Source organism: Lathamus discolor, chromosome 18 (assembly GCF_037157495.1).
Source record: "Lathamus discolor isolate bLatDis1 chromosome 18, bLatDis1.hap1, whole genome shotgun sequence".
Lineage (NCBI taxonomy): Eukaryota > Metazoa > Chordata > Aves > Psittaciformes > Psittacidae > Lathamus > Lathamus discolor.
Window position 1 is genome coordinate 6,443,978 of NC_088901.1, and position 69,956 is coordinate 6,513,933.

At 52.3% G+C, this 69,956-nt stretch overlaps 2 protein-coding genes, 1 long non-coding RNA gene and 2 other non-coding genes across 9 annotated transcripts in view; all 5 read right to left on the reverse strand.

Moving 5' to 3' along the window:
* Positions 1-3,820: 3,820 nt before the first annotated feature.
* On the reverse strand, positions 3,821-4,025 carry LOC136023513 (small nucleolar RNA SNORA73 family). Its single transcript, XR_010616616.1, has one exon. It is a non-coding gene; the product is annotated as a small nucleolar RNA SNORA73 family (small nucleolar RNA).
* Positions 4,026-5,433: 1,408 nt separating this feature from the next.
* Positions 5,434-5,638, reverse strand: LOC136023524 (small nucleolar RNA SNORA73 family). Its single transcript, XR_010616626.1, has one exon. It is a non-coding gene; the product is annotated as a small nucleolar RNA SNORA73 family (small nucleolar RNA).
* Positions 5,639-6,534: 896 nt separating this feature from the next.
* On the reverse strand, positions 6,535-58,451 carry PHACTR4 (phosphatase and actin regulator 4). Of its 5 annotated transcripts, XM_065697467.1 has the most exons (15): positions 58,391-58,424; positions 49,763-49,900; positions 43,792-43,838; positions 20,364-20,540; positions 19,852-19,932; positions 18,118-18,273; positions 17,651-17,989; positions 12,702-13,293; positions 11,903-12,126; positions 11,343-11,493; positions 10,742-10,797; positions 9,830-9,891; positions 8,935-9,072; positions 8,194-8,270; positions 6,535-7,686 (listed from the first exon to the last, which is right to left on the reverse strand). In XM_065697467.1, the coding sequence occupies exons 3-15, from the start codon at positions 43,805-43,807 to the stop codon at positions 7,671-7,673; spliced, it is 2,085 nt and encodes a 694-aa protein (XP_065553539.1). In that variant the 5' UTR covers positions 43,808-43,838; positions 49,763-49,900; positions 58,391-58,424; the 3' UTR covers positions 6,535-7,670. The 5 variants fall into 5 exon arrangements, with proteins under 5 accessions (XP_065553539.1, XP_065553538.1, XP_065553540.1 ...); XM_065697466.1 differs by lacking the exon at positions 49,763-49,900 and having other exon boundaries at positions 58,391-58,451; XM_065697468.1 differs by lacking the exons at positions 49,763-49,900; positions 58,391-58,424 and adding an exon at positions 58,149-58,226.
* Positions 58,452-61,441: 2,990 nt separating this feature from the next.
* Positions 61,442-67,929, reverse strand: SESN2 (sestrin 2). Its single transcript, XM_065697820.1, is given in 12 exon segments — positions 61,442-62,356; positions 62,436-62,580; positions 62,745-62,935; positions 63,433-63,548; positions 63,697-63,847; positions 64,103-64,312; positions 64,546-64,728; positions 65,078-65,275; positions 65,867-65,932; positions 67,750-67,856; positions 67,859-67,907; positions 67,909-67,929. Coding segments are annotated over 12 exon segments (1,524 nt in total). The 3' UTR covers positions 61,442-62,269.
* Positions 67,930-68,640: 711 nt separating this feature from the next.
* Positions 68,641-69,956, reverse strand: part of LOC136023385 (uncharacterized) — a 2,324-nt gene continuing 1,008 nt past the window's right edge. The window contains exons 3-4 of the long non-coding RNA XR_010616568.1: positions 69,367-69,461; positions 68,641-68,861 (exon numbers count right to left, since the gene is read on the reverse strand). This is a non-coding gene — a long non-coding RNA (uncharacterized LOC136023385). The remainder of the gene's footprint in view (positions 68,862-69,366; positions 69,462-69,956) is intronic.

Below are 69,956 nucleotides of genomic sequence, written 5' to 3' on the forward strand. Positions count from 1 at the left end.
AATGGGTTCACACAGGGGGTATGGTGAGTGAGGGGTAATGTGAGGCTCCCTGATCACAAAGGGGTTGATTTGGGGTTGTGTGGACTTGGCAGATCAGGCAGTGCCACCACTCTTTGAACACAGTGTAATTTCCACATCCAGCCTTTGGTGCTGCAATTAATTCCATGTAATTGGTCCATCTTTGCCTGTTTTACTGTCTGGATGCTACGTTTCCCCCCCCCCATCCCAATTCTGACATACACAAATGAAGCCAACGCCAAAAACCAGCTGCCCAGCCAGAAAATCATTTCACTTCATTCCCCTTTTTATTCGTGCTCACCCCATACGCTCACAATTCCAGAGATTCCCATTTTGATGGGTAGTGAACGGGCAGAGGGAAACGGGTTGGGGGAGCAATTCTGGAGGCTTTGCTTCATACGCTTTTCCCCCTTTTAGCACTGCAAGGATGGGCAACGCACACGAGGACCCCGCTGAAGGCACAGAACCTCAAGCATTCTCATTGCAGAACCTCATTGCAGACCATTAGGGCCTGGACACAGGGCAAGGAGAAAGGAGGTGCCCTCAGCCATCACCTCAAAGAGGCACCCAGTGAAACCAGCAGAAGCCCAGGGCTCAGCACTCGGATACGCGGCTGTTCTCTGGCTCTTTGCGCTTGTTTTCTCCCTGGGCCTCCACTGATTCACATGAAAACCGGGCATGACAACAGCGAGGCAGCAGCGGCAGCAGCACTGTTGGCAACAGCAGCGGCGCTGTTGGCAATCGCAGCCCTGGCCAGGCTGGCCCTGCTCTCAGGAGTGACCCTGTGAGCACTTCCCTGTCACCTCAGGCCCGTTCAATGGAGCTAACCCAGCTCCCCACACGCCTCCTGCAAGCCCAACCCTCTCAGAACAACCAACAGCTTCCGACACCCTCCTGGTGCCCGGTGAGGGTGGCAGAGCCCAGCTGGGCCCACGCTGCTCCCGCTCATCGCCCTGCGCCTTCGGCAGCTGAAGCGCACCCAAAACAACCCGGGGGGTCATGAGGACTGATGGAAATAACCCCTTAACTCCTACCCGTCGAGGAGACCTCTGGAATGGTGCCACCGACGCGGCGATCCACCCTCGTCTGCACCTGAAACGCCACTTGACCTGCCAGGACAAGAGACCGGTAGAAGCACACCCGTGGTGCTGTATCTTGGACCATACATAGCAGAGTCTTCACCTTCCTCTTACAGTCCTGAGGCAGCCGGTGTAGCCCTGGAGAAAGTGCTCCTGTTTGAGCTTTATAACATGATCATTTTCTCTTTGACCCTCCATGAGCTACAGACATGAAACGGTAAAGAAGCTACTGCTCATCCTGCCCCTTTTACCCCTTTTCCCACTTCACCCAACCCCTGCCCAACCTCACTGTGGGTCTCACCTGGGGTGTATGAGGCACCAGGTTTCATCAGGTGCCTCATTTAGTTCCTGGCCTTCACCAGGGTGAGTGCTCTGGGGTTTATTTGGTCTTTTGGAGCTCTTAAGCCCTGCAATCCTCCGTGCTGCTGCTGTTCCATGTTTACTGAACCATTGCCATGCTGGTGGCACTGCTGCAGAGCTCACCAGGCACTGATGCCAACACCAGCTTCCTGTGTCCTGGCCCCCTGGGTGCTGAAGCACGGGCTGGACACTGGCACTCAAGAGTATGCACAGGGACACGAGTACAGTCAATGGAAGGGCAGTATAAAGACGGAGCTTTAGGTGCCACATCAAGGATAGATTGCAGTGTCGGTGGTACCACTGCGGAGCACAGAAAGCTGGTGCTGGGCTCTGGAATGATGCCACTGGCATTGCTCTTGCTCCTTGCTCACTTACAGTACTAAAGAGCTTTGTTAGGAGTTGGAAGACCCATAGACCAGTGTCATGACAGCAATCACTGATGAGCCCCTTGGCCTTCAGTTGGCAGGGTCTTAAGAGCAACCAAGTTAATCCTTCACCACATTTGACCCAAATGGACTCTTTGGAAGAGTCAAACCAGGCCCCAGGTTTCCTGGTACTGAACCAACCATTACCATGGCAATTGTAATTGGGACATTCCTAGTGCATTTTGTAGTCTGTGCCATGAACATCCAAACGAAGGTTCAAAGATTCCACTTGTTCCAAAATCAGCATCACTTGTGCATCAGCATCACATCCACCCTCACAACTTGAGCTCAGGGTGCTGAGGACTCTATAGAGTCCAGCTGTTGTAATTAATATACAATTACCTTAACGGTAAAGCAAGAAGCTTTTAACCATTTGGGTGTGTGTTGCACTTAGGGCAGCGCTGACCAGAGGGGTTGTCACAGCTGTGGCCTTCAAGTCTTCATTTGCCCTTCATGGCTGATAGAAAGCTCAGATGACCCAAAACTGAAGGTGTCCCCTGCTGCTAACCCAGCCCAACCACCCCGTAAGGGGGTCTGCACCACTGCTGTGGACAGTATGTAGCACACAGGAATCCCAACCAACTCCAACTGGGAAGCACCAACAGGCACATCTGGAATTTCTTCCATATGCTGGGACTTGCCAAGGGAATCCCCCTCACAGAAACGCACAAACACTAATGTTTATTTAGCTCTTTACTGCAGCCAGACACAGGTTTACAAGTCACCATTTTGAGGCCTTTATTACCAGTTATGTGCATGCACAACTTGCTGCCCAGCACACGTCACAGAATCCACCCCTCCAGCATCAGCTTCCCCAGACGCCCTCTCCACACATGGGAGTTCAATGCAGTCTCTCCCAAGCCCTCAGCGGATGGGGGTCTGCAGGTCCTAGCCCACAGAGAGGAGCCCTCCCACTTACAGGTACCCAACCTGCCTGCACCCTCTCTTCCAACAGAGCAGGAGCCATTTAATCGGCAGTCCCCAGCACAAAGCATGTGCTATGGGAAGCCACTAGAGGCAGACACCCTTTCGCTGCTGCCATCCCACTCCCTGTGGCTACCACGTGAACTCAGCCTCAGCCATCATCTAGTATCTGGCTGGTTCTCAATGTACCCACCTTCTCCCATAAGACACATGGATTCTTTTTTTTAGCAGCTCATTGCAATCCATCACCAGTATCTGCAAGTGAGAAGAGAGTTTCCATTCCTTCCCCAATTTCCATGTAGCACAAAAGCAAAGCCCCAAGATCATAGAAACAAACACAACTCACCTCCTCTGCACTGCGGCAGAGAATGGACTAAAAGAAAACCCCTAAGGGAAGGACTTAAGGGGTGTTGGTCGAGAAGAGTTTAACATAACCCATCAGTGTGTGCTGACAGCTCAGAAACACGCTCCCTCCATGTGCTGGGCTCTGGGGAGATCCCTCCTGCAGTCCTGATCCAGCTTGGGGGTAACACAAGAGGCCAACAAGGAAGCTGGACAAGGGCCTGTAGGGACAGGCCAAGGGGAATGGCTTTAACCTGCCGGAGGGGAGACTGAGATGAGCTCTTGGGCAGAAGCTCTTCCCTGTGAGGGTGCTGAGGTGCTGGCACAGGGTGCCCAGAGAAGCTGTGGCTGCCCCATCCCCAACAGTGTTCAAAGCCAGGCTGGACAGGGTTCAAGATCACCTTCCAACCCACCCTACAAAGTCAGCATTAGAAATCACCTACTTTAAGCCAATCCCATTGTTTCCATAAGCCACTCATGAGCTCAAGCTCATTTCAAATCTCTACTATTAATGAGAACCACAGAACACAACCAACAACATCACAATTACCTTCTAAAGCGGTGCTTCGCTCTCGAACTGGAAACAAAGACAGAAAATGCATTTTAAGTGTTTGTTCACGTGTTCCCCCTTCTTCCCCTGCCATGCACCCCCCAGGCCATGCAGAGCATGGGGCTTGTTTCCTGCATGGTTTATCTCCTCTGTCAATGCCCAAGGGCTCAGAGAAGCAGTAGGAATATGCAGGCTGCAGGCTCGAGGCCCAGCTTGTTCTCCAACGGCGTGGAACGGGACCATACGTCACAGGCCCGGGGGCCTACGCTCCCATGCGCCACACGGACAGAGCCTGGAGAGAGCGACTTCTCCGGATGCCCACGTTGGGTTGAAGCTCACCCACACCTTCCAGCCCCGGCCACCCGCCCTGCTCTGCTCCTCAGGCACACACCACAGCAGGTACTCACGTCAGGAGCCATCTAGAGCAGGATGGGGCAGCATCGGCAGCACCTTAGGGAAGAGGGTAAGATGGTGAGGAGCAGCTGAGGAAGTGCAGCCCAGGTGGTCCCCCAGTCAATTACATCATAGGATAGCCTAGATAGGGTTGGAAAGGACCTTAAGATCTAGCTCCAACCCATTGGTTGAAACCCACTGAATCTGGAGACTTAGGGCTTCTTAAACTGGTATTTCATTGCCTATAGAGACTACAAGATTAAGAAAGGCTGCAGCAACAGAAATAGATGTCATCTCTCCAATACGGCTTCAAAACCGGACCCTTCATCAGGGACTGGAAGGACAGGACAAGGGGGAATGGGTTCAAACTTAAGCAAGTGTCGTGGTTTAAACCCACACAGCTCGTTCACTCACTCCCCCCCCCCGCTTTTCTTTCTCTCCCTCTTTCTTTCCTTTCCCCCGCCCCGACCCTCCCCGCTCCTGGAGGGATGGGGAGGAGAATCGAGAGAATGTAACTCCCACGGGTTGAGGTAAGAACAGCCCAGTAACTAAGGTATAACACAAACCACTGCTGCTACCACCAATGATAATAATGATAAGAGAAAATAACAAGGTAAGAATACGACACCACCACCGAATGAGTTCGACCCCCCCGAAGAGAGGCCGTGCCCTTCCGGGTAACTCCCGGTTACATCCTGGGCATGACGTGCTGTGGTACGGAATACCTCCTTGGCTAGCTTAGGTCAGGTGTCCTGTCTCTGCTTCCTCCCGGCCTCCCCTTGTCCCCAGCAGAGCATGAGGCTCACAAAGTCCTTGGCCAGAATAAACATTACTGAGCAACAATTAAAACCAATCGGTGTTATCAGCTCTCTGCCCAGGCTGGAAGGCAAAACCCAGAGCTTGCACCAGCTACTAACAGGGAGAAAAACTGCTCCTGGTAAACCCAGGACAGCAAGGGAAGTTCTTCCCTGTGAGGGTGCTGAGGCGCTGGCACAGGGTGCCCACAGAAGCTGTGGCTGCCCCATCCCCAACAGTGTTCAAGGCCTGGTTGGACAGGGTTTAAGGTCACCTTCCAATCCAGTTTACAGTCGGCATCAGAAGTCACCTACTTTAAGTCAATCCAATTGTTTCCATAAGCCACTTGGGTAGCTCCAGCACATTTAAAATACCAACTATCAAAGAGAACCATGTAACGATACAACATCACAATCACCTTCTAAGGCAGTGCTCCACTCTCAAACTTCTTCAGTTTAGAACTGGAAACAAAAAGAAAAGGCATTTTAAGTGTTCACTCTTATGTGTTCCCCCTGCCATGCACCCCCCAGGCCATGCAGAGCATGGGGCTTGTTTCCTGCATGGTTTATCTCCTCTGTCAATGCCCAAGGGCTCAGAGAAGCAGTAGGAATATGCAGGCTGCAGGCTCGAGGCCCAGCTTGTTCTCCAACGGCGTGGAACGGGACCATACGTCACAGGCCCGGGGACCTACGCTCCCATGCGCCACACGGACAGAGCCTGGAGAGAGCGACTTCTCCGGATGCCCACGTTGGGTTGAAGCTCACCCACACCTTCCAGCCCCAGCCACCCGCCCTGCTCTGGAAAGCACTGGAATGGGTTGCCCAGGGAGGTTGTGAGTGCTCCATCCCTGGCAGTGTTCAAGGCCAGGTTGGACAGAGCCCTGGGTGCCCTGGTTTAGTGTGAGGTGTCCCTGCCCATGGCAGGGGGTTGGAACTGGATGATCTTAAGGTCTTTTCCAACCCAAACTCTATGATTCTATGAAACTAATTATTAATTCCTAATGATCAAGCCTAAGAAACAGGCAAAGAAAAACGTCTCAGGGTCGTAAATTCAACCAAACAAGAACACGGAGTTAATGGCAAACACTGAACGCGTATCCCAGTGTCCTTAACGCATCTCTAGAAAGGCATTACGGAATGTTTTGCTTTCTCCCCCACACGAGCCCCACAGACCGCTCAGAGCTCACAACGCCTGCGCCGCGGCTTCCCCCCTCCGGATGACCCAACGCAACGACAGCCGCGCCGGCCCCGCGCGGGCACAGCGAGGGGGTCAGCAGGGCCTGGCTCGCACTGAAGGCCTCTCGCTAGCAGGCACGGAGCGCCGCTGCCCTCCTAGAGCCAGCCGCAGGCAGCCATAGGAGCCCCACAGCACACGGGAAGGAGAAGAACAAAGAGCTCAGAGCAAAAGGATTGAGAGAACGCCCCGAACCGCACTCACCGCCGCTGCGCTCCGCCGAAAGAGGCCGAGCGCCGCCGCGCAGCGCTATTTATAGGGTGCTAGGGGCGGGGCCAAACCGCTCATGCGCGCAGGGGAAGGGGGGGGAGGGGGAACATAGGTGTTGGCGCATGCGCGGTGAGGAGGCGCCGCGGGGGCGGGGCTCACGCTCGCCCCGCTCCTCTTTCCCTATGGAACACAGAGGGGAAAGTGGTTTATAAAAGACTCCTAAAATACTTTTATTCCGTAATTAAAATCTGTGGAGGAGGAGGAGGCCGATGACAATGCCGTGACTTCGATCGACAGGCGTGCGGGACAGGAGCAGCTGTGAGGGGAAGAGAGCATCTCCTGTGGTGTAACGGCAGCCTGAGGGGCAAAGGGGAGTCCTTCCTCCATCCTCCCTCACAGGGGGGTTAGGTTTTGTACATGATGCTTGTTAAGCCTCTTCTCTCTTCCATTCATACGGTGAAATGATGACGTTTCCGAAGGGATGAAAAGGAGCAAAGGCAAATTTCACCCTCATTTGGGTGAAAACACACTAAAACCACATTAAAAAGCACCGATTCACAGCCTCCCCACAATAAAACGTTTTTAGAAGGCAACAATCAGTTCCTGGTTCTGGACTCTGTTAACCAAGCTTAGACAGCTCAAGACAATGTGTTAACATCACGGCAGGGGAGGGAATGGTTTATACATTTAAACTGGGGGGGGGTTGTCTTGTTTTTTGTACAAAAAGATGCAGCATATGTTAATCTCTATACAATTCCCTTCCAGGACAATGAACCGTTGGTCAGTAGTGATTGAGGACATGAAGGACACGACGGAGACGCAAGGAAAACCATTAACATTCCCAATCCCATGCCAGGTCAGCATCTGCACAGGAATCTCTGTACACAGCTAATATACACATGTGCTTCCTATAGCACATCCACTCTCCATTCCTCAGCTTTCTAACACTAGAGCTGCCTTTTCCCCATTCCTCTTGGTCAGGAGGGGGAAGTGAAGGGACTGCATTCCCAAAAGGAGGACGTCTGGCTGAGAAGTGGGGCTGGGGAATGAACCCCTTGGTTCACCCTGGCAGGGATGCTGGCCCCAGAGCAGAGGGGTATTGCTGAGCCACACGAGGTATAGTGTTCAATTCCAGCCTGATGGCACGTGAGACAGGTTTGTTCCAGTGAAATGCTACGTTCAGGCAGGACTCCCCTTGTCCTGGCCAAAAGCCCTTTTCTGGATGAGGATTTCAAGGCAAATCGTGGAAGAGCCGAGGTTCCACCCTTGCTGTATTGCCTCAGAGAGGGATGCAGAGAACTTCCAGGTCCTCTTCGGGTCTCTTGCTCCCTTCTTGGAAGGTTATGGTCGATGGTACCTGAAAGCCAAGTGAAAAATCATCACATCCCAGCCTGGTTTGGAAGGGACCTTAAAGCTCATCCAGCTCCAACCCCTGCCATGGGCAGGGACACCTTCCACTAGAGCAGCTTGCTCCAACCCCGGCTTTGAACACTGTAAGGGATGGGGCAGCCACAGCTTCTCTGTTCAGCCCATTCCAGTGTCCCAAGCACCCTCTTCTGCCTAAGAGCTCATCATCTCCCCTTTGGCAGGTTCAAGCCATTCCCCTTGGTCTGTCCCTACAGGCCCTTGTCCAAAGCCCCTCTCCAGGTTTCCTGTAGTCCCTTTAGCTATTGCAAGGCTGCTACAAGGTCTCACTTAAGAATCCAAGTGTCATCCTTGGAACTGAGGTTAAATGGTTACCAAGGCACTGCAAATGGCCAAAGAGAGTCAACTCAGTTATGTCTAAACTCCCAGCCCTCACTGAAGCCATTACCATCACAGCTCACCGAAGGAGACAGAAGATAAGTGAGGAAGGTGCTCTCACCTCGTGAACTGCTTGCTGTCCTCATGGACTTCCATTTCACAGCTCTTAAACTCATTCAGCTCCTTCCGGATGGCAGCCTACAAAAGAGGGAGAGATCCTTTTTATCTTCTGCTAACCCATACATCTATTACCCTCTCTCCACCTCAGATGAGCTCACACATGGCAGGAAGGTGCTGTACCTCCAGCACCCCTGCTTGGGGCTGATCACCTTCCAGTGGTGTGGACTTAGGAGCAGTTTTGATAACACAGGGCTGAGCCCCACACCTCCTTTGGTAAAAGAAGGAGCTCAGCCTGCAGCAGCCACCCCAGCATTTGCAGTCCATTCACACCAGGCTGAACTTCATCTGGCCAGCCTCCTCCACACCCATGGCTGCGCAGTCCCCACAAGTGGCCAGGGAAGACAAGAACAGATGATTTCCCTGCCAGCTTTATGCCTAGGCCTGCAAGGAAGAGCACTCCTCTGACCAAGATCTGCACCTTGCATCCTCTTGTATCCCTGAGAAGCCGAAGCAGAGGCCATGCTGCACGTGGACCATGCCCATGTGGGCTCCACAGCACGATGGATGGGGCATGAAGCAGGGCTGGGTACTGCACGCATGGGTGAAGGGACACTGGTGATGCTTGGTGTGGATGAAGAGAGGAAGCAAAAGGAAGAGAGCAAATCTTGGCTGCTATTCTTTTGCATGGAACACCCAGATCTAACTCCCCTCCTCACACCTAGGGACATCAGACTCCTGTTACCTTGTCGGCTGGTGTTAGCTTTGTCCATGGCTTGTCTGCTCGCCGGTCATAGTCTTGAGCATCTGTTACTTCCACATATTCATTAAACCTCAGGATCTTCCTGGCCTGCAGCTCTGCCACTGTAGGCCTTTGGCTAAGCTGAACACCAGCAAGAGCAAAGAACAAAGAAAGTGAGTTTGTGCCTTGTCCACAAAGCAGTTCAGGACTCAGCATTCCCAGCAAAACTAAACCCAGTTCCCTCCCTGGGCCCAAAGCACAGCACTGCTAGCTCCTGCTCGCAGCCTGCAAGGGAACAAACAAACCCTCCTGCAAGTGTCGTCTCACTTGGATCATAAGGGCAGAACCAAGGCCACATTGCTAAGGAGAAAGATGACACCAGGGGCTTTGGGAACAGGGTGAGAGCCCTGTATGCCACCCATTCCCCACTTCAGCAATAGCAACACTCACATTTCACACCCACAAGCCCTTGGAAAGTTCTCAGCCACAAAGAACAGCCCCAAGTAACTTGGATGCTAAAAGCAGCTCTTGCTCTGCTCAGCTTCTCCCACTCTGCTGTTACTTTATAGAAATGGACTTTGAGGAAGCTGGTGTGAGTCTTGGCCACTGAAGTCCTGTGTTAGAACAGCCAGGACCCCAGCAAATGCTTCCAGTGCCAGGTACCCAGTTTAGTTCTCACCTCATCAGATCAACCCCTCACAACCGGGGCTGCAGTGCCAATGGCTCACCATTGGTGACAGCTCCACATTGCAAAGCCGCTGCAGCCTGAGGGCACTGGGGACACTTACACAAGAGCCCCGTGACTTCCCCCCCAGCAAGGAACCTATGCCATGCTCATGGCCACCACCAGCCCCGCCAGCTCTGCCAGATGGTGCTCACAGCATGGGGCCAGCAGTACCTTTCTGGTGAGCCTGCGCTTGATCTCCCGCTTCTCAGCCTGACGGTCAGCTTCATTCTTCGCTGCCAAGGATAAAAACATAAACGATACATCCTCCCTGTAAGCATCAGAGGCTTTGAAAAGCACTTTCTGGACTTGAAACAAGGAGAGCGTTGAGCTACATCGGATTAGCTCCGTGCCCAAAAGCTTGCTGTAGTGTATCTGTGCTCAGTACAGGTAGAGAGCAGAGTCCAGCTCAACACCCCCTGACTGACAGTGGCAATATGGGTCCATCCACATCAGAACTGAGTCATTCTCTCCAGCCCTATGTTAATGGCTGTACTGTCAAAATGCAGCCAACCTACACTGCAGACTGCTCCCCACAAAGCTACTCTACTAATAGTTGAAAGAGAGTAACAGCACAGATAAATATTGTAAATGGAAACTTCCTGAACTGACATTTCCCTTTCCTCCAGATGTTTATTTAAAGCTTTTGCACAGCAAGGTATGGCCAAGAGAAACACCACAGCCTGAGCAATGAACTGCTGCTTTTTGGACCCTGCAATACAATGCTGTAATGTCTGGCCACAAATTCAAGCACAGCCCAAACAAAAACACCTTTCACAGTTCTGCTGGGTAACATCAGTCTTAACCAGTTCACAGGCTTTCCCCTGAGGTGTCAGGAACGGGACATGGAGACTTTCTAGAATGTGATGCTTTGAACTGTATTGCTCAATACCACTGCTAAGGTCTGAATTTAAGCTAGAACTGGTTTCTGATGGTATCAAAGCACTGGGGAACTGCTTTACTACAGCAACATAAAAGCACAATCCTCTATCACTGCCTTTCAAGCAGATTCCAGGTACACCTGGACTAAGATGTTAAAGGCAAACCTCTTTTATCCCTCAGGACCACTGGAGAAGCATTACTCACGCTGAAGTATGTTCCTCTGCTCCAGTTCCTCTGCTGTCGGTCTCTGACTTAGTCGCCTAAAGAGAAGCATGACAAGTGCATCATCAGTAGGGGATGAAGACCACAACTGCTTGGTTTTGGTGCACTGGAAAGCCTCTTCAGCCCCCTCATTCACCAGTGGAGATCACTGTTTCCCACTCAAACCCACAGGCACAGGTTTGGGAAGTGCCTCTGGAAAGCTCAGAGGAGAAGGCAGCGCAGCCTGGACCATCAGCAGCCCCAGCTTAATCTACCACCTAACATCAGCACTCAGCTTGCACCTACCCACATCTTTCTACACCATCTTATTTTATGACAGCGATGCTTCTGTAGTCCTCAAGATTCTCCTCTCCCAGTCCATCTAACCTCTGGAAAGTCAGGGGATATTGCTCAGCTCCAGAAGGAACTTCCAACTTCCCTAACTGAGGAGGAAGAGCCTCCCAGCCCTGATCCAGCAGCAGTGCCCAACCACCTGTCACATTCCAGCACAGGCTGCTTGGATAAAGCAACAGCTTTGTCCAATCCCACCCCCCACACAGCATGCCAACAGCTCAAACCAAACACCCTCCTCCATCCTTCATACCTGATCAGCGTCGTCCCAATCTGATGCCGAATTTCATTCCACTCTTCCTTGCTCTTCCGAGGGAAGACAATCTTCTCCTCCTGTGCTGTGGTTGTGTTCCCCAGCTTTATAGCCAGAGTGTCTTTCCTCTTCACTTTGTTAGCCAGCGTGCCTGTGGGGAGGAAGAGCAATGGGATGGGACTGAAGCCTGCAGTGCCTGAGCACAGCAATAGCAGCCATGTGCCCTCTCCCCTGAAGCTGGACTTTGCACACTCTGCACTCCAGAGCTCCAGAGCTGGTCACTGCCAGCATTCCTGCCTGATGCCCACATGCTCACCTGAAGGGGTGGGACAGTGCAAGCCATCTGCAACTGGAGGGGGTGCATCACAGCACATGAGCTGGTGACACAGGTTTGGCTCTAAAGCCTTTGAAAAAGTGAGGAAGGGGACATGTGGTGCATCATGAAACCCAGAGCATCTGCTTTGAAGCACTGTGAGAACGAGCTCTTTGATACCACATCTCAGTCCAGCAGATATGAGCTCAGCAGAGATAAAAAGGCAGCTGCAATGTCAAAGCCTTACTGTTATGGCTTTCATCTTCTTCCTCATCCTCATCATCTTTATACAGGATGGGCCCCTCCGAGTCAGAGTCGCTCATCCCTTCATCTCCTTCCTGCTCCTCTGGCAGAACCTGGGGTACCAGTTTGGGGATGACTGTGACAGATGGCACCTCTCCAATATATACACGAGAACCCAAATTCTGTTCCTCTTCCTGGTCATCTTCTTCCTCTTCCTCATCGTCTGGACTAACGAGAAGCACACTATTACATCTCGACATGCACCCAGAGATGCCACCCCAGGATCCTGCACCATTCCCTCTCTCCAAAGTGCAGGGAGAGGAAATGCAGAGGCAGGTCCTTTGGAGAACCAGACAGCCCCCTCACCCCCCAATCTTTGGGACTTGCAGGTTCAGCTCTGTTGTAACACAAGGCAGTTCTTCTTGTTTTGCAAAATAAAAGGCTAAGCAAGGCCACAAATGCTTGGAATCCAGGCCCTTGTTTTGTCTCGGTGCAATTAAAGAGAGGCCAGGCCCGGATTCCTGGCATCAGCCTGCGTTTGTGCTCTGGAACCCATTTCCCTTTGGGAGCAAAAAACTCCCAGGACAAAGGTTAATTCCATGGGGAAGATGCACTGGCCCCCAAGAGCCCGAAACACAGACTCCAACAGCCAAAATGGTTTCTACGCTGTTGCAAGAAACCAGAGAAGAAACCAGCCGTGCCCACAAGCCTCCTCACCATCACAGCCCCACAGAGCAGGGATGTGACGTGGGTCACCACCAGCGTGACCCCCATGCAGGATGATGCTTCCTGCCAGTACTCACACTTTCAGCATCTCGATGGTGACAGGCAGAGACCTCGTCCTGCCCAGGGTGCCATTGTCTTCTCCAAAGCCATCACTCTCAAAGAGCAGCGAGTGAGCCCTGTGTGAGCCCTCTGCGGGCGGGGTGACAGGCAGAGGGCTGGCCAGAGCCTGCTGGATCCGGATGTGCAGTGGGATTGGGGGCAGGCGAGGCAGCACGTGAGGGTCACCAAACCCTTGCTCTGCCGTCCTCTTCATTGCTTCCAAGGACCTGAACTCTTCAGGAGGAGGAGGAGGAGGAGGAGTCTCTTTGGGCAGGTCCAGGGAGCGTGGAGGGTCCAGCACAGGGGTGGAGGCAGGCAAGGGCATACGTGGAGGTTCAGGGGGGATGTGTGTGGGCAGTGGTGGTGAAGGGGATGGTGGTGGGTAGGCAGGGGTGACGTGCATCGGTGTCAGTGCAGGGCGGTTTGTTGTCACTGTCCTATCGCTCAGGGGCTTGGAGGTGACAGCTGCCTCTAGCATGGTGGTGGCAGGCAGGAGGCCTCTCTTCGGTGGGAGAGGAGGGGAAGGCTTGGACAAGCTTGTACCACTGTTCATTGCTTGAGAAAGCTCAGCTGCAAAGAAAAACCATAAAAGCCACTATATTTAACAGGGCATTTCCCAGACATCCTTCACCAGTGTGGAATAAGCACAGCAAAGCACTCAGAGCCTTGGTCCATACTGCAAAGGTCACACCAATCTGTAAGAAGGGCAAGAAGGAGGACCCGGGTAATTACAGACCGGTCAGCCTTACCTCCATCCCTGGAAAGATGATGGAACAACTTATTCTTGACTCCATCACTAGGCATATCAAGGATGAGGGGGTCATTAAGAACAGCCAACATGGTTTTATGAGGGGGAAGTCATGTATGACCAACCTTATAGCCTTCTATGAGGAAGTGACTAGGTGGAGGGATGATGGTAGAGCGGTAGATGTAGTTTTTCTTGATTTCAGTAAGGCATTTGATACTGTCTCCCACAGCATCCTCATAGATAAGCTAAAGAAGTGTGGGCTTGACGATCAAGTAGTGAGGTGGATCGAGAACCGGTTGAAAGGAAGAAGGCAGAGAGTTGCGGTCAATGGCGCAGAATCTAGCTGGAGGTCTGTGACTAGTGGAGTTCCTCAGGGGTCGGTGCTGGGACCGGTGCTGTTTAATATTTTCATCAATGACCTGGATGAGGGAACTGAGTGCACCCTCAGCAAGTTTGCTGATGACACAAAACTGGGAGGAGTGGCTGACACAGCAGAGGACTGTGCTGCCATTCAGCGAGACCTGGACAGGCTGGAGAGTTGGGCGGGGAGAAACTTGATGAAATTTAACAAGGGCAAGTGTAGAGTCTTGCATCTGGGGAAGAACAACCCCATGTACCAGTACAGGTTGGGGGTTGACCTGCTGGAAAGTAGCAAAGGGGAAAGGGACCAGGGGGTCCTGGTGGATAGGAGGATGACCATGAGCCAGCAATGTGCTCTTGTGGCCAAGAAGGCAAATGGCATCTTAGGGTGCATTAGAAAGGGAGTGGTTATTAGGTCAAGAGAGGTTCTCCTTCCCCTCTACTCAGCCTTGGTGAGGCCGCATCTGGAATATTGCGTCCAGTTCTGGGCCCCTCTGTTCAAGAAGGACAGGGAATTGCTTGAAGGAGTCCAGCGCAGAGCCACAAAGATGATTAAGGGAGTGGAACATCTCTCTTATGAGGAGAGGCTGAGGGAGCTGGGTCTCTTTAGCTTGGAGAAGAGGAGACTGAGGGGTGACCTCATCAATGTTTACAAATATGTAAAGGGTAGGTGTCAGGATGATGGAGCTAGGCTTTTTTCAGTGATATCCAGTGATAGGACAAGGGGCAATGGGTGTAAACTGGAGCATAGGAAGTTCCACGTTAACATCAGGAAGAACTTCTTTACTGTAAGAGTGACAGAGCACTGGAACAGGTTGCCCAGGGGGGTTGTGGAGTCTCCTACACTGGAGATATTCAAGGCCCGCCTGGACAAGTTCCTGTGTGATGTACTGTAGGTTACCCTGCTCTTGCAGGGGGGTTGGACTAGATGATCTTTTGAGGTCCCTTCCAACCCTTGGGATTCTGTGATTCTGCTTCTCTGCTAGAACACAGTGCCAGAAACAACCAGGTTGCAAGCCTCTAGTTTGTCCTTCCTGCAGCAAAGGTAAGACTTGGGAGAGGAGCCAGAAACAAGCCAGCTGGGAGGGGTCTGTGCATCCTGGTGCTTTTGAGAAGGAGAAAAAGCACCAGCCCTCAAGTGACAGCAGATGGAGCTCACCCAGACCAGCAAAGCTCCTCAGCCAAGGAATGCAGGTATGTAGGGCACTTTATGGCTATATTTACAGCATCAGTTTGCAAAGGAATGCGAGACAACCAGGACACCCCAGCCTCCAGTCATGTTAACAGCTCCCTTGCACATGAAACACTTTTTACTCAAAGGCCAAAGTCAGCAGGACTGCCGGCAGCAACGTGCTCTTCCCATTCCCATTCATCTGCCAGCCCCAGCCCAAGGACACCTTGCTGCCTGTTTCAGCGTGAGGTTTCTGCTCTACTCCCTCTGTACTCTGCTCCTTAAGCCCCAAGGAAATCTCTCTGCAACCGCAAACTTCCACACATACCCAAGAGAGTTTATCTAGTGTGTGATGGAGGACAGAGGGAGAAATGGAGACTGAGGGGTATCATGGAAGCTGCCTGCAGCAGGCAATCTCAAACACCCCTTGGCTCCTAGGGAAGTGACTCCAGTGAAGACTACTCTTGCTTTAGGAGTTTATAGCCTTCAACATTCCCCTGTCAGCAGCCTCTTGGGCTTGGAAAGGTTTTGCCCACCTGCTTGAAGAGGATTTCCTGCACATTTCACCTGTGATGGGCACACAGTGGTGAGGCCCCAGCACAGCGCTGGGAGGAGTCCGCAGTCTCAGACACCACAAGAGGGTGCTGCGAGCAGGGAGTGTGACCGAGATAAGGCTGCAGAGCTGCAGAGAGGTGGGTGCATTTTTGGGATGTTTGGCATTTTCAGACCTCCCCCTTGAAGATTAAGGGCAAGATTGTGCAAAACACCGAGTGCCCTCAGCTCTCATCCACTGCAGCCCAGAGGGACTCCAGTATCTCCTCAGCAGCACTTGAAGCCTGGCAGCACCAGGCTCGAGCCACCTTTGGGTAATCACAGGGACCAAGTAGCTGGTGGAAGGAAGAGACAGAAAAGGGCTCAGAGCATCCTCCCAGCCAGCCTGTCTCCCTTTGGTGTGATAAACCCAGTGCACCAGCTGGTACCACGTCTGGTGACGTGCCACCATGGCCAGATCCAGCACCTGGCACTAACAGTGGCTCCTGAAACCCTTCCATGGCACCAAGCACCAGGCTGCCACCAAGTCCCCAGCCAGCACCACTCGCTCTGCTTGCTTTTCCAAGCTGATGCTGATTAAATTCCCACTTCCCCAAAGTGTTTCCTGAGCCTTATTTTCAGCTACTGCATCAGGCACCAGAACTGCTCAGAGAATGAACATAAGGGAGCATCTTACCACTAGGGAACAAAGGGGCGATCTGCACATTGACAGTCCTCCCCTGCCTTAGGTTTTAATAGCAGCACTAAAATACACACATGTCCAAGTGAGAGCACACATCAAAGACCTGCAGAGAACTCACAAAGCCGATTCCACTGCTGCTGGTTATCCACAGCAGCAAAACAAAGCTTGCACAGCAACGACTGCACATGTGCTGTAGTTACAGCTCCATCCTGCCCCTCTCTGCAGCTGCATTCTCCTGCAGGAGACAAAAGAGGGGCTGGCTGCTCTCCTCTCCTCCCCTGCAGCCAAAGGTGCACTGAGCCCAGCCCTGTACTGCTGGGGAGAGGCAGAGGCTGGCTCCGAGTCTGATAGACTGCTGTCTCCAGCCTCAGTCTCTGTTCCACAAGTACCTCTGCAATGAGCAGCGGGGCATTTCAAATGCCATCTGTGCTGTGTGCAGGCAGCTTAAAGAAAACAAGCAGGTATTTCATGGAGGACTCAGGCATGGTCAGACTGATCGAGCTGGTCTGGCATACAGGAGTGTTCAACTCGGGATCAAGGTCACTTGCAAAACCGGCTAGAGCAAGAAGCTCCAAACACAACAGACACGCAGCTCATACTGAAAGGCTACTTCAGATAGGAACTTGCACACAACCTACTACTGCAACCCAAACCACACCTGGGAACGCCTCCAGTTTCTGTGATAACAGTGCAGACCTGACTGACCTCTGTCCCAGTCCATACATTGACAATCCAATCCAAAGATGAGGAGCTGGTCTGGGAAACATGAACTGGATGCAAGTTGTCTCATTTGCTTTCCATCTTTATGAAAAGATAAAGGCATTTCATTCTTTAAGGGGTAAGATTCAGCTCAAATCACAGTTGAGCTGATATACCCATAGGCCAGGATTTAAGGACAAGACTAACATGGCAATACCCTAACCACAGACCTTGACAAAGGAGTCTGAGTATAAGCAGGGAAGTTGGAATTACCCCTGCCAGCTCCTGGCCTCCAAGTGGAAACCACATGGCCCAGCAGTGATAGCCATAACAGCCATGGTTTGGCATGAAGTGGAGTTTTTGGTGGCTTTCTTGGGTGTATTTTGCAAAGAGCAGCTGAAAGCATCAATTCTCACTGACCACAGGCTCACAAAGCAGAAACCCCATCCACCGATCCACATCATCCTAAAAATCTTCCTTTACAAAGGGAAGAGACCCTCAGAGCAAGCACTGCAGAGGAGCTGTGGCTGCCCCATCCCTGGCAGTGCTCAAGGCCAGGCTGGACACAGGGGCCTGGAGCAAGCTGCTTCAGTGGAAGATGTCCCTGCCCGTGGCAGGGGTTGGAGCTGGAGGACCTTTAAGGACCCTTCCCACCCAAACCAGGCTGGGATTCAATGATCCCAGGGCACAAACACCAGGTTATGGATGCACTCACCTATTACTGAGTTGCTGTTTCTGTTGACAGGTTTGGGAGGGGGGACAGGCGGCTGTTTGGCAGGAGCTGTGCTGGTTGTGCTCATGGGAGCAGTAGTGTTGGCACTGGCAAGAGCAGGGGGCAGAGTCCTGGGGGCTGGGGATGGGGCAGCACTGGAATTGACTGTCTTTGCTGCAGCAGGGGCTGTGGTGGAGGAGGCAGGCACTGGATCCTTTGCCTGTGCTTCATTTGCCTCTTGGGATGTGGAGGGAGGTCTTTTGGGAGGAAGCAGAGGCTGCCTGGGAACATAGGGCTCCTGAGGTGGTTCCAGTTCGGGTCCAGAGTGGCTGCTGGAGGAGCCTGCAGAGTGAGACAGATTGGTTTAAGAGACTGGAGAGCCCAGAGACGGTGGGAAGAATCAAATGAGAGTTAAAACGGGTGTTGGGAGAATGTGAAGCAACTGATTTCACACACATCTGGTTTCTTACCCTGCCTGTTCTTTGGCTCCTCAGCTGGCACAGGCTTCCTAAGGTTGGATGGCTTTGTGGCCTCCTCCTCCTGGTTACAAAGCCCGGGACCACCGATTGGGACTGTGTGGCCATTCTTCAGTGCGGGTGCGTTCAGCTTGTCTGATTCTTCCCCATCTGCAAGGGGATGGGAGGGAAGAGAAGCAAACAGAAAGCACTCAGAAAGCAGGAGATGGAGGAGAGAACAGCTGAGCTGACTGAACCACCATCAGTCCAGGCCTTCAGTCTCTCTTCTGCAACAGCAACATGAGCCAGCTGAAGCTGAGAGCCCTTGATTGCATTCCACAAACCAAACAGTACAATATCGCATCCCATCAAGTGTTCTTCTTCTTCAGCAGCCTCTTAATCTACCACCTTGCTACTGCATTTAAGACCAGGATGCCTTTTCCATCTCCCCACCATTACAGAGCAGTCACAAATCCCCTGCTGCAATACAAATCCCAGCACTAGGCAAGTAATCTACTGGACGTGCAGGAACAGATTTTGAGGAAGCCTTAAAATTAGTTGAAGCATCTCTATTTCCCTTCCTCTCAGTTTTCCTTCTGGTGGTTTGCACTGAAAACCACTTTTTCCACCTCCGCTTTCCCACTTTGCATCATTCTTAGAAGAATGCTGAAGTTTGTATTAGGTCAAAACTGCCTCTGCGGTGTGCCTTTTGAGGGGCAATTCCACACTGCTCCAAGCCAAAGGCCATGCTGCCACCCAGAGAAATGGGCTGCCATTCCCCCACAGCTTCCTGCCTTCTGCCTTGTACCCACATCGCCCAACATGCAGCCAGGCCTGGCCAAGATGTTATTTTGGCAGAGTGGCCCCAACTCAGAGACATCAGAGATGACAGAAAAGGGGATGAGACTTCTTTGAGCAGGGCAAACTTAGCTGTGACTGACAACAGACCATAGAATAGCTTGGTGTTGGCTGGGTTGGAAGGGACCTTAAAGCTCCTCCAGCTCCAACCCCTGCCACGGGCAGGGACCCCTTCCACTGGAGCAGCTTGCTCCAAGCCCCTGTGTCCAACCTGGCCTTGAGCACTGCCAGGGATGGGGCAGCCACAGCTTCTGTGGGCACCCTGTGCCAGCGCCTCAGCACCCTCATGGGGAAGAGCTTCTGCCTAAGAGCCCATCTCAGTCTCCCCTCTGGCAGGTTAAAGCCATTCCCCTTGGCCTGTCCCTGCATGTCCTTGTATACCACAGAGAATCTTGTCTATAACTCCTTGAGGAAAGGCCCCTACCCAGGCAGCTCCGAAGTCATCAACTGGTTTCTTCTTCTAAGCCTGAGGCCTCTAGACCTGAGCTGTGAGGTCAGCACCTCTCCCATAGCAGTTAAAGAGTGTGAGCAGAACAAGCTGGAGATGCTGAGTGTGAGTGTGACAGAGGAGCTTAGCAGGACAAGACAAGGCAGCTGGAGCAGGACATGTAAAAGAGGAACAGGAGGGGAAGTGACACACGGAACACCCTCCCTGCTGGCAGCAGACAGGATGTTATCCAGCACAGGCATCACATTTTCTTCCCCTAACTGACTAGGGGCTGCCTTCCTTGCCAGTTACAGAAGTCAGACAAGGACAAGACAGACAGGAACCACATTAGCGAAGAGCCCTGAAATACGTCTCCCCAAAAGAGCGATTGCAATGGTGAGGCTTTGCCAAAGGAAGATCAGTGACACAGAACATAGACAGGAGAAGTTCATTTGCAGACTCACCCTGCTCAGGGTCTTCCAACAGAACCCCTCTTTTTACCAGCTCCTCTCTTGGCTTTCGCATAGAGATCTTTCGTTCTAAAACTGACAGTAAATTGAAAACAGGGTAAGCTGGAAGGTCGGGGAGAGCCTTTTCTAAAGGGATCCTCTGGAGGAAAGAAAAGGGCTTCAAATTGCCCTTTCCTTTCTCCATGGATTAAGAGGAGGGAGGAGGGACTGCACGTCCAGGCCTGCACTTCACACTCGATTGTGATGCTGGAGCAAAGCCTCCCTCCCCACAGCTGCCTGGGGAGGTTCCTTGCAAGGAAGGCATTTATTTGTCTGAAACTACCGCTCCATGGCAAGGTGTTTCTGCAGCGACTGCAGGTGCCAGCCCAGCACTCAAGCCACACTGCGGCTCCTCCATGTGTCAGGCACTCAGGCTTGTGACAGCAAGCCCTTCTCACCTGCTAGACGGCTGATGGCGGCTTTCCCAAGCAGAGAGAGGGGCTCCCACCCAGCCCCAATGACTCTACCTTCCGAGGTCTCCTTAAATTTGTCACTGCTTTTCTTTTTCCTCCACTTCCAGGGCTTAAAGATCTTGCCAAAGCTTGAGAACTTGCTTTTCCTCTTCGTAGGAGGTGTGGTGTCACCCGATTCCAAAACATCTACCCCCATGCTGGCATCGGTTGGGGTGTGATCCACCTCTTCAGCTGCACGGGAAAAAGGAAAGAGGTTACCTTTGTGCTGCAGACAGGAGCTGCTATCTCCCACCAGCACGCTGGGAAACGGGGGCACACGCTCATGCAAAGAAGGGAGCAGGACTCCATGCCTTCACGTAACCCATCAGCATTACACATTAGCACGGGGTGACGGGAGTGGGGTTTCCAATGTTAATGGTGCAAAGGGGAACTGCTAAGAGGCTTTCTAATGAAGCCAGGATTAGTTGAAGTTGGCAGTGTCGCAGCTTCGCCCCAGGAACACAAAGCACTTTGCTGCAGTTTCTCATCTTCAGCTGGAAGCAACTGGTGCTAGACACAAGTAATTACACAAACACAAATCCCTTCCAGGCTGCAGAGCCGACTCGCAGCACTGTCTCCACACACTGCAACTGCCAGCCCCATTCCAACTTCACCTCTGAGTTTTCCCCTCTATAAATAAGGCCAGCAAAGCTGGCCAAGAGCAACAACTACACAGGAAAGCAACACAATACAGGCCTGCGCTCCACCCACTGCACTCCAGGTCTCCGGAGATCAACACAAGGAGGACATGGAGGTGGAAGGGACACGCACCAAACCCAAGCAGCTTGATGCAACGACGAGAGCTCAGAAAGAACGAGCTTGTGAAGCAGAAGCAGAGCCCAAAGCACTGGGGGCTGTCAGTTCTGCCCTGATGGGACAGGATCAAACACAATCAGCAGAATCTAGCAATGCCTGCAAAGACATGTATCATGTATTAACCTAAGCGAAGCCCTTCTTCATGGGCTTAAGTTTACAGAGCAAGAATCCTTTGGGATCAGCACCACCGAAGCCAGGAGCAACCAAGCTGTGCAGCAGAACTCCATGGAAACAGGGTCTATAGGGAACAGAGCCTGGAGGCTTCCTCCAGCCCCATGCTGCAGTGCTGCCAAACACCCCGACACAAACTGCACTTGTGCAGCTTCGGGTTTCGAGCCTCCAAGTCAAGGGTTGTGGAGTTTTCAGGCCTCCTGGGATCACAGGAGACCTCTCAGTCAACTTCAGACAAGCCTGTATGACACGCCTTGCAGAACAGACAATACCCCACAGGCACTGTGGGAAGTTGAGCCAAGAATCCCATCTCCTGAGGCTAAAAGATTGGGAAGGGAATTTTAGGGGAAAGCCATTCTGCACATAGGACAAAGAGGTAATGAGGTATCTGTTACATAGCTTACAAATAGCCACCAAGGATACAAACCCAGATGGGGAAAAGACCCACAGATTCCTGTCAAGAGGAGGAGGAGCAGGGAAAGCCAGGAAAGGATGAGTTGTTTGATGGAGGTCTACCTGCAGACCCCAGTTTCTCAGTCTGAACTCGAATGAAATGGAACATCACTGAATAAGAGAGAAGACCATGGCAGCAGCACAATGGAAACAAGGAGGATCTAGATCACATGTGAGAAGCACAGCCTTTAACCAAATGATGGAGGAAGAGGAAAGGCAGTGCAGAATTCCTTTACCAAGAGGCAAGGATGTACCACTGTGCCCATCAGCAGGAAAAGAGGCTAATTGTTCAGCCTATACCTTAATAGGTCATTAATACTATACTTACTAGGGATATTAGCCTATACGCAGTTTCAGCCTATGCCTTAACTGCACAACCCCTCCTTCCAGCTCAGGATGGGTTTCTCATCTCTCACTTGCAGGACTCCAGGTTTGGTGGAGGTTGATGGGGGTTTTCTGTTCTGGATGCTTACAGGTACTTTCTACAGAGCCTAGAACATGAGCCCTGGAGCTGTACACATCATTTCCAAAGCAGTGTTCACTCTGCTCAATAAAGCATTCCCAAAGCAACAGGGCAGGCAGGACCACTCGCCAAGCACTGAATGAGTCCCAAAGCACTTCCCTCACCTTTCCATGGAGCCGTGACAGTGCTGGAAGCACTCAGAGCAAGCTCCCTTCCCCGACTTGCTCTCAGGAATGTGCTTTCTGCCACCCAAGGTGTCAAAGGGCTGCACACTAAGCAAAGTTAGTTATTAAAAGAAAACTCAAGCATTGGGTCCTCGGTTAATGAACGGAGCCATCAGCTCATAGGCTCGTGCTGTGCATCAGGGCTTGTCCAACATGAGAACACTTGGTTTTGCTGGTATAGTCATTTCTACGTCTAAAACCAGCCACACAAGAGACAAGCACACCACATATCGCTCTGCAGCACAAACCCACAATCCGGATCATCTTCACCATCCCTTCTGTTAGTAAAGGGTGTGAACAGCCACTGAGCAACAGTGGGAGAAGCTGTGGCTGCCCCATCCCTGGCAGTGCTCAAGGCCAGGTTGGACACAGGGGCCTGGAGCAAGCTGCTTCAGTGGAAGATGTCCCTGCCCGTGGCAGGGGCTGGAGCTGGAGGAGGTTTAAGGTCCCTTCAACCCAAACCACTCTGGGACTCGATCATTCCACGAAAGCCATTTCCCTCCTCGCAACAAAATGGGATTCATTCTGTCCAGCTCTGCAGCATGGGAGAGCCTGTAATGCCCTTCCACAGCACTCTTTCTTTTACCATCTGGAATACCACATGGACATAGACATTTAAAACAGTCTGTTCTGATGCAATGATGAATTACATTTAGTGCTCATCGGTGGGTGAAGCAGCAGCTGAAGGTGCTTCACTGATCTGGATTTTAAACCACCTCATTGTTCCACGATTGTTCACATTGGAGAGTGCTCCTACTCCCTGGAAAAGGGCCTCCCCTTCCATTCCCAGTACATTTCCAGCTCCAATTTCTATGCCACGGTGCAGAGAGGACATTTCTTGTCCAAGCTGCAAAGGGACCCTCGCCGAGGTGGATCTCCGTGCCTCCTTGTTCTGCTCTACAAGGTACAGGATGGGCTTTAGGCTGCTTTGCATTGCAAGCAGAGACTCTTCCTTTTCCAAGGCATGCACTGGGAAATGAGGAAGGAACCACAGCACAGTGCTCGGGGAAAGAAATGGGACAAGAAAAGAAGAACTGGGCTTCAAGGGAAGGGTGAGAGGCATCAGGAAGCTGATGCCCTCACCCGGTCCCTGCGCAGCACCAGGGCTGTCTACCTGCATGGCAAGTCTATACCCACCTTCACTGAGGTGCCAGGCAGGAAAACCCATTTCAAACTTATGATAAAGGTTAAATGAGGTCTTCTCAGAGAAGAGAAACCGTTTAAGTGGAAGAAGGTCACTTCATCCATGGTCACACCATGGTCCAAAGGGGGAAAAGCCATCACATGAGCAATAGTTAAGCCCCCTTCTGTACAGCAGCATATTACCAGCCTAGAAAAAGGCAGAGCAGAGACTTTGGATACCAATATAAGAGACAAAAACTACTTCTTTCATTAAGGATCCTCTCTCATAGGGAAGATACCTGCAACAGTCCATGAAACCAGCTGCATCTAGCATAGGTCACTGCAGAATTAGTCCTGGTATATTTCTTAAGTCTGGGCCACACACCATCAAAAGCCAACACGGCTTTGGAGCTTTATTGTAAGTGGCACACCATTTCATAAGCTGAACAATGACTTCAAGAGCCAAGTGAGAGACCCTAACAAAGCATCAAAGAGTTGCATCCCAGATGCTGACAATTCATATTATATTGCTATATGCCTGGGAGGGAAACTACTGATTCCCAGTGTTCCTGGAGGAAATGCACAATCCTTTCAGGATGAAGGGTCAGTGTGCCCCAGGCCAGGGCTGCAGACTGAAGCTGTTGGAAGACTTGGGAACATGCTGCTTTTCTCCCTGAAATCTCTCTGCAGACATCCAAGAGTTGCTGGAGCAGACTTGGCCTCCAGAAGAGGCATCTCCCCACAAATGGTGCTACAGCTTGCTCCAGCCCTTTTCAGAGATGTGAGACCTCTTAATTTCTATCTTCAGCAAGAGACATCCTCACAAAGGAAATGAGAAATGAGCAGGATTTGGCTTTGTAACCAGACTTGCACAGAGCTTAGGCCAGATTCTTTCTAGCTGCAAATCATAGTTCACCCAGAACTTGAGCTATCCCTTATCGTAGTAGCTACTCCAGGATTCCCACAAATCCCAGGAGTTTCTGTCCATGAGGAGCTCACTGGGCAGCTGTCTTACACTCATCACCTCAAGGCTCATATCCAGACACAACTGCAGCAATGCTATGGGGTAAAAGGCAACGTAAATGCTTAGCTGAGGGCTAAAGAGCACTCAAATTGGGCACACCAGTGCCAAAACAGTAACACTTCTGCTTAATCCTTTATTAGATATCCTCATATATCCTAAGTTACACACGCTCCAAAGTTCTGCTATCACACAAGCCCAGAAGGTGCAGTAGGAAGTTGAGAACGCGGCTGCTCATCACCCACAGAGCATCACCCCACCTTCAGAAGCACCTTCTGCAGTACAGCCTGGACCTAAGGCTACAGCAGGACCAACTGAGCCTGTGCTGGCTGACATGGGACTGCAACAACCCTCCATTGCCAAAACAGTGGTGATGCACAGGCTGATTCCATTCCCCCCTCCGGCTTTGTTGTGCTGGGCAGAGCAATTAAGAATCAAAAAACTCCAACTCACAAAGACTCTTTTTAAGGGCTGTTAAGGTTAAAGCATCCAAAATAAAGCACTTGAGGTAAATGTTTCTAAGCTTCTTGTAACAGCTTTAACATGTGCACTTCCTGAGCGGTCCAGGAGAGATGTGAATCCTGACCTTAAAGCAGTGAAAGGTTGCGCTCACCAAACAGCCTCCGATAGCCCCAGCCCTCACCTTCCCTGTTTTGCAGGTTTCCAATCACCACAGAGCATCCTGCCAAAGTCAAGTCAAGAATCATCTCCTCAAGTTCACAATTTACTCGGTAGAAACTCTACAAGCTGTGCCTTGAGGAAAGACTTCAGCCAGCAAAGGAGCAGTTGAGAAAGAGCAGCTCTGATGGTCTCCAGCAAATGACAATGTCCCCCCTCTGAAAGTCACCACCATCGCCAGTGCTCTCCATGTGCTAACAGCCAGTGTTCCTCTCCAAATCAGACAATTCCACTTTACAGATGAGGGTCAGCACCTCAGCCCAGACAGCACAATGCTATGAGATAAAAGGGAAAAAGTGAAGTCCCCTCTTCTAGTCAGTGCATCCCAGTCCCAGTGTTGGGAAGAGCATCTGAGACAGAGACCTGGAAATAACAGCCCTCCGCAGTGTTCTGGTGGTAGCGCTGCTCCAAGGATGTAAAGCAAGGCTGTGTTTGCTACAGCCTGGCAGTTACTCAGGCACCTTGCAGAGCAAAGAGAGAAAACAAGCAGGAAGATGACTACAAGCCCCTTCTCTCCCCAGAGCTACTGTTGCTGCCCAAAAAGCTGGGTGGTAGTACACACAAGGAGGCAATTCCACGCAGCTTTGGTCTGGGAACGCTACCAGGGCTGGTTCCTGCCCCACTCAGGGGACTTTTACCACCATCCAAGCACTTTGCAAAGCTGATGTCCTCTGCAAGACAGAGCCTATCCCTAAACCCAGCAGCTCAGAGCCTGCCTGAAGATCAGAACATGTTGCACAGTGACTGCATGTGACATGAGTAAGAGAAAGGAAGGAAATGGGAGTTATTGCTCTCTTCCCAGCTCCCAAGCCGGGCGCAGGTTACACAAGCCCCACATTCCACTCCTCCCAACTCCTCCGTTTCACCTGCAATCCCGCCGCAGCCCCGCAGCTCCCTCCATGTCTCCCTTGCCCTCCATTACTCACCAAAGGCAGCTGGATTGACCGGTCTCGAGAAGTGCGGCTGCCCCATGAGCTCCTTTCCTAAGCGGCTCCCCAGGAGGAGGCGGGAGGAAGAGAGGAGGAAAAAGTCTACCCTGAGAGAGCACTCGAGTCCTTTAAAGTGATAAATCCACACTTTGGGCTAGGAAAGAGCGAGGCTGCTGCCAACTCTCAGGCAACGGTGGCCAGTGGTTGAGCGCTGGTCCTGTTCTCCCCATAGCCCATGGCCGGGCACTTGATTCTCATAAATAGGCGCCCGTGCCAGCTCCCTTCTCGCAGGAATGCCTGTCATTCCAGAGCCGAGCTGGCTAGGGCTGAAGCTCAGGAAGGGGAGGAGACAACCAGCCACGCTCCAGCCACTTAGCTGCATAATCCAAATCATCAACACCCCTCGCTCCTGCCTCGCAGCAACTTCAGCAAGAAGAGAGAAAAGCTGAGAGTGGGGAGAGGGAGACCGCTGGGATTTGCTCAAGGAAGGGCTTGGAGAAGCCAGGCACGCCAATACATGGAGGGCTTTCACCTCCCAACCGGGGTAAGGAGGGGAATTGTGTACCTGAGCCTGCAAAATACACTAAGCCAGGAGGTCATGAATGAGAACGCGTGGTGCTCTAACCGTTGTAGAGCCTGAGTAAAGGGCATTATAAAGAGTGCCTGAGCTGATATGCATCTAGCCAGAGGTATAATGAAAATACAATTTCAAAGCAATTCCTCTCTTCCCTGGAGTTACCAGGAAGAAGGTAGGAGCAGGGATGTAAATGTAAATCTCATCTGATTTACATTCAAACAGCAGAAGAGTTTATCTTATATGTGTGTGTGTGTGTGTGTGTGTGTGTGTGTCAGCTCCCGCTGGTTAAGGTAACAAATACCCCCTCACCATCTGCATCACAATAACAAAGACCTCCAGAGCTTCAATACATCCACTTAGATTCTTTTCTATCAAGTTCTGTGTTAGGAATTCTGACCCTACAGGTCATTCCCAACGCCTCTAACACCACACACAGAGAAATGGGAAAACTTTTTAACATCCAGAAGCTCTATCTTAACTGGGGGAGGGAAGGAAAACCAATTTTCAGCTGCAGCATCCCACCAGTGACTACTCAGGAACCTGAGCCCACCCAGCACATCCAGGTTTGCTCTCTCCCACTTAGGACAAAGCAGTTTTAAACACATCCAGGGATGGGGCAGCCACAGCTTCTCTGTTCAACCCATTCCAGTGTCCCAGCACCCTCACAGGGAAGAATTTTATCCTAAACCCCTCATCTAAACCCATTCCAAACCACAGTCATAAAACCACAGGAGGAAGCAGTAAAGATCCAAGAGGAAGCGGGACATCTCCGCGCCTTCTCCGCCTCCACCAGCACCCGCTTTCCTCATCCCCATGGAAAGCAAGAGCCCAGTGGCAGGAGCAGGTGGAGGAACAAGAGATGAGCAGACACGAGGAGGTGGAGGGGCAAATAGCACTGCCCTCCCTCGCACAACACGTATGGACATTCTTGAGAGCGTTGCTCTTCTTGGCCACCCACCACCAGCCATGGCTCTGCTCGGAAGAGGAGCCTGTTTCTGCCTGTGGTCAGCCACAGCAGTGAGTCTTCTAAGTACTCCTGACTTTCATTGTGGGCAATTAACACCCTGACACAGGCGTGCTCCACCTCATTGAAGACTCTTTTGCTTTGGAACAAAGGAAAAGCCATTTTAAAGCCACTGAAGTGTGCTGCCATCTGGCAAAGGCACACAAAGTTGGGAGATAGAGGCTGGGCAACTTCTCCAAGTCTGTAAATCAGCTGTCCAGCTTGGAAAGAGGTCTGGAAAAGTATCCCTGCATCTGGGAATGCTGCAGAATGCTAAACACTGCATCTAGGCTTCCCTTACTGCCAAGGAGATTAAAGCCATTGCATTTGATACTGCATTGGCTGTGAATGAAGAGTGTGCAAGCTCAAGGAAGAGATGCCACACGGCAGGTTGTTAAAACCCAACAGCACAGTCACATGCCTTGATTCCTTATTTCTACCCAAGTAAAACATGAAACATCAGCTTAAGTTTACAATCATCACAACGAGGACTCCTTCCAAGGTGGACTCCTGGGCCAGAAAAAAACACAGAACCCCAGCCTGGTTTGGGTGGGAAGGGACCTTAAAGCTCCTCCAGCTCCAACCCCTGCCACAGGCAGGGACCCCTTCCACTGGAGCAGCTTGCTCCAAGCCCCTGTGTCCAACCTGGCCTTGAGCACTGCCAGGGATGGGGCAGCCACAGCTTCTCTGGGCACCCTGTGCCAGCGCCTCAGCACCCTCACAGGGAAGAGCTTCTGCCTAAGAGCTCATCTCAGTCTCCCCTCTGGCAGGTTAAAGCCATTCCCCTTGGCCTGTCCATATGGGTATCTAGGATAAGGGAAAAATCCACATTTCAGCCAGGACAAGTAACAAGTGTCCAAAATTCCCATAAGGCCATCTAACTTAGCTGCACAGCAACCAGAGCAGTGCCTTTACTTCTTAGGGACATGTGAAGCTCTTTATGAGGAGGAGCTTGGAATAGCACAGAGCTTTCTAAAGGAAGGCAATATTCCCTTTAACATTTGCTTCTAAAAAGAAAATAATCCCAGTTATCCATGAAAATCTTACAGGATTTCAGGAGTCAGATGGCTGAAAGGAAACAAGATGACTGGTTATGGGCAGTAAACGCCCAAGAGTGGGGTACATCGCTTTCAAGTTTCACTTCCTCTCCATCCAGCCCAGCATCCCATTAAAAGCTTGTCATTCCCATGTTAATAGTCTGTTTACACGCATTGTAAAAGGAACTCTTCTAGATTGTTTCACTTTAAAATCTAATGAAGCCCATAATAAGCACAGATATTAGCTCCTCTAATGAAGACACTGTTGTTCACATTTCAGTGCACACCGACGTGAAACACCACATTCATCCACCGTGACTCAGACATTTACGTCCCATGATTCAGCCACAGGAACATGAAAAAGGACTCCTCCATTTCCCCATCCGTGCACTTGGAGCTGTCTGTTTGAAACCAGCATTCAGGGCGTTTTCCTGCAGAGCCCATCAGCAGGAGTCAACAGGAGCAGCAGGATGTTCCAGGCACTTTCCTCGCTGGAGATGTGCCCACCTGAAGCACCAGCATGTGTCCATCTCACCAGGAAGGTGTTTCACCACAATGCTGGCTAGCAATCCTCAGCAGCTTTGGCAGAGCATGTAGAATATGAAATAGAGAGATATTATAGACACATAACAGCTCTGGCTACCTACACAAATGATCATTCCTGGGCTCTGCTCCCAGCCAGAGCATGTGGAAGACTTATTTTATTAAGTACAAGAGCAGACCAAGGGGAAGCAAGCAGGTCGGAAGGCGGGCAGTCAAAATGAAAGGTCACAAGCCAACCCAGCATGACGCTCTTCCTTTCTCTTCTCCTCACATGGTGTTCCAAGCCAACAGTTAGGGTGGAAATGGAAGACGGTTTATTTAGAAGGCAGCTGGCATCGCATTGTTTAGGTTCTGGACACTGATGGAATAGCGCTGGGTGGGATGAGACAGAGGAGTGAGGTAACCACTCCTAAGCCACATGATTTCCTCCGTGCTTCCTGTGACATTTCCAACAGGGAAACTCCTATTTCCCAGAGCATTCCAGTCCCCTTGTTCCCACCAATGAGCACAGCAATAGCAGCTGCTCAGCCTCAGAAAGCAAAGGGGAGTGGATCTAGCACATCAGGGACTGTCTTGGTGCCACCATGTACATGCTGGGAGTGGAGAAGGTGAGCAGCCCATGTCCTGTAGCAGCCCAGATGTTGACTGGGATGGAGCACAGCTGGAGGAAGAGCATTGCTCTGGATTGCTCAGCAGCCTCTGCCACTGAGCTGAGAGCATGTTCAGCCTCACATTTAAGAAGGAATTGCTCCATTGTCACAAGGAACAGGCTAAAGAGACTTGTGTAGGTCTTGGGGACAAGAGAAGTTTAAGGCCAAACTATCCAGCAGAGGAAGTGCAACTTTCAGTGAGAGCATGGTTTAGCCAGTACGGAAACCGTATCATCTTCAATGCCTCTGTAATGACAACATGTGCCAAGTATTTGCTTGCTTACTGCTGAGGGAATGCTAAGGAATGGAATCCTGACAAAATTAAAGATTTCAGTCCCAACTTGGCTCCCTTGATCACGGTGGTGATTCATGGCTATGCCATCTTGAGGCCAGGGAATCTCCAAAGCTGACAAACTACTTGTTGAAGCACCTTGAAGCAGCATGAAAAGCAGCACAGCACTGGTCAGAAGCCAAAGGAAGCTCAGATACAGGACACGTTCCAGCAAAGCATCAGCATATTCCCAACAGCGAAGCACTCGGAGGCAGGATCCCCATCTGCCACTTCCAGCTATATTATTTGGGAGCACATTAAGCAAAAGCACAGAGAAGAAAATTACATTCATGATTCCATTGTTTAGGGAAGAAACAGGCCTGGCATTGAGTTTAACTCTTGTTTAACCCTCTCCCACAGCAAAAGCTAAGATACTCAGAGAAGAACCCATAAAACTGACATCTCCTCAGCTTCCCATTGCAAAACAGTGGAGATAAAGGACAAAACAGAGCTTCAGCACAAATCAAAGGTATATCCCTCTCCTATATCACTACCTAGCGCATGCTTTTAGGACTGGCATAGCACAAGGATATGGTGCTGCTCCTGAGTGAATGGCTGCAGTACAGACTAGACAGACATATGCTCCATGTAAACTACCTTCCTGGACAAGCCTAACCCACACAAGACTTCACAGCTTTGTACAGACATTATACGGGCACAACTGCATCCTTTGGCAGAGGTAAGTCCATCTATGTCACCTATCAAACTGATGGGACAGACTTCGTTAAGCACCACACTGGAGACTGTAAATTAACAGCAAGACTAAGTAAATATTAAACCTCTAAAATAAAATTAACTGGAAATTAACCCTCAGAGGTACTACCTTATTTAAGTCTAGGAGCTAGTGTGAAATTTGTAGGCCAAGGCCTACAGGCTAACAGCCCTGCTCTGATTCATTCAGAGATTCAGCATCCCCTATTTCTCTTCCTACCGCTAATCCTCCAAGATGCTGAAGCTGGAAGCCTCTCTGCCCACATGCAGGCTGAAAAGAAAGGCAAAGATTTCACTGTCAAAGTCTTGTTTCCTCTTTTTAACACGTCAAAAACATCCCAGCGAGTGCACTTGGCTCTTCCTATCTGAAGATGGAACCACAGCAAAGCAGTTTGGTGTTCCCTCTGCCACTCGTTGCAGGCAAAGAATCCCCATTATCCTTCACCACCTCGAGCTCTTCAGGCTGAAGTTGCATTTCTTCCCCAACTTGGTGCACAAAGGCAGGCAGTGCCAGGGCATCCCACCAGCCTGCCCTCGCTTGGCTCTGCCCCGGGAGCCATACAAAAGCGCCTTGGTTTAGCATCTGGGGAACACCCAACTGCCCAGCGCACCTGCTCCACTTCCATTCTTGACCAGGCTAGAAGCTCCTTGTTCACATGCGAGGCACAACCTCAGCTTCTGCTCATCCTGAGCTGATAGATTTGGAAGAGAAGCCCAAATTCCCTGCCACAGATCAGAAATGGAACGCAACAGCAGATAGGTTTGGCTGAAGGCACTGAAACGCAGCCAGAAAACCCCTTTTTGCACCCGTGCAACTGTAAAACTCACCTAAAATTTGGCATTTGAAAGAACAACTTTAGATTCACACATACAAGCAGCAGGTTTCAAAGCTTCCTTTCAACCACGCTATGTTTTTACAAGGCATTTCTACCCGAGTGAATCTAACAAACAGGTAATTACAGGTTTGACCTCCTTCTCTTGCACAAATATGCCTTTTGAAACAATGTGGATAAGTATTTGCCCAATACCCGAAGACAACTCCAAGAGGAAACATTCCAGTTTATCAACTTTGTGATTCATGTTGATACAAGCCTTATTCTCTATTTAAGGAACAAGATAACACTTAGGAACTTCATCAAGCCAAATATGTTTCATAGATCTATCATGGACCATCCTAAAGTGGCCGATCCAGACCACAGTCACACCCAGACCAGAGCCATCAGCAAGACAGTGAGAGAACCTCAACTCTCCAAACATTTACGATTGCTCAACCATTGAGGTGTCTCCAAGCAGCAGCAAGGCTTAAGATTGAAACACAACGAGTAAAAGATTGTTACCAGCATGATTAAAGTGATGGCTTTGGGTTGTGAATCATCCCCTTCCTTACCACTTGTTGTGAAGGGAATTACGGAGGCCCAAAGGAGCTGCCCTAAGCCCCTCAAGTTCCTCCTGAAATCCCAACCCCTGCCCTGCTGCTCCTCCCATTTTCTACCAGCACTAAAAGCTCTTGTGAGAACCACGAGCACCAGGAGTCATCCCACAGAACAAGGCACAGAAAGCAGACGTGACAATCACAAACAGATACAAGACATCCCAAGACAGGGACAGATCCACACACTGGGTCCCCAAAGCCAAATGCTGTTTACACGTCAAGTTGACTCACCCAAGCTGCAGAGACAATGCCATGGCAATTGTTTACAGTGTCAAGGCCATGTCATATAATGAAAGGAAACATGAAGAGATGAGATAACACCAACAGTTCAGGAGGCACAACTTATTGGAACCTTGCAAGAAGCTGTTTCTCCCCGAGCTGCTCTTCTTGCAGATGTGACCCTCCACACATTCCCAGAATCCTCATTGTCGTGGTTTAAGCCAGGAAGAGGTCTGACTGCAGCCCAGCATGGACTCTGCAGTCCATCAGGACCAGCTTTGAAGCCTCCAGCTCAGATGCCAACAGCCGTATGCTTGTAATGGCCATGGACTCTGCAAGGGCAGCTACTCAAATAGTTACTCACCTTCTTGGACACATTTGACAGTGGAAGAGCTATAGCACACTACTATTGCAAGTATGCGAGCTAACAAGCTTACAGCCAAGCCAGGAAGGGTTATGTGAGCTGCAGTTCTACCTCCACTTGCAATGCAGATAACCCACAGTGGGCTAGACACAACTCCTGCCCAGAGCAGCCTTTGTAAGTCTCACACCTACATTAAACACCTGGAGATAGCAGCTTAGATCAAAGAATCATGTAGATTAGGGGGCTCCATGCGATATCCCATGGCTCCATGAGGTTACAACGTACACTTCCCAATGCTCAATGCTGTTGATGAAGGAGAAAGATCTTAGAGGCAAGTATCAGTACAAACTCCCCACCTTGGCATCCACCAAAGAGTTCCTGCCTCAAGATCAGGATGCAAGAGTAAGTGGCACCAAAACTAGGGTTAAGAGGTTTACAGCTTGCAGGAAGAACAAGCAAGAGGGGTCCGCTTCTATGAAATCATAGCATCATGGAATGGTTTGGGCTGGAAGGGACCTTAAAGCTCATCCAGCCCCAACCCCTGCCACGGGCAGGGACCCCCTCCACTGAAGCAGCTTGCTCCAAGACCCTGTGTCCAACCTGGCCTTGAGCACTGCCAGGGATGGGGCAGCCACAGCTTGTTTGGAATGAAGTGATCTGAATTAGCATCACAGGGGTCTGTCATCAGATGTTCAGAGGTGCACAAATAAAGAGCCATGGTTCCTGTAAGCATATTCTTCAAGCAGTAGTTACAGTAAGGATACGTTAGAGCAACCACGGGTGCACCAAATGTAAGGGGTGTAAACATGAACATCAGACTGTTTCCCCATGCACTTGAGGTCTGAGCTGGGGAGTTCACTCTTGTGCTGGATTCCCATCTGAAAAAGGTTCCACAGGCAATCCCAGGGCTTCCCCCAAGGTCCCTGCAATGACAAGCTACACCCCCACCATCTAAACTCATTACCTTATCACCAGCAGGGCTAGCTGAACACTGCTTTCTGGCCGTAACTGCACAACTGAAGTCACTGTGTTCTGCTGCTGCAGCCATGGACATGACCTGGCTTGGCAGCGATGATGCTGCTGTTCCAGCTCATGGCAATCCCGGTGTAGAAGTCAGGCCACTAAAACTTGGAGGTCTGGGGGCTCAACGGGAAAGCAACCCCATCTGTAATGAACGCTGGGGTGACTGAACACACCTTACAGCTTTTTGTAACGTGTAGCACACGTTACACATGACTGAACACACGTTACAGCTTTTCTCCCTCCTCCCTCCATGAGCGGTTTGGTTCTTGTGTTTTCCTGCCATGGGCTACCTTGTAAATTATCAGACTGCTTAAAAACCAACTCAAGATAATCCTTTTGTAAACCCCACCACCTACTTTGGTTTAGAACAATTGCTACAGGCTGCAAAATGAGCCTTTCAAACCAGAACGGACTCCGCTCTGCAAAGATGACGGCCTGGGAACAGCGTCCAGCACAGGAACTCACTCAACTGCAGACTCATGATGCCAGGAAGGCATGACGAAGGGAAGTCTCCTTTTATACTTGTCCTTGTTCTCCAGTTCTTTTCCTAAATGTTTATTTAGGGATAGGCTCAAGGGATCTCTGCTGTGGAGGAGTGAATGGCTTCGTAAGGCAACAGGGTGTTCGGTATCAAGCTCATTGAACACAAACCCAGCACCGCTGGAAAAGTGGTGCTCCCAAAATTAACTCCTGCAAGACTGATCAATGCTTGATCCCGAGCAGGAAAGGAAGGAAAAAGCCTTGAACAGATAGATAGGGAGTGTCAAGGGTGCCAGACTGACTACTATAATCCCATTATAGAGTTATCCTGAGCAAGCAGTTTGCTCAATACGGGAGAGATAACAGGATTAACTTCATGTTCAACATCATTTCAGCCTCCTAATTGCAGAATCACTCCTAAGGCCCTCATGTCATTGCTTCAATAGGGGATTCCCAGCACCCCCCACCAGCCCCAGCTTTGAAAGCCCCTTCATTAGTGTCAGCATCTTCAGTTAATTACTCGGATTTTCCTTTCCTCCCCAAAGCAAAGTGTAACTTAACCCTTGCATGGAATGCTTGAGCCAAATAAACCTTCCCTCCAGGAAGGGACCATGCTTACTTCCCGAATCACTGCTAATGTCTCCAAGATTTCATGTGAAGATCAAAGAGCTGAGGGGGAAATTCAACATTATGGTTGAATCTCAGCACAAATCATCCCAGAGGCTGCTTCTGGTTCTCTCAATGACCAAGGGTCAGCCTCAGACATCCGCTTTCCAGGGATGGGGAGAGGATGTTGATGGTAGTACCCCAGCCTGCTTTGTGTTGAAGGGTAGTACCTGGAGGTACTGGTCTGCAGCAGCAACATATGGAGGGTGGCCATCCTGATGGCACTGGCTCAGCTCTTTACCTAAGAAACTCTTTGAACCCAGTGTATCTGGGTTGATAGTCACAAATTCAGGCTGCCTGATAGCTGAGATGGACTGACACTGCCGGATGCCCAAGGGTGTCGAGCTCATTTATGCTCAACCAGTGGCCTCACCTCTTCTCACCTGTACCAGAAATACAGTGGTGCCTAGCCCTTCCTAAGCTGTCCAAGCCCAGCAATCACAGAACCCCAGCCTGGTCTGGGTTGGAAGGGACCTTAAAGCTCCTCCAGCTCCAACCCCTGCCACGGGCAGGGACCCCTTCCACTGGAGCAGCTTGCTCCAAGCCTCTGTGTCCAACCTGGCCTTGAGCACTGCCAGGGATGGGGCAGCCACAGCTTCTCTGGGCACCCTGTGCCAGCGCCTCAGCACCCTCACAGGGAAGAGCTTCTGCCTAAGAGCTCATCTCAGTGTCCCCTTGGGCAGGTTCAAGCCATTCCCCTTGGCCTGTCCCTACAGGCCCTTGTCCCAAGCCCCTCTCCAGGTTTCCTGCAGCCCCTTTAGGCACTGGAGCTGCTCTCAGGTCTCCCCGTAAGGAGCCTTCTCTTGTCCAGGCTGAACCAGCCCAGCTCTCTCTGTGTCTCTATAGGAGGACAGAGAACAGAGCTACCAGCAGACCCATGCAGCAAGGATCACCACCGAGGTATTTCCCTTGCCAAGCCTTGACTCACCATACACTCACCCTGGAAATGAGTCCCTGACTGCAGCCGTGCTGGGGGAGTAAAGGGAAAATAGGCAAAGCAAACAGCACACAGCCTGTGGGAGAACCACAGGAACCGCGCTGTGTTTGTCTACGGGATTCTTGTACGGAAAGTTATTAAATCCCAGCTTTTCGGGCACAGGCGGAGACACTACCCCCTTAAGACCACCCTTATTATTAGCCCCTAACCTGATGCAACTGCAGCACAACACCAAGTCTCCCTCACTGCCAGCACCCTGCAGTGACCCGACAGCCACAGCCACTGCCTGCCCCCCCCCCCCGGAATGAGGGGGGGACCCCAGTGCCCTGCTCTTGCAGGGGGGAGCCCTACCGAACCGCAGCCATGGCAGCGGCACTGGGTTAAGGGAGACGGGTCCCCCCCGATCCCCACATCCCGGCGCTCCCCGGTCCACACCGCCCTCTGGCGGCCATAGCGCGGCCCCGCAGCCCCGGGGAGGGGTTCAGGGATGGTGCCAGCCCCATTCCCAGCCTCCTTCCATGACTTCAGACCAATCCGCTTCTACTTCCATCGTTTGATTCCTCCAGCGACACCCTGTGCACCCCAGATGAAAGCAGGTTTCCAGGCTGCAATGGAAGATACTGAGGAAAGGGCCGAGATGCTGCAGGTAAGTCATACAGTTGAAGTACAGCAGTGTACACAGCCTGGTCGTACACAGCCTTAAGACAAGCTCTAACAGCCACAGGGTATTGGAGGTTGACTTCATCCCGGCTGGATCAGCCCAACCTGTCACGAAGCCACACCAGATCTCTGTGTCTTGTTGCACTTCAGTGTTTTAGGAGACAAAAGACACTTTCAGGAGTCAGAGCAAGGCTCCTTTTCCAGGAGAAATGAGAAAGGAGATGAAGTGGTGACGTTAGTGGTGACAAGAGGCGAGTGTTCACAACCAGCCCAGCTTGACTCAGCCAGCAGCTCAACTAACACTATTTACAACCCACAAAGGCCCCCACCTTAATGAGAACATGCATTTGGCCTGAGCACATCGCTGCTGTGTGAACAAAGGACAACAGGAATAGCAAACCCCCCTCATTTCTACTAAAGCCACTTACCCCTGGTTCCAGGCAGGCCCCTTGTCTCCCCACTGAAATCAGCTATTCCTCTGCCAGCACTTCCAGGCTGCAGTGCTCCAAAGAGCAAGGGGAATGCAAGGTCCAACAAGTTGAAAATGAGAACTAGAAGCTGTGGAGTTCTGACCCTTCTGCTCCATGCCCTACTTACTGAACCACAATAGCTCCATGCTCCCTGTGTGACAGTGAGCCGGCCTAAATCAGCCACGGCATTGATTACATGTCCTACAAGGCCTTGTCTCTTCACACGAGGAATAAGATCACTCAGTTCAATCACAAAGCACTTCAGCACACATTTCTCACTCGGCATCAGCCTTTGCTCCAGTCTGCTCCAGCCAGCCCCAGCACATCCACAGCTTTGCCATGAAACCACCAACTTGGCAACATCAACCTCCTCGGCCCTCCCTGCAGAGCTACCTGGCAGGAACTGCAGAGCCATCTCCTACAACGGCACCAAAAGTCACTTGAAATGGGGGTGCCGCAGAATTACAAAGTCTCTGGTAGGTGGAGAAATAATATGTGTGCAACACTTGGCTCGTAGATCAAGAGGGAAGTGCAGCAAGAGTCCAGGCACATCCCCAAATCATAAGGGGCTTGTTCAGGGCTAGCGGGCAGAAGGCTGATGTGAATCACTTGAAAATACAGCAGGCAGAAGAACAGCACTAGCATCCTGTTTTGGATAGGGGCTTTGGACAAGGGTCTGTAGGGACAGTACAGGGGGAATGGCTTTAACCTGCCAGAGGGGAGACTGAGATGGGATTTTTGGAAGGAATTCTTCCCTGTGAGGGTGCTGGGACACTGGAATGGGTTGAATGGAGAAGCTGTGGCTGCCCCATCCCTGACAGTGCTCAAGGCCAGGCTGGACACAGGGGCTTGGAGCAAGCTGCTCCAGTGGAAGGGGTCCCTGCTCATGGCAGAGGGTTGGAGCTGGATGAGCTTTAAGGTCTCTTCCAACCCAAACCAGTCTGTGGTTCTGTGATGAACTGCCCCAAGCACCCTGCCAGCACTCAGCACATTAATTCCATAACAAGAACATCCATCACACCTGTGAGAACAAAAGGCTCTCAGGATAACGTCCAACTTGTCAAGCACACCTGACTCATGCACAACAATGCCTTCATGTGGATAAGCAAATGTTCTGTGCTGCTCTTTGTTTCATAGTCAAACAGTCTCCACTGAGATCAGTCCAACCCTCTGCTAAACCTGACTGAGGAACAGGAGGAGTTTGCCTTTCTTCCTGCTTGCAAATCAGCATCCATCACCTATAATTAAATATCTCAGCACTTCAGCCACCCTGGCTCTCTCTATTGCATGGCATGAGGCAGTTCTGCTGCTGTACACAAACCAGAGAGGAGCTCAGAAGGGAATCACGGTTTCTGTGTCTTCCTGGAAGAAAAACCTGTTCTTTTGTTCTGGAACAGGCATAGAATCATAGAATCATAGAATAGTTTGGGTTGGAAAGGACCTCAAGATCATCCAGTTCCAACCCCCTGCCATGGACAGGGACACCTCTCACTAAACCATCCCACACAAGGCTTCATCCAACCTGGCCTTGAACACCGCCAGGGATGGAGCACTCACAACCTCCCTGGGCAACCCATTCCAGTGTCTCACCACCCTAACTGGAAAGAATTTCCTCCTTATATCCAATTTAAACTTCCCCTGTTTAAGTTTTAACCCATTACCCCTTGTGCTGTCACTACAGTCCCTGACAAAGAGTCCCTCCCCAGCATCCCTACAGGGGTTTCCACTGGCTAGTTACTGGTAACTGTTCTTCTCCAGCTGCCCTCAGAGCTGCAGGACAGTGACGCACTCTTTAACACTGCAGCGCTCTGTGTTTGACTCCACAGATCAAACCCAGGAAACAACAACGAGCATCATCTCCACCAGCCTCATTTAAAGTAAGAGCCACACCATCCTAACCCTTTATTCACCATAAAAGTGCACACTTGAATGCTGCTGAATGGGGAGCTCAGTGTCCCAGAAGCAGCCTCGAAGGAGCTCATTTAGTTAAAACTTAGTCATCAGGAGGGGATTCCCACCCAGCCAGCCCCAGGCACCAGCAGCAAGCTGAAGAACCTCTGAACCAGAGGCTGACACCTATTTCCTCCTCAACCCTGACACCCTGTGGCTGTCACCAGACCAGAGGGAGGTGAAGCTGGAAACCTCCATCCCATACAAACAGCTCTCGTCCTTGCAGAGCCACCAGTGTCTGATCTCCTCCAGAGGCACAAGATGGGAACGTGGGATCTCTCTCCTTAGGTTCAACCTAACAACCTACAAGGAAAGCATTTCACATCCCAACAGCCACTTCCAAGTGTTGTTTTCAGATCCCAAGGCATCAGGCTGATGGAAGGCAGTGATTAAAGTGTCTTTGGGACAGGTCATGGTCACTTCACCTTTACCATTGCGATCCCAAAATCCCATCCCCTATGCACATGACACGATCGTGCCCTCATTTCCATAAGGGTTTTGAACCTGTGAAGGTATGGCTCTTATTTTTAAGGATAACAATGGGAATAGGGTAGTCGGCCATGCATCCTGCTAGGACCAAGGAGCTGGTGGTATAGAAGCAACTACTCACATTTCTAAGCCCTTCTACTCAGACTATATTTGGAGACTGAAGTCCCCAAAAGCCACAGATTCATCTCACGTTGGTTTCCTTATGAGGCACAGAAGTCAGCCTAGATGCTAAAACAAATGACTTCTTTGTTTGCACAAAGGTTAAGGACTTGAAGAGTTACTTCCTATTTTTAGGAGGAAAAGAACTGGGTAAAAATGTAGCACAGCAGGAGAGAAAAGGGATGAAAGTCACCCTTGAATAAAGAAGTAAGTGTGAAAGATGCTTAAAGCATCCATAAACTTAGTACTTCAAGTGCTATTCAAAAAAAACCCAAATCTGGGGTGTGCAAAGGCTTCTTCAGTGAATTCCCAAAATACTTCATGGTTGTCACATGGAGACTGAGACAGAAGCTACTGAAAGGTTCATATCCCAATAGCTACAGAGAAAGCAAAGCACAGCAGGTCAAACAACCCCAAAATCAAACACTTCCCATGGAGAAGTTCTTCCCTGTGCAGGTGCTGGGACACTGGCATGGATCAAACACAGAAGCTGTGGCTGCCCCATCCCTGGCAGTGTTCAAGGCCAGGTTGGACACAGGGGCTTGGAGCAAGCTGCTCCAGTGCAAGGTGTCCCTGCCTGTGGCAGGGGTTGGAACTGGATGAGCTTTAAGGCTCCTTACAAAACCAGTGTTGGATTCCATGAAGAAAGGCACTGCCATGCTCCCTCCAGAGCTGTTCATGAATGATGGGCTCAGACATCACCAGGCAAGCAAACTGTAAGCCTGGTTCCACGTTAGGGCAAGCCAACACCATGGCAGAGCTTTCAAGGAAGCAGAGGCACAAGGTGAGACTTGCCCTCCCAAGAACAAAGCTCCCACTTCTTCAACACGTTGCTTTTGAAGATCTCAGAGACTTACAGGCAGAAGAAAAAGGTCCAAATGTAGCTCATATCATGCTAAGATACACGAGTGGTCTTTGGGAGGCTGTATGGGCAGTAGATGGAACAAGAGAAATGAGCTCCAAAAATACTGTGATCCTTCACCCACCCCACAGGAAGGATGTGAAGAGGGGGAAAGGTATTCCAGTGCCATTTCCCTTCCACAGATCACTCGTGTAGGTGGGACCTTGGCAAGCAGGGAAGCTCAGCCTGGCAGCGTGTGTATATTTAGATTTCATTCATTCCCCTCCCTAACCTCTGTCTTCCCACCTCCCTCAGCTGATGATGTGGGGGCAGCACAGACTGTGCAGGGCTGCGTCTGGCTTCACACCGAGGCACAATCCATCGCTGCCACCTCGCAGCTCCTACGCAGAACCTCACAGGTTTCCACCACTTCCAACCTTGTCCCATCTCCAGTCTCGCTGCACGAGGTGGTAGCTGAGGGCTCAGGCTGACAAAGCTACCCCAGTTACTGCAGCTTGAGCAGGTTATGCATTTGCTAAGCCAATAGCAGTCACGGCCTGTCATCATTTGGTTTTGCTTATGTCCAGCATTAGGGTAAAGAACTAAGTGATGCTGCACAACGTGCGAACATTTAAACTACTGCAGAAAGCTGCCATGTGGCAACGGAAGCTCAGGGCTTACAAGAGATTTCTCTATATTCTTCTCTACACTTGAAAACCAACCCAGGATAGGGTTGAAAAGCAAAGCTGCACTTGCATACTTGCTCTACAATAACCATGGATAGACAAGCTCTGAAATGCACTGGAGACCCTTCTTCCACTCGCCTGCATGGCCAAGCAGGAATTCAGCTATGAAGAGAACAGCAAGTTTGGGGTTTAATTAGCCAGGGCAGGCAGCCAAGGAGGGCTCCCCCACCCAGCCATGGCTACTGAGGCCTGACAGCTAACGAGGATTTCTGCTTCATTGTGTGGTCCCCAGGGGCCAGCCGAAGCACACCAGCTCTGAACACGTGCCAATGCAGTTCAAACAAGAGCCAGCCATGCAGCAGTGGGAATGCAGTTAATATACAACCAGTTAAGGAGCAGCAATACATCAAAAAAGCACCAGGCTTAGAGGGAACAAAGGGCATTGACTCTAGCTCGGCTCCTGCACGCAGCTCTACCTTACCTCATCTCCAGGCTCAAGGCTGGGAACAAGGCAGGAGTCCTGAGCTTAGCAGCACTTGGAGAGTGAGCGTCCTTAAAAGCAAAGTGATTAAGGAAAGAATAATAAAAGACCAATCTGCTTATTTAAGACGGGGCTCTTGGCTCCCAGCACTAAGGAGGCAACATGTAAAAGGTTCACAATCAGTTGTGTGGGGTGTCTTGTGCATGCAAAGATCAAGTGCAGGTACTCCATCCATCCAAACTGAATGTGCTCCAAAGGAAAGTTGGCAAATGCAAACAGAACATAAAGGCCCTTCACATCCCAGGTCACCAGCACTGCTCAAGTGAGGAGTCAAAGCTCTCTGTAACGTCCAACAGGATCCAACCCAATGTCTCATCTACCCAACATCTGATCCACCCAACAAATAGAGTTCAACTGCACATGAAAAGGGGCAAAAAGCTTTGGGAGATGAACCCAGCTGGCTGCTGGCAGTCCCTGCAGAGCCTGAGTCCTGGTGAATAAGCAGAGCTCACAGTGTTGCTCAAAGCCATCCCATTAATGCAGGCTGAAGAGATGGGAAAACTTGCCCTGATGCTCTCTGTGCTTTGTCCTGGGGTTGAGCAGGGAGCTGTCACCTCCTAAGCCATTGCTCCAACATTGCCTGCCAGCACCACACTCACCCTACTCTTCCAAAGCCATCATTTGGGATTAGTCTGCCATGAGCAAATCATAAGGGAAAGCAATCACCACAAGTTTAATGTGCACCTTACAGGCTAACAATTAGAGGGCACAGCAGCAATTCTTGCCACCAGGATGATAAGCATGACATGCTTTTATGCATGTCCTCTTGGCTCATAGCTATTCCAACCAACAGATGAGCTCTGTATGAAGTCAAGCACTGGCCTTCAGCAGATAGGCCTGGCACACCCACCATGCTGTTGATAAGTACATCAGTTCCCAGGTTTTAAGGCTGGCATCACCCAGCTGCATAGGAATAATCTAGACATAATATTTCTGGTCAGAGTTGCACTTCACTACAAGTTCAAAGTCACCAACTGCAACATCATGGGCCACAAGATGCAAGGACCACATGCTCAATGGATGCTGCCTTCCCAGCATGCAGGCAAGAGCTTCCATGCAAATCCCATCTCAATGGGAGGGGGAGAACGGTCATTTAGCTCATGTCTTCCATAGCCATTTTAGGCAACGGCTGGAAGAGCTATTCAAGCAAAAAAAAAAAAAAAAAAATCTATGAGTTTCAGTTGCAACCATATCCTTACATCAGTTAAAGCTAAGAGTGCTGAGTTTGCCTCAGGGCAAGTAGCACAAAGTGTCTGAAGCAAGAGCTTTAAAGCCAAATTTTGCTTAATAAAAAATCCTGTATCTGCTGCAAGACAGCGCAGCCTGAGGAAATCAATACAGGAAGAGAAGTGAGCAGCCACCGAAGAAGTGAGGTCCTTCTTTATGGCGTGCCATGTGCTCTGTTCAAACCAGCTCAATGCTTCGGCCCTGCCCGTGGCAAGGGGGTTGGAACTACATGATCTTAAGGTCCTTTCCAACCCTAATCATTGATTTTATGATTCTAGCCTCTTACTAAGAAAGGGACATTGTTCATTTTCAAGAGCTTAGGCTAGACAATAGATTTGTATTCCAGGTTTCACAGATATTCAAAGAGATCTTCCAGATCTACAACACAGCTTTAATCAGGTTGCTCCATGCCATGGGTGCAGTACAGGTGCAACTGATGCAGCTTGTTTTCTAATCACCTTCCACATTTGAAAACATGAAGTTGAAAATAAGAAGGTTCTTTCTGATGCTTAACCGAGGAGGAAAAAACAGGTCCACAGCCTGTGATAAGCCAGCCAAGAGTGTACTCACCAGTGCTCTCTTCCATCCCTCTTGCTCACTAGCTTTCCAAGCAATTCCTACAATGACAGGAAACAAAACAGAGACACAAATTACAATTCCAAGTGTGACCAAAGCTCCGTTTGAAGTTTCAGTTCTCTATCAGCTCTGCTCAGCCTACACACAACCAGCATGGAGCAGAAAGCCTGCACCAGCAAACTAGGCATTAAGAGTGCAGCAGGTTCACCCCTCTTTGAAGACACCACCAGCCTCTAATCACACACACACCGGCTTGGAAAGAAGCAATATCAAGGTGTAATAATTCCCAAGCATCAAACATTTGTTCCCAGGGAAGACATTCCACGTTTGCGTCTTCAAGGTGGCACGTGCCTGCTGGAAAAGGGAACAGCTACTGCTTATCTAGCAAAGGCAGAAGAGCACATGCACGGGAAGCGTTTTAGATGTCACACATCATCAAGAGAGTTCTTAATGTGCTGGAGGCAAAAAGGAGGAAGTGGGATTTGAGCAGCAAAGCCAGTTTCTTCAAAGAGGTGCAAGAGGAACTCAGTTTGGGGAAATCAGGAGCTATCCGGATGCTGATGGATGCTGTAGCACAGTCAAAACACGCTCAGCATTTTAGAAAGGAGTGTCTGTCCTTAAGAGCTTGAAGTTCCAACTAAGACAACCACAATAGGAAATGTCAACAAGCACAGCATGGGGTGATTGGGAAAGAGCTATGAAATCAGCTTGTTTCCAGTGCTGGGAAGTCAAAGGCAGCTTTTATCCCCAGTCCATTTCAGCCTAACCCTTCACCACTAAGCCTAGGCCGGCTCATCACCTTCGCTCCCAGCAGCAGCGTGCAGTGTTGGCTGTAATGCACCATCCCATCAGACGCATCATCTCCATCTGATAGTGGGCTGACTTGACAGAACATGCTCAGCTTGCCCAGCATCAGAGCACCACAGGGCTGAGGTCTCCAAGGAGATAACCCCACTACACCACCCCTGCAAGTGCACCTGAATGAGCTGTCAACAGCAGGGCTTTTAAACTGCTGAACTGTGTGGACAAAACACCTATTTTGACCAGCCAGCCATGCTCCAGGGCCACTTCTCACTGCTGGAGCTAGAATACCATCGCAGTAATATTCTTAGATGGGGAGAACACCTCAATAGAGCCATTAAACACCTCAATAAAGGCAATAAAATCATGTTAAATCAGATCATCATTGGCGATCACAGCATTTAGAGAAGCACAATCTGGGCAGACTTCTGGGCAGTGAGTCAGTCACCTGAGAACACGAGATGATCTTCATTTCAGAGGCTGAAATTACCTCAAGGTTACTTGGGAAACGTCTTGGAATCCCCCCAACTTTATCCATTAACATCATTAAAACACAGCTACTTTCTTGTGCATTTCGGATGCATGGTTTGGGTTTGGAACTGGATGAGCTTTAAGGTCCCTTCCAACCCAGACCATTCCATGATTCTATGACTATCAAGCTTCACACAAACCCAAACCCCAGAGTCAGGAAGAACTCTCCTGTACAGGGCACATGCAGGTAAGGTCCCCCTGCCTGCTCCTTCAGGAAGCCCTTCTGGGAAGGGGAAACAGCAAAGAAACAAGAGCAGGTACCTCAAAACCTACTTGAGCCTCAGCACAGATGACAGCAACCCTCCTGCTCACCCAGAGCCACCAGCAAGTTCAGTTTCATTTGCCTTTCAAGGGCATTCCTGCACAGGCTGTGCTGAGCTCTGCATATTCCAAGGGGCACATCTGTGCCTTGAATACTAATCCTGGCAGAGCCCGTTGCTGCTGGACACCCATTGTAGGCACCAAGGACATCTGTCATTGCCTGACAGCACGGCTGGAAGCACCTCAGCCTCTACCAGGAGGGATCCTTCTGGGCAAAACACTAACTCCACAAGCAGCTGGTTATTAATAGAATGAGCATAGAAGGCCCAGTGGAAGGAAATGAAGTGATGGCAGGTTAGAGGGAGAAGGAGCAAAGTCAGACCTCCCACTGCATTGCCACAAGGATGCCAAAGCAGGAGGCACGTCTCTGTTTGGGCTAAGAAACAGGCGTTTTCCCACCAAAGCAACGGATTACACAGTGCAGATCCTGCTGCCAGGATTAATTGGGACCAGCTCAGATCTTGTATTTCCTTTAGCTCCTCTGAATATTCATGTCTCCCAAGTGCTCCCACATTCCCTGGGCCTGACAAGTGGGTGAAATGCCTCATTGCCCTGTTTCAGCTGCCTGTTTCAGCGCTCCAGGATACCCGCTCTGCATCTCTGCTGCCTGCCCCTCACTGCTACCCAGCATCCCAGCCAGCAGAGCCCGGCCTTTGTCTGCTTTCTTAGTTCAAACACTCGGCTTTTTCTCTCCCCAGCTCTTTGTACCCATCTAAGAATACATTCTGGTTCCACTGCCCTGCCTCTGAACCCTCAGCAGCAAGGTGATGGCTTTCTTCCAGCTAGGCAGCTAATCCACACACAATAAAAGCGAGGGCTTTGCAGCCATGCTCTTGTGTTCCTACACTGGTTTCTACCCTGTTCTTCAGTCCTCACATGCTCGCAGCTGAAGCAGGGAATTCCATCTATCCCAGCTCTGTCAGCTCCATTGCATCCTCCTGAGGGTGCACACAAACAGACCCAAGTCCCTCTTGTGTTGTTGTCCCAGAGCTGGACCAGGACTGCAGGGAGGGCCTCCCCAAGGCAGGACAGAGGGTTTCAACCTCCTCCACAGTGAAGCTCATTCTGTCCTCACAGGCATTTCTGATCTAGGACTGCTCATCTCCAATAACAACAAACAGCTTCCTTCAAAAGATTAAGGTCTGGCTCCAAAAGCCCAACTGAAAACCAAGCCAATGTTGGTTGTTTTTCCTCAACTAAACTAGCAAACTGACAACCCTCCCAAGCAGAAGTGGCACATTGCTGCTCTGCAGCGTCTGCTCACAGATTTGCCTTAGGCGTGGAAAGCAGTTTCCATGCTGGCTCAGCTCTAAATCACCATTCCAGAGAGGGACAGGACAGCAGCTACTACAGGGCTCCTACTGTAATGAGACACAAAACTGGAGGCAGTCTTGGAACTAAAAAGCACGCAGGGGAGGGAAAGGATGGTGTTCTAACAGTCCTGAGCTATATCCATCAGCTGGAGAGGGAAAGGGAAGTGTTAATGAACACCCAATAGCCTGGGGAGCAAGGTCCTACATTAACACAGACCACAGGCACCCAGCAGCCTGCTCTTATCGCCCACTGTAAACACCATTACAATTCTCTTCTACGAATGAACAACACAGCACAGAACAGTTCTCCCAAGGGGTAGCTTATAGCATGGGGGCACAGGCTAGCGTTTAAATATCACAAGGGCAATTCTTTAAACCTCAACAGATCAACAATGCCAAATGCACCATTATAAATGACAAGGTGTGAAGGTAAAGTTAACCTCTTGTTGGAACAGCACAGAGAAGAAGAGGGGTGCACAAGCCCTTCTGCAGCTAGTGGACACCAAGAAGCTTGCGTTTTTCTGCCTTCATCTAATAACAAGTCAACTCCACTTAAAAACCTTGGTTTGCTCATCTTTACTTAGATGGTTTGGCCATAGATTCGCTCCAAATGGTGGTTTCAAAAGCCTCCTTTCCTGACCCAGTTTATTCCACACCAATCACAGAGCAATGGAGAGGTCAGCTCCTGTGCAGCCTGGAGGTAAATCTGAATATCCCCTCTCAATGAAATGACACAGATTTGTTCTCACAGCCTAATCTGGCACAATGAGGAGCACCAACAATTAACAGCCCTGCAGTTCCTCTCTCTTCAGAAGGATCCTGACACTTCAGACTGGCACACTCACTGCATTGCTTCACTTGCTGGAAAGCAGGAACACAGCACAAGGAAAGGGTTTTGTGGAAGAAGTGGGAAACACTGGGGAAAATCAGAAGACAGTATAACCACTAGAAACCTAATTTATGTAGCCTATTAGATTAACTAGCTTTGAGAACCCTAAATACAGCAGCAATTACAGCAAATGAAACCAGCAGCTTTCTGACACTGATTTAACATTTGGGAAGTGGCTCCCCACTGCAAACAGCAAATCTTCTTCAGCAGCATGGAAGCTGCCTGTGGGTGGCACAGTAATATAACATTCCCAGAGAGGAATGGGGAAGGGAGCTGCATCCCTCCTGGCTGCAAGATGTGGTGGGTGAGTGGGGTTTATCATCCCTTGCACAAAGTAAACCTTATAAATCCTCCTGGACACCTGAAGGGCAGGGACACCTTCTACTAGGGAAGCATGGCACAGAGCTGAACACAGCAAGACTTCTAAGGCAGCTCCCAGTGACAAATGCTCTATTTAGCTATCAGTACAGCAAACACTTAAGAGCTTGCCTCCAGCCCTTTTGGCAGCAGATCAACCAATCTGGAGGTGTGGATGCCCACAGGGGGAAAAACCTGGCTGAATAGAGCAAAGCAGCTTCCCTGCTCCTTGTCCTTGAAGCAGCTGAAGGGCTTGCCTCCACCCAAATTATCTTCCTGAAAGCAAGGGCTGATCCGTGCAGAGGACAGATGCTCTTATTACCATGGAAGCTGAAACAGGAGTAAGAGCATTCAAAGGGCTATTCCTTGATCAATCTCCAAAAGCTGGAAGCCCAAAGTCACCAGGAAGAAGACACTATTCACCCTCGGGATTCCTGACTGGCAGCTCGACTGTAAAGCTTTAGATTTACCTCTAGTGTTGAGTAGGTGTGGAAGTTCTTCCCTAGAAGGCTTGAGCGATGTACTCATCCCCTGCAGGTTACCACATGCCTGCATGCAGCTGGGATTTAGTACCCCATCCTCTCAAAACTCCATTCCAGGATCTGTCTGCCCAATGTTCAGCAGTGCAGGTCATAAAAGACAAGATTTCAGCTTGGCTTAGCAAGAAACTTGCCACTTAAACACTTGAATCACACCACCCAAACCTCACCACCACCACCACCACTGCAGAACAGTTCTATTGCAGCAATCTCTCCACTGGAGGAAGATGTACATCTAATTCCAACCCAGAATAACACAACAGAAGGGTGAGAGATGAGAACTAAAAGTAACCCCGAACAGCCAGAAGACCAAGCTTGATATAATTAAAAACAGGGTATTAAAGATGTTCTAGAGGTCTGTAAGACCAAAACACAGCCCTTAATATATCAACACATACAAACCCTCTATATATTTTGGTACTGAAGAATGTAATCCCGGACACACCAAAAGGAGATAAGGAAAAGAACTGATGGATCTTTAGCATTGTTTCCACAGAGGATCCCAGTTGCCAGAGTCCCCACCTCATTTTTGCACAGTGGGACTTGACAAAAGGAACCAGCTACACCAGCCTCAACATACTACAAGCAAAAAACAAAGAGTATTTGAAGTGCAGAGCTCATTTGCCCCAAATCTAAGCTGTACTTTCTGTTTCTACCTCTTTCCAAAGAGCATGAAATGCCAAACTGAATTCTGGACTATGTAAATCCTGTATTAGGAATACCATTACTGCTGCCTGAGGCACCAGAACATCCCTAGCTACCGTTAGATCAGGTTGCTTCAACTTGGCCTTGAACACTGCCAGGGATGGGGCAGCCACAGCTTCTCTGGGCACCCCTTGCCATTGCTTAAAGGCTATGAACTAACACACACCCCATTAAACATTGAGCATCTAAGATTCAAATCAAAAAGTCAGTCTTAAACCAGCCTCCTCGCAGACCATCAATAAAAGGATTCCTTTTCACCCAGACCTTTTCCAGCTCATTCCTTTGCTTTTCCAGCTCATTCCAAACCACTCATCCCAGCTTTTTTTAAGGGAGAAGACACAGGGCTGCAGAAAATCTCTCTTTAAAAAGCAACGAAATCCCAGTCCCAGCAGCACCACGCTTGGTTCAGCCCTGGAACTGGCACCTTTCCATCGTGTCTTTCTGCTCCACTGATTGCAGTACAATGGGGTTTGCCAGAAACTTAAACCTCCTTTGGGCCCAGCACGTACCTGCTCATGCAAGAGGCTGTTCTTGTACCTCACCTCTAACCAACTCTATCCACACAGAACCATGGGCACAGTGGGAAATGAGTGGCTCCAGGGTGAAGAAAGTGCATGGGACAGCTTGTGCGAAGCCAAGATCCAGCCCTGCAAAGCAAAGCAAGCGGACTCACGAGAGCAAGAAATGCAATGGGATTCTAGGATCGACAACAAAATCTTCCATCCTCAACCCCCCATAAGCAGCACCGTGCAGGACTGTGCGCTGCACTGTGTACCATCTGACTGCATTGCCCTACCCCGCACCCAAGAAGCACGTAAATAACAGGGTGATTTATTTACCTTTGGCTTCTGGGGTGGATTACAAACCACCTTCACCTTACTTTGTGGTTTCCATCTCGTCACGCGTTCAGCGTGAGCACAGCACCCAAGCACACGCTGCAGTGATGCCCTCTAATTCTGACTCCATCGACTTGATTTCAGTTGTAACCACCATTTCCTTACCAAAACGGGGCCACTATGCCCCAGGCACTGCCAAAGGGAGTTGCAAAGCGGGTCTTCTTTTGGCCTCTTTTAAAGAAAAATGAACTCGGGCACTATTGAAGCGCTACAATGAGGATTGAAAGCTCCCCTTGGACCCTGCAGAAGCCAGCAGAGCGGAATGTGCCACGTGGGTCCTTCCCAAGGCACCTCCAATGCTCCTTCTCCAATGTCATGCTTCCTGGGATAAACAGACCCCAGGTACACGCAGTCTGATTAAAGCCCACGTTTCACCAGCGCACACTGGAGCACATCAAGCAGGCACTCCTAATCAAATTCCATCTGAACAGCAACACAATGTTCCCACGTGGAAAAAGATACAGGATACAGGAACCTGGGCTGTGCAGGTGCCTTTACCCGTGAAAGTCAACACTCATTAACTGGACACAGCTCAGCTACCACAAATCAAATCTCCCTCCGAATGGACACCCTGGAATCACATCACTGCATCTACGGGACCCTTAAATCCCATCGCTTGATTCCCATTTTGCTAAACTAAGCACAGTGCAATTCAGTTGGAGCCTTATCTTTGCCTTCAGTCTCACTGCAGTCATTTCTAATTACTTCTGATTCAGACTGAATTTCACAGCCTGGTTTGGGCTGAAGGGACCTTAAAGCTCCTCCAGCTCCAACCCTGCCACAGGCAGGGACCCCTTCCACTGGAGCAGCTTGCTCCAAGCCCCTGTGTCCAACCTGGCCTTGAGCACTGCCAGGGATGGGGCAGCCACAGCTTCTCTGGGCACCCTGTGCCAGCACCTCAGCACCCTCACAGGGAAGAGCTTCTGCCTAAGAGCTGGTGCGCAAAGAAAGCACACCAAAAAGAACCGAAGCAGCCCAATTTCTTGGATGTCTTGCAAAAACAGTACTGTATTTGGGATAAAAGCAGCTTTTTGTCAGGAGAGAGCATTTATCTGTGTGAGGGAAAGGAAAGAACAGGCTGCCACAACTATTAACATAAAGCCCCCTAATAACAAACCATCCTGATGCTCTGCTGGCATCGGGAATCTCCTGGAGCAGCTGATCCCAATCCAAAGCAGCCTGGTACAGCAAGCAGCTGGTTTGAATCCAATGCAGATCTTCAGTGTGTTTGTCACGAGGCCCACAAACAGTTGCGTGAGTGTTAAGGGAAGGACTGAACACACAGGACCCCCTTTCATCAGTGATAGCAGCTTTAGGTGTTGACACAGCTGCAAGCCAAAACAGGGGCTCACAGTTCGCTGGCACAGACAAGGGATTAGATTGGGTTAGGAAGGCATCAAGTCAGGCTTCCTGGCACCACAATCTGACCACAGCCTTCCCAGCCCACTCTTCTGTTCCTTTTCCCATAGCAAACACCAAAGGGAAGGGGCCATCTTTCTCTTTTCATGCTGTTTGAGCCAGTCGGACCACTAAGCCATGAGTATCTGTGCTGGATACTCTCAGAGTAGCTAATACCATGACAAAACAGGATTGCCTACTCATAATGAGATGATCTGAGATCTCTGCTACAACCCCTTGGCTACACTTTGGAGCAAACACCAACAGATCCCATTGCACCAGGAGTTGCCAGCCCCAGGTTTTGACACGAGCAGGACCTTGCTGTTCACAACCCAAGGCCAGGTAGGACCCGGGAATTCCAGTTCAACCAGTTCCACCCTTTCTGCCCCTCATTCCTCCCTGTTCTCCTGGAACAACAAAACCCTACCCCAGCCTCCACTGGGATAAGCAATTCATTGTAAAGCCCTGCAATGGAAAAGCCACCTGCTCCCCTCTCTAGAATTAAAAGCATTTCCACACTGCAGCTCCCTGCCAGCCAGTGCAGACACATGGACACAACAGGCAAGCAGAGATTTCCACTTTCTTGCATGCCCTCCTCCCATTCAGTGCTATGATCCAGGAAGGAAACAACCCCTCTGCAGAGGAAACTGATAAAGTCCTGAGAGCAGGCAATAAAATGCTGCAATGGAAGACTAGCTCCTGCCTTGCTCACACCTGCAGGACCTGCCCCTTGAGTCTACCCCAGCTGACTTGGAGCTCTGCGTGCAGTTCTGGTGTCCTCAGCATCAGAAGGACATGGAGCTGTTGGAGCAAGCCCAGAGGAGGCCACGAGGATGCTCAGGGGCTGGAGCAGCTCCCATATGGAGCCAGGCTGAGAACACTGGGGCTGTTCAGCCTGGAGAAGAGAAGCTGCGTGGAGTCCTCAGAGCAGCTTCCAGTGTCTGAAGGGGGCCTATAGGGATGCTGGGGAGGGACTCTTCGTCAGGGACTGCAGTGATAGGACAAGGGGTGATGGGTTCAGACTGAAACAGGGGAAGTTCAGGTTAGATCTAAGGCAGAAGCTCTTCCCTGCGAGGGTGCTGAGGCGCTGGCACAGGGTGCCCAGAGAAGCTGTGGCTGCCCCATCCCTGGCAGTGCTCAAGGCCAGGTTGGACACAGGGGCTTGGTATAACCTGGTCTAGTGGAAGGGTTTGGAACTGGATGAGCTTTAAGGTCTCTTCCAACCCAAACCAGGCTGGGATTCTGAGTCTGCAGGTATTTAGGACTCTCAGCAGGAACAGGGCTGCACTAGGCAAAGGAGTGCCTGCCCACCATTCCAACAGGTACATGCTGCTGCCTTTGCCAAGACCCCACTGCAAGAGGCTGCTCCGCTGGTGCTCTGCAGCTCACAGCAAGCACCAGAGGCCAAAATCTCCTTCCCTTCTGCCCTGCCTGTGGTTTGTGCTGTTTGGCAGATCTGGCCATCTGCAGCACACCTCCATTTCAAACACCGGCTGCTGACAGGACTGGATTCCTGCTGTGTTTAATCATTGCCCAGCAGACCCTCGAGGAAGTGCTGAGTGGCAGAGCAGCCAGGCAAAACCCTCCTTCTCCATCCCCCCAGCTCCCATTGCCTAAGCACCAGTTCTTCCAGTCCCCTTAAGCGTAGTGGGAGCTCTACCCACAAAGCCCACCCCACCAGCACCACTCAGGAGCTGTTTCTGTTCACTTTCAGCTCCGATGTCTTCGAGGACAAATCCTCACATCCTTTACACAAGGTTCACTCATCCCAACCCAAAGACTCATCACTCATGAATCACACGTTATTATTGCTCCTGCCCGTCAAAACAGCACTGTCTCACCTTGCAGAACAATGGCCGGGCAGGACCAAACTGTTTCTGCCTCCAATGCTGTAACAGAACAGGCAAATAAAGGACTTCCACTTTACCTGCAAAGTCTGTTTCACAGGCAAAGCTGCCCTGACCTCCAGCTGCAAGGGACACCTGCAGTAACCCAGCAGCTTATCACCATGGAGGGTGAGACACCAACACTGCTGACACACACCGGCCTTCCCTGTGAGGGTGCTGGGACGCTGGCATGGGCTGAATGGAGAAGCTGTGGCTGCCCCATCCCCGGCAGTGCTCAAGGCCAGGTTGGACACAGGGGCTTGGAGCAAGCTGCTCCAGTGGAAGGGGTCCCTGCCCGTAGCAGGGTTGCACCTGGATGAGCTTTGAAGTCCTTTCCAACCCAAACCATTCCATGAGTCTATGAAACACAGAAGAAAGCACTATCCACCACATCATCTTGATGCAAATCAAACCCCTACTGACATTAAGAGCAAAGACCCAAATAGCTTCCTGAAGCAAAGTCACCTTGGAAATACCCAAGAACTTGAGCTTTCCCTAAAAGAGGACTAAACTGCAAAGTGTCCCAGTAACTTCTGAGCTAACAGATAATGTCAGACCCTGAGGGAGCGCTTTGTGGAGAGCACGAGAGGACTCGCCCTCACCTGCCCGTGTATGATCAGGGAGGTCTCCTCTTTGAAGTGACAATCAAGAGGCAGTAAATTAAACCTGTCACACCAAAGGGATCCTCCTCTTTGCATTTCCTTAGGGGTGCAGGCACAGAGCATGGGGCAGACCTGAAGAGATGCTCCCACCACAGACCCCCGTACACAGACCACAAACAACATCAGTCCCCTCTCAAAATGACTCTGAGCAGCAGAACACATTCAGGAATTGGCCTTAACAGCCACCAAACCCCTGCCCTGAACTGGAAGGGAACTCCACCCCCTTGTTAAAGAGTTCACTGCTATAGAAACCATGATTAAATCCCCAGGGCCATGAATCAGCCACCTGAAACAAAGGAGCGCCCGGGCTGTGGCGCAAGCAGGCAGCCTGGCAGGGCGCAGAGAACCCCCAACCCCACAGCATCACGCAGCCCAGCAGCTTCACTAAGACACTTTGACAGAGGAAATGTTGGTGGCAACTTTCTCACCTTTGGGGTTGTTTGATTTCAGGGCTTGCTTGGGGGCTTTGGCAGCGCCCAAAGCTGCACACACTCATTACAGCAACAGAGCGAAGAGTTTCCTAATCCCTTGTGACACAAGTGGATAAAAAGCACCTGAACCCAAAGGCCGGGTACCTCTGGAGGAGCTGCCTCCCTCTGCACTGCGCTTCCAATCCATGGAAAAGCTGGAGGAACATGGCAAGCAGCAGCTCCCCAGCTTAGGGTCTGACCAAAGTGGATTTCCCCAGAGACTAATACTCTCCAATCAGAAGAAATCCTCCAAAAGAAGAGATTATCCATAAATTTACTACTTAGAAATGGCAATAACACTTGAACACTGCTGATGCAACCAGACCACAGCAGCAATACCCATCTGCTTTGACTTACCCAACACACACTTGCTACTCAGGCAAATGCTTCCTCCTGTTATTCATATTCCACTTACTAAAGGCCCCATCTACACACCGCACAACATGCAGTAGGAAGGGACCCAGACCAGTATAACCTGGCTGCTAATTATGGCCCTTAAGGCTCATTGCATTAGTGCATCCCTCTAGCTACAAACATGAGCATGACTACACCCTTACTAAGCACACGTAACCCTAGAGAGGAGCGACAGGAGGCTGAAACAGCTACAGGGAAAAAGTGACTTGCCTGACATCAAACAGCACAGCAGCAACACAGCTGGGGGCTGAATTAGGCCTCCTGTCCACCCAAGCTTGCTTAAGTCCTCTGTACTCAGCCCAGTTGATAGGTAGACAGAGCCCAGTCATTAGAAGCCAGATTGAAGACTTCACTTTGCAGCTAAAAGCAGATGAGAAATAGCCCTGACGAATGTAATCACTAGGGTGAAATGGATTCTGGAGATGCAGCAGGCTCACAGCATTCCTTCATTCGATTTTCGAAGCCAACACAGGTTTCTGCATGCCCAACGCTGGTGAGCTGGGCTGCACACACTGCAGTATGTTCAGAACACCTCCAAAAGCTGCTTAATATATTCAGCTTGAAAATTGCCTGATTTCATCAAATCATGGAATGGTTTGGGTTGGAAGGAACCTTAAAGCTCACCCAGCTCCAACCCCTGCCACGGGCAGGGACCCCTTCCACTGGAGCAGCTTGCTCCAAGCCCCTGTGTCCAACCTGGCCCTGATCTCATCCCCATCTCCCCTCTGGCAGGTTAAAGCCATTCCCCCTTGTCCTGTCCCTACAGGCCCTTGTCCAAAGCTCTTCTCCAGGTTTCTTGTCCCTTTAGTTTTCACCTGTGATTCCAAGCCTGTGACCCAGCCACCACCACCTCACACCAACCTCCACACCACAGCTCCTTAGGAGATACAAAAAGTCCTCTGGGGCAGTGAAGACTCCTGGACAGTCACCACTTGAAAGCACTTGGAGACCCTCAGCTGAAGATTCCCAGTATTCTGTATGTCTCCGTGCCGACTCCTCACCTGGAGCCCATCCCTGGATCTGGGCGCAGGGTCTGGAAGGAGTTAAAGCCCTGCTCCAGAGCCAGCCAAGGGTATGACACTGGCTGGTGCATTCCCTAACACATGACCCCGCTGTGCAGAGAAGAACTGGAAAGAGTTATCAGCAAGAGCTCCTAATTGAATGCTAAAAATAGACTTCTAAAAGGGCTTTCTTCCCCTTGACACAAAGGCTGACTGCTGCAGTCACACATCCATCTGTTTAACAGGGCCTCCAAACCCACCAGCAACAGAAACCCCAATATTTGCAGTCACAAACCCCACACACAGCATTTGTATGGAGAAAATCACAGCTAAACCACTGCTCTCTGGGAGGGCGGTGGGACTCTGCAATGGGTTGAACGGAGAAGCTTGGGCTACCCCATCCCTGGCACCCCATCCCGTTTGGGGGTCACCCATAGACCCCAAGAGTATCTGCAGCTTGCTTTGTGCACGGCATCACCCAGAGTAGTGGCAACCCCAGTGCAGCTTCCCCCCCACTTCACACTCCCCGCCAGCCACATGTTTTGTGTCACTCGTAGCTGAATATTCATCACCAAGTAATAGACCTGCAAGAAGTGCAGTGTCAGCAGCTTTTAATCCATCTAATTCCCCACCACATGCCAACCACAATGAAATTTGGTCAAAATAGAAGCCATTTGTTTAAATACAAGTGATTTGGCGCTCAAAACTGTCATCAAATGAAACTGGAAATCAAATTAACCAGTGATTGAGTGAAGGAGAAGGCTCCATAATCACAGCTTACAGAGCCAGTGCCATGAAAACAAGGATGCAATCACATTCCCCATGTTTTGTGGCTGCTTCTCTGCACTGCCCTGTATTACCAAGAGGATTCCCACACCCCATCTCCCAGGACTTGATGCTCTGTGCTTCCAATACAACCTATTCCTTGGTAGTCCAGAACCACCTATTACCTGATAGCAAAGCTCTGTGAAAGTAGAAGCTGACACACTTGAAACCACACAAATTTAGGACACATCAGCACAGTTACTCCCAATGGGAAAAGGGGTTTGTTCCCAGCACCATCCTGGGTATTAACTTCAGCTGGCATAACAATGTGCCAAACAGAGTCCCTCCTAAGTGGCCTCATTTTGGCTTCTTTCCCCCCTTTATTGCACCCTCATGTGAACAGGGATTTAACCTATCTAGCATTACAATTGTAGGGCTACTCTTCAAAGTAATTTGGATGCATTTAAACCTGTGTTTGAAGAGCCCAAGGCATTTACAGGGAGATCAGAGCAGGCAGAGGAATTCCACATGCAACTTCTACAATTAGCCCATGAAGCTAATTCAGCTGAAGCAATCCTTGACCCACCGAGCACGGACCACAGGGAACCTCATCCTTCCCCTTCCAATGCTAGCAAACCTGGCTCTGCTCAGGACCCACTGATGATCCTGTTTTTCAAAGGCAAGCTTCAAGCTTTGAGCTCACTCCCATGGGATTCAAGGTTTATACAGAAGAGGAGCAATCACGACTGTTCCCCTTTGCCAACCTCCTGAAAGCAACACTTGAACATCCCAATGATTGAGAAGGGAACTTTTTTACTTCATTTCAACCTCGTAGAGCCACAGAATGGGTTGGGTTGAAGGGACCTTAAAGCTCATCCAGCCCCAAACCCTGCCACGGGCAGGGATCCCTTCCACTGGAGCAGCTTGCTCCAAGCCCCTGTGTCCAATCTGGCCTTGAGCACTGCCAGGGATGGGGCAGCCACAGCTTCTCCGTTCAACCCATGCCAGTGTCCCAGCACCCTCACAAGAATTCCTTCCGAAGATCCCATCTCCATCTCCCTTCAGCTTCTCCCATCGCTCGCTTTGGTTCCACACAGGGACTTTAAGCCGTCCCCTCCCTCCACCTGCACAAACACCCCGGGCGCAAGGCGAAGCAGTCAATAATTCATCACCCCGCAAACACGATTACAGCAGAAAGCACGGCGGGGCCGGCTCCGGTTTCAGTCAACACCAGGACAGGACAGATCAAACAAAGAAATACCAACGGGGCTGCATCAGAGAGAGATAAAGGGAAGGCGAGAGCAACACAGAGGGAGCACAGGGTCAGCTTCAGGCACACAAGCCCCACGGACCACGGCGCACAGACACTGAGCGGGTCGGGTTGAAGGGACCTTAAAGCTCACCCGGCTCCAGCCGCGGCCACGGGCTCGCTCCGAGCCCCGTCCTTGGCCGCTCGCACCAGGGCTGGGGCAGCCCCCGCGGCGCTCAGCGCGGGGTGAGCGGGACTTTGAGCCCTCGGAGGCGCAGCCCCAGCCCCGGGCGTCCCGAGCACGGCGCGAAGCCGCCCCTGGGCCCGCCCAGCCCCGCGGCCCCGCGCGGCCCCGCGCGGCCCCGTCCCCCCCGCCGCAGGGCTCCCCGGCCTCACCTGCCGCCCGCGGCCCCGGCTGCTGCTCCGCTCCCGGCCCGGGCCCGCCGGAAGCCGCGGGGGGGGGGGGGGGGGGGGGGGGGGGGGGGGGGCGCAGAGCATCATGGGAGTTGTAGTCCAATGTGGTAGGACACGCCCCCTCGAGTTAGACCACGCCCCCTAGTAGGACGCTCCCTCCTGGTAGACCACGCCCCCCTTGGTGTAGGCCACGCCCCCTTATGCGCAAAGCTGGAGTCGGGGCGATGCGGGCGATGCGGGGATCATGGGGAGCTGGGGGCACTGTAGTGAGGAACAGCGGTCGTGTCCCAGCTCCATCCTGGTGTGCAGCAGGGATATGGGGATGGTTTGGAGCAGGGATATGGAATGACTGCAGCAGGGATATAGGGATGGTTTGGAGCAGGGATATGGAATGACTGCAGCAGGGATATAGGGATGGTTTGGAGCAGGGATATGGAATGACTGCAGCAGGGATATGGGGATGGTTTGGAGCAGGGATATGGAATGACTGCAGCAGGGATATGAGGATGGTTTGCAGCAGGGATATGGAATGACTGCAGCAGGGATATGGGGATGGTTTGCAGCAGGGATATGGAATGACTGCAGCAGGGATATGGGGATGGTTTGGAGCAGGGAAGGTCTGCAATGGGGCAGGTTTGCACGGGGGATGTGAAAGGTTGGCAGCAGCGATGTAGCAGAGATGCAGCAGGAATGCAAGGCAGGAGTACAGCCAGCATGCTGGGGAGGATGGCAGCAGGGCAGGGATGCAGCAGGATGCAGGGCAGGGATGCAGGGCAGGATGGCAGCAGGGATGCAGGGCAGCAGGGATGCAGGGCAGGATGGATGCAGGGATGCAGGGCAGGATTGCAGCAGACGTGCTGGGCAGGATGGCGGCAGGGATGCAGCAGGGATGCAGGAGAGGTTCGCAGCGCTGCTACCGGTACCCAGCGAGTGGCGCTGCCGCCTCGGGGAAGCCGAGGCAACCGGGAGCAGCCGGGAAAGGTCGGGAGCAGCAGAGAGCAGCCAGCCCCGGCCCCACCAGCCCCGGCCCCACCAGCCCCGAGCCGGTCCTTGGAAAGATGCCCCTGTTCAGGGGCTGGGGAGGGCCGCTCGGGATGGAAATGCAATGAGAGGCCAAGGACGAGAGGTCTGAGAAGCTGCGGAGCCGATTCAATCCCCTCCATTGCACGGGCAGGAGGTGGGTACCCATTGGAGGTGCTCGGTCCCCCGGCTGGTACAGAGATGAGGGTGCAGATGGCACCCCATAAACCGGAGCCAGGCTGGTGCCCAGAGCCTGCAGTTCCCCCGGGATAAGCCCGATGTGTCCCCATCAAGGACAGTTTCCTGTGACAGCCGCATTGTCCCACTTCCATCCAAAGCAAACATCTCATTGCCTCCCGCAGAGGAGCAGAGGGTCGGATGCTGATCCACCCTCACCCTGCCAAGCTTTCCCTTCGGGATGGAGCTGGGTTTGAAGGGCCTCACGGAGGCTCCTGGCACTCCAAAGGTGCCCTCCACGGGGTGTAATTGGGTGCTGGCCGGGTGCAGAGCTGCGTGGCTGGGTTAAACCTGGCTGTGACAGCAGAGATGATGCCAGCCCCACAGCAGGACCTGGTGGCATGGAGTGGGTCACACGAGGCAGCAGCGCTGGCTCCGGGCACAGGGATATTTTGGGCTCCATGGGCAGGACACATTCTGTTCCCATGAGCTCAGGCAGCAACAAGGGGCAGGTCCCATCCCTCCCACCTCTCCACCCCACTGAACCCTCACTGGGGTGCCTCTGGGGCTCCAGTGCTGGGATAGGAATGGGAACACGGGGGCTCAGTGTTCAGCCAAGGGTGACCACAGCAGAGTGCTCCCCACGGGGAGATGTATGATCCCATGGGATAGAACCTCAACATCCACCTCACCCTCGAAGAGCTGCTTTGTTTCCAGCCCAGATTCACCCATCTCCAGCTGCTGGGTCCTGGGCACCCATGGGCTGATCCCTTGGGTCCATGAGCACCGCTGTCTCTGCTTTAACACACACAGCCTGAACTAGAGCCTGGCCAGAGGAGAGCAGCAGCAGAGCAGCAAGGATGGGGGGGATGAAGGGCATGGACCCTGCATATCAGGGATGAGCAGAAACAACAGCAAATAACACAGAAACACATTGGTCCTTCCATGCGGATGGGTTCCTGGGGCGAAAACCTCAGCTTTGTGACCAGAAACAGTGCCTTTAGGCCTTCAGTTGAACAAAACCACTTCCAAGAGAGCCAGAAGGCAGCAGGAGCAATCCCTCCCCAGAGCCCATCTCCTTGCTGCTACTTTTCCAGCCATTGCCATTGATTTCACTTCCCCAAAGGAGGCCATTTCCTCCCTTCCACACACAAACACACAGAGAACAGGGGGTTCTCTGGTGGCTCGTAAGTGTTGTGCTCACCCTTACCTGTGCCTTGCTAAACCTGCTGCAGCCACCAGCCATGCACAGTGCCCTGTACACCCGCATCAAACCCTTCCCATGCTGCTGGGGTCTGAGCCACATCCAGCCCCATGTCCCCATGCCAAGTCCTACCTGTCTGAAGGGGCTGGACAGCCCCAGGGCTGGGATCCAGCTCCTTGGGCTGCAGGGATGGGGCTGGAACAGGGGCACAGGCTGCTCCCTCCTTGAGGATCTTATCGGCAGCTCTCAGGGGCTCCTGCCTGCACCCTGATAAATGCTGAGCTCCCTGTCACAAGGCTGGGGTGCCCCCAAGTGCTGCTTCACCCACACACACACGCCCCCCTCCCAGCTCCATCCGAGCAGCAGGAACGAAGCATCCCACCGGACGCCTACATTGGGATGAGTGCGGGTACCCCAAATCCTGGTACCCCAACACCAAGGAGATGGGGATGGGCACTACAAGGAGGGGTGCAGGGGAGCCCAACCCCTGAGGGAAATAGGACAAATGAGCCTCCCATTTGTCCCCTTGGACAATCCAAGGCTGTTCCCAGGACACCCTCAGCCCATCATGTGAGGGTAAAAGGAAGCTGCATCTCCCCCCTCCTGCATGGCAGCACATTGGGAAAGAGGAATAAAGAAAATGACCATTTTATTCTCTCAAACAAGGTCTGTACCCGAGGCCCAAAGGCATCACCGTGCCCAGGCAGGAGCAAATCCACCCCAAACCACATAGAAATAACTTAACTGGAGTAAGGGGCCACGGGGCCAACCCAAGAGTGGCTGAGCCAGGAACTGGGATTCACCCCAACAGGCACCTCCCCAGCGACCCGCGCCCTGGGAAGTGCTCTGGATAAAGCTACAGCCACCCCATAGCCCACGCCACCACCCTCGGAGCAGCCCATTCCCCACCTCAGGCAGAGGGGATGGCCCCAGGTCACAGTAGGGACAAGGCACAGAGGTGATCTCAGCTTGGAGATGAACAGCACCACGGGTGGCTGGATCCTTCCCAACGCTGCTGTGGTGCCTTCCTTGGGTGGGAAGGGGGTGCCAGGGCAGCACCCCCACGGCTTCCAGCACAGGATGACCCCAAGAAGCAGGAGCAAAGCCGGTGCTATCCATCCTCTGGTGCCGTCTGCCACCTCCTCCCTGGTGACAGTCTTGGTGCCGGGGCATGGAACATGGACACCATGACTATATGGAACACCAGCACTATATGGTGAAGCACCCACAGCACCCTGGGTTGGCTTCATCGAGCGCTCCCAAGCCCAGGGCAGCATTGCAGGGTCTTCCTAGCACTGACGGCTGTGGGGTCCCCTCTCTTGGGATGAGGGATGGGGAAGCCCCAACTCTCCTTCCACAGCTCCTTAAGCAGGGAAACAACGTTCCAACAAAGTCCTTATGGTACCAGCTCCCCCCTTGGCTTTCCCCCTGGAGGAGGAGGAGGAGGGAGCAGATGCTGGTCAGGTCATGTAGCGGGTGACGGCTCTCAGGGCATAGAGCAGAGCCGCCTGCATCCGAGCCTCCAGCAAGAGCAGGTTGATGTGCACCTACACAGGGAGAGCAGGGTCAGGCCACGGAGGGGGCTCAGCACCCCCAGGATGAGGAGGGGAAGGGATGAGACAGCACCTTCTCCGAGTGCTTGAAGTGTCTCCAGAACTGTGTGTACACCCGCTTGGTTGTCTTCTCCGGGTAGCAAGCCACCGTCTTGATGTAGATCTTCAAGTTGCGCTCCAGGAGCTGATTCACCTCCCCATAGTCATAGTCATCATAGCTGGGACAAAGAGGAGAGCACGTTACTCCAGGGACAGCCCTGGGACCCCTCAACAGCATCACTTTGCCTTAGCCTAAACAGCAGCACCAAGACCAAGTCCAACCCCTCAGGCTGGAGCCACTCATGAGCTCTACCCAAGGCGGAGGCCAGGCTCCTGGACCCACCGGATGCCAAAGACACAGTGGACGTAGTTCCAGATGGCCCTGCGCAGCATGGACGTGTCCACGCCGCAGTGCATGGCGATGGTGTTGTACGTCAGGTTGTAGACGACCTGGAACTTCTCATCCAGGAGCTGCCCCACGTCCGGGTAGAGGCGGTTGATGAGCGAGTAGCCGTGGTCCTCCCAGGTGTAATCCTGCCAGAGAAAGGATGCTGGGGTAGGGACTTGATGGGGAATCGTGGGGCCATGGATTCCCAGCCTGGTTTGCGTTGGAAGGGACCCTAAAGCTCACCCAGCTCCACGGGCAGGGACCCCTTCCACTGGAGCAGCTTGCTCCAAGCCCCTGTGTCCAACCTGGCCTTGAGCACTGCCAGGGATGGGGCAGCCACAGCTTCTCCATTCAACCCATTCCAGTGTCCCAGCACCCTCACAGTGGTGGGAAAATTCCTTCCTAAGATCCATCTCCATCTCCCCTCGGGCAGGTTAAAGCCATTCCCCTTGGCTTATCCCTACAGGCCCTTGTCCCAAGCCCCTCTCCAGGTTTCCTGTAGCCCCTTTAGGCACTGGGGCTGCTCTGAGGTCTCTCCCTAGAGGTGGAACCAGCCCAGCTATCTCAGCCTGGCTCCCTTCAAAGCCAGGGACCAGCCCCCTGCATCCCTTCCCTTTGTTCAGGATGGGATGTGAGCACCCACCTGTGCACGGAAGGTGGGGGGTGCCTGCTCCCCCCTCCGCGTGAAGTCCTTGTAGCCAAACTCGGGGTCCTCCACGAAGCAGAGCACGTTGGACTGCAGGGAGTGATCCGCAAGGTCTACGAGACACCACCGCAGTGCCCATGGGTGATGTGGGGTCATCAAGGAGCTCATCCTGCTCATCCCTGCACTGTTCCCAGCTCCTTCCCCCCTCCCTGCCCCATGGGGACCCCACTTCCAGCCAGCAGCACCCCTGCTCCTCCTCACCTGAGGGAGCCACCAGCAAGCTCTCGGTCTTCTCCATCTCAAAGCGCGTCTCCATCTCCTCCTGCGTGACACCCTCCTCCTCCTGCTGGCTCTCCCGCAGCAGCTTCATCCTCTCCATCAGCACCTCCACCTCCTGCATGGCGTCTCTGGCCTGGGGAAGCAGAGCCCAGGGTCAAGGCTGCAGAGGGGTTGCAAAGGGGAGCATGGAGCTGCTTGCAGCTCTGAACCAGCCCCAGCCTCCAGTCCTTGCCCAGACCCCGGCTCTTCCCATGCCTCATCCCTGGCACTGGGAAGGTGGCTCTAAAGCATCTGCTGCTCGCAGGGGAAGCCCCATAGGGCAGTCCACCACCCCACCATGCCCTCCCTCCCCACCCCAACCCCTGAAAGGCAGAGCCCCCTCTTTTACCCCAGAGCCCCCCATGCTGTCCTCAAAGGCCGGGCTACTGTCACTGTGGGGCGGGGGGGGCCAGCAGCCCTGTCCCCCCTCCTGGTCCTCCTCAGGGTTGATGCCACAGCCGAAGACGAAGGATGCGAGTGAGTGGTAATGGGTGAGGAGCACCAGGGCCTGCACCAGCTCTGCCAGGGACCAACTGTTCTCCCCTGTCTTCAGCAGGGCCTGCAAGGGACATGGCATTGGAGAGACCCCCCCCACAGCTGCACCCCCCATCACACCCCAGAGCCATGGGGCTGGGAGGCATGAGTGGGTTTGGGATGTGCCCCCCCGTAGACCAGCCATAGGGCACAAGCCACCCGTTCCCATGGGTTCAGCCTGGGGGGGGGGGGCGGTGTACAAGCAGGATTTCCACACCCCCCCCCCCAAACTGGCTGCAGGTTTTGAGGTGCTCTCACCTCGATGTGCTCCTTGGTGATGAGCCAGGGCCGGTGCGCCAGCAGCTTGTTGATCTCATTGAGGTTCCTGAGCTTCGGGGGGGCACAGTGCAGCCCCTGCAGCCATGCGGGGTTCCCCCCAACCTGCAGGAACTCCCCCATGTGCAAGCCCACCAGGTAGGAGCACTGGTGCCGAGCTGCTGCCTGTGGGCAGAGCCGGGGCAGTCAGCACCCAACCCTGCTAGAAGGCTTGGAGAAGCCACAGCAAGGAGCCACCACCTCCCTCCATCCCTCTTGGAGGGTTTTCCTTAGGGATGAGTGTCCAGATAGGAGTATCTGCCCCCCTCCACCACCATCAGCACCAGTCCCCATGGACTGGAGGGGAAGGGTGATGGGTACCCAGGGCATCAGTACCAGTACCCCAGGATGCCGGGTACCCAGGAGGGTCACCATGTGACCAAGCCTCTGGGACCACAGCTCCAAGGAGGACCCATCCCCGAGGTCCCAAAAGCCAAGCAGAGGACCCCAGAGCCCAAAGCAGCCCCCTGCTCACCATGATGGCGATGTAGTGGCGCTTGTGGTAGGGCAGGGGCCCGTCCATGCGCAGCAGGAGGCACTGGGTCTTCCAGAAGCTGCTGAGATACTGGGGGTGCAGCCCCATGACCATGGTGATGTTGTCCACCCGGCCTGCTGAGACGAAGGCCTCGATGAGGAGCTGGCGCAGGCTGCTCTCCATCCCCTCCTGCAGGATCTGCGGGCATGGCGAGAAGAGGACTTCGTGCTGCAGCCCCCCTATCCTATAGGAACATCCCCTAAACCCAAGCATGAGGACCCAGCAGCACCCCTCCCACCCTGCTGAGCACTCACCCCTGCCCGGTACGGACATCGCCTCTGCTCCCCACTGCTCCCAGCTCTGGGGGGCTCCATGGCGGACCCTGCACAGCCCCACCAGTGGGGTTGTTTGGTTGTTTGGGCCCTGGTGTGCAATGGGGAGGAGGAGACGGGTCCCGCCCCCCGCCTCCCTGGGTGACGAAACCACTCTGTTATCTCCAGTGCAGGAGGAACATCTGGGACCCAGGCACTGGGAGCTGAGATAGGGCTGAAGGTGGCCTATGGGGACTACAGGGTGTTACTGGGTGGTGGCAGCACAGGGGGAAGGCATTTGGATGAATGGGGAAACTGAGGTACGGCAGGGTGGAACAGAACTGCTCCCCCCCACTGCCACAAGGGGGACAGCAGAGTGGGGACCCTTCCCCATCGCACCCCAGCACCAGCAATAGGGGGTGGGAATCCTGCCCTGTCCCCCACCAGCACCCACCCAGGGCCATCCCCATCCTCTCACCTCTTGCAGGGGGATGAAGGCGCTGGGCCCCTTCTCCAGCTCCTGGGGGACCTGGATCCCTGCGTCCTAGGAAGGAAGGAACAATGCTGTCAGCCCGGCCGCTGAGTGTCCCAGGGACATGGGTGTCAATGGCAGACAGGGGACATGCAGCACCCATGGGTGTCAAATGCAGACAGGGGACACATAGCACCCACAGGTGTCAAACGCAGACAGGGGACACACAGCACCCATGGGTGCCAATTGCAGAGAGGGGACATGCAGCACCCGTGGATGCCAACCACAGAAAGGGGACACACAGCACCCATGGGTGTCAAACGCAGACAGGACACACACAGCACCCATGGGTGCCAATTGCAGACAGGGAATATGCAGCACACATGGGTGCCAACCGCAGACATGCAGCACCCATGGGTGTCACCTGCAGACAGGGCACATGCAGCACCCATGGGTGCCAACCACAGACCGCGCACCCCACTCCCAGTGGTGCCCTGTTAAGGACCTTGCCACCAGCGTCTGCATCCAGCAGCACCCATCGCTCCCAGCAGGATGCTCCTGCCCTGAGTCACCACTGAAGAGCCTGGGGTGACACTGGGGTGACAGCGGGTGCTGAGCTGGCTCGGTGCTGACTCACGTTTGGGGGCAAAAGAGCTGCTTTGGTGCTCCAAGAGGCTCCCTTGGGACCCCAGCAATGCAAACCCATGGGGACAGACCGTGGATTTCCAGCCTGGGTGGCAGGAAGGAGCCTGGAGCCCAGCAATGACAGCTCAGGGTGACCTTGGAAGGTGCATTTTCATCATCCCTCCAAAGAGACTCGTTCTGTCTGGCTGCATTAAGCGTTGCTCAGTGGTTAACCCTCACTGCACCACCGCTGTGCCAGGTACCACCTCCTGCTTCCACTGCTGGGGAAACTGAGGCACAGAGGCAAGGCGCTGGCCCAGACCTGCTCCACAACCTGCTCCCAACCTCCAGCCTGCCCTGAGGCTCTACGGAGGCGCTGGGGAAGGAGTTAATCCCTCGGGAGCAGGCGCAGGGTGTGCCAAGCAGCGCTGGTGCCAGTGCTTAGTCAGGTGTTGGAAAATCATTCCCGATAAGGGGAGGTTAAGCAAACACCCTGCAGGCAGCCGGCAGAGCAGGTCTGTCCCTCGGAACCATCTCCTGCCTGGAACGGGGCTGGAAGCTGCCCCATGGCCGTGCTGGGGGGTGAGAGCAGCGCCAAGGGCATGGTGGATGGGACGGTTCCAGCCCATGGTACCAAGGTCTAGGGCATCCCCACCAGCACCGGCCTCCCCCAGCTGGCTCCAAAGCACCAGGACAGCACGGGAGTGTTAAGACTTTACAGTCTTAAAGAGATGCCATCCCCAGCTTCCCAGGAAAGTCGGAATGCTGGAGGACCGAAGTTGCAGACTGGCAACAGGGATATCCCATAAAACCCCACAGGCACCTCAGGGACTCACTCCGCACGTTAGCCTCCAAATCCAAAAGCCATGGGTAATGCCAGGTACGGGGACATGGAAAGAGATCCCATTGCCAGTCCGGGAATAGCAGCAATTGGACGGAGCCACCAGAGGCCCCTTGTCTCACCTCCCAGCCCACACCTCCAGGCAGAACCTCAGCTCCACAGCATTAAGGACATCCCAAGATCTCCCTTTTCAACCATCCCAGTGCCAGGATGGGGCCAATCCATCCCCAGAACCCCTGGGTGGGCCCCCAGCAGCACCCTTATCCTTAGGCTGGAGCCGGCCCCTGCTCCTCCATCACATTCCCGGTTCCCCGCTCCCTACAACCAGTCCCGAAGAGGGGGGACAACGGATGGATCACCCCATCCCACCCCGGGAGGGCGATGCCAATCGGGACAGCCCCGGGCAGCCCGGCCCGGCCCTTACCTCGCAGCCCCGCCGGCCCCCACAGCCCCGGTAGTGCCGCAGCCCCGCGGGGCCGCACGGAGAGCCGGCCACCAGCATGGCGGGGCCGGCCCCGGGGGGGGGACGCGGGGAGTCCCGGGGTCCCCCCGGGCTCTAGAACGCTGCAAGCTCACGGTGCCCCGGCACCCGTGCGGCTTTCATAGCGCGGCGGCGGGGCGGCCACGCCCCCTTCTGCGTCTCTGCCAATGGGCAAAGAGGAGGCGTGGCCAAGGCGCGGCCGTCAACCAATGGGGAGCGGCGGCGGCGCAAGGAGTGCTGGGGGTTGTAGTTCGCCGTGAGTCCCAGCGGAAGGAGCCGGACCGTCACTCGCAGCATTCCCATCCCTCGATACAGGGAGCGATGGGAAACCACTGCTGGGGCCAGGGGGGGAAAGGAACCAGCTAGAATCCCCCTCCTGCCACCCGCAGCCCCCCATGCATCCCTACAGGACACTGGAATTCACCCACCGAGGAGGAGCCCCAAGAGTTGCAGCTCCCATCCTCTGAAATAACACAACCCAAAGCCAATAAAAAAGGAAAGAAGGCAAAAAATACCCCCCCTCATCCCCCCACCGTGGCCAGCCACCGACGGCTGCACTGATAACAGCCTGCTGCTGCTTGACAGCCTGCACATGGCAAAGTCCAGCCGATGGGAACTGCTGCACAAACAACTCCGGATTTGCCTGGAAACAGCTTCCAGCAGCTCTGGGCCCAAGCTCCGGCCCATTAACCCAGCATGGCATGAACTCAATGTGGCAGCACAGCCAAGAGCGTCAGATGCCCCATGGACGGCTGCTCCTTGTCCTTGTCCCCTTCCTGGCACGGCTCAGACACCCAACACCCTGCTGCTATTTATAGGCGTGTTTTGCTGTCTCTGTTCTCCCCTTTCTGCCCCCCTCCCCCCCGAAAGCTCTGGACACGAGGGTGACACGTTGACATGGTCACAGGGACCACAGGGCCGTGGTGAGAGGTGGGCTCACCTCTCCAGGCAGTGATCCAGCTGGAGATGCTGCCAAGTATCCAATTTAAAAATATCCCATCAGAAGACAGCAAAGGCTGTGCCAGGAGGATGTCTTCCCTGGAGCTGTCACGCTGCTGCAAGGAGCAAGAGCAGAGCAGCACACAATTAATCCCATCTGTTCCACAGCCCCAGGTCAGCGCATCCTGGCCGATGAGCACCAGTGTTTGCATCCTGCCATGCAGGTGCCAGAATCCTGGAATGGTTTGGGTTGGAAGGGACCTTAAAGCACACCCAGGGCAGGGACACCTTACACTAGAGCAGCTTGCTCCAAGCCCTATCCAACCTGGCCTTGAAAACTTCCAAGGGACAGTGACTGCAGCCCTGCCCTGGGCAGCCTGTTCCAATGCCTGAACACCCTTTGGCAAAGGAATTGTTCCCAATCTCCATCTAAACCTCCCCTGGTGCAGCTTGAGGCTGTTTCCTCTTGTCCCATTCCTTATTCCTTGGGAGCAGAGACTGATCCCACCTCACTACAACCTCCTGTCAGGTACTTGTAGAGAGCAATAAGGTCCCCCTGAGCCTTCACCAGGTCCCTCAGCCATTCCTCCTCAGACTTGTGCTCCAGGCTCTGTTACCCACTTGCTCCTCAAGGAAATACAACTGGATGAGGGTTTCTCCATGCTGGTTGATCCCAGGCACACAGCAGCACTCCAGTGAGGCCCAATGCAATATTCCTTGGAAAAAGGGTGACAAAGGAGATGCAACATTTCCTTGAGAGACAAACCTGAGAGCTGAACCCAACCACCCTGTTCCCAGCACCACCAATCATGGGAAACAAGCGACAGCTCAGCAATTCCTTAGGGACTGACAGTGCTCGAGACACTGACTGGATAAATCTCGCTTGGGTTGAAGAGCTGCAAGGAAGCTGAGCAGGGAGGCAATGCCAATTGCTCAACATAAGTCACCTTAGAGCAAACAGCAAGGTTGACCGGGGACAACTGCTTGGGACGTCACCAGGTTGGTGGTTTTGGCCAGCCTGGACTCTGAGGACAAAGGGAAGCAGCAGAGACCACTCAAGGACTGTCCATAGGGAGCCCCTGGAGCAGATAAGATACCCATCATTAAGTGTTTCCCTTCCTCACATGCCCCACTCCTGTAGGAAGATGTGGGAACTGGATCACCCCCATGGCTGGTCACCCCACACCTCCCCACTAACACCCTCCAGTGGG

Excerpts from the sequence above, each read along its gene's own strand:
- PHACTR4 (XM_065697465.1), bottom strand. The coding sequence starts at position 26,268 with ATGGGGCAGCCGCACTTCTCGAGACCGGTCAATCCAGCTGCCTTTG. Across the intron at positions 19,933-20,363 it reads ATTTAAGGAGACCTCGGAAG|TTTTAGAACGAAAGATCTCT; the intron begins GTAGAGTCATTG and ends ATTTACTGTCAG. Across the intron at positions 8,271-8,934 it reads AGCTAACACCAGCCGACAAG|GCTGCCATCCGGAAGGAGCT; the intron begins GTAACAGGAGTC and ends CCTCTTTTGTAG.